General features: G+C 43.1%; 4 protein-coding genes across 5 annotated transcripts; 3 read left to right on the forward strand and 1 right to left on the reverse strand.

Moving 5' to 3' along the window:
- Positions 1–1939: 1939 nt before the first annotated feature.
- Positions 1940–12132, forward strand: LOC109890982 (inositol hexakisphosphate kinase 2-like). Its single transcript, XM_020483203.2, has 5 exons — positions 1940–3671; positions 9241–9445; positions 10017–10171; positions 10557–10732; positions 10881–12132. The coding sequence occupies exons 1-5, from the start codon at positions 3404–3406 to the stop codon at positions 11442–11444; spliced, it is 1368 nt and encodes a 455-aa protein (XP_020338792.1). The 5' UTR covers positions 1940–3403; the 3' UTR covers positions 11445–12132.
- Positions 12133–24180: 12048 nt separating this feature from the next.
- Positions 24181–38061, forward strand: LOC109890983 (protein transport protein Sec61 subunit alpha-like). Its single transcript, XM_020483204.2, has 12 exons — positions 24181–24324; positions 29120–29187; positions 29275–29340; positions 29543–29621; positions 31909–32040; positions 32297–32406; positions 32768–32921; positions 34170–34330; positions 34567–34764; positions 36491–36682; positions 36783–36859; positions 36945–38061. The coding sequence occupies exons 1-12, from the start codon at positions 24318–24320 to the stop codon at positions 37129–37131; spliced, it is 1431 nt and encodes a 476-aa protein (XP_020338793.1). The 5' UTR covers positions 24181–24317; the 3' UTR covers positions 37132–38061.
- Positions 38062–38356: 295 nt separating this feature from the next.
- On the forward strand, positions 38357–48883 carry LOC109890984 (mitochondrial intermembrane space import and assembly protein 40-like). 2 transcript variants are annotated; one of them, XM_020483206.2, is made up of 3 exons: positions 38357–38515; positions 41337–41435; positions 44770–48883. In XM_020483206.2, exons 1-3 carry the CDS (start codon positions 38506–38508, stop codon positions 45204–45206), a joined length of 546 nt encoding a protein of 181 aa, XP_020338795.1. In that variant the 5' UTR covers positions 38357–38505; the 3' UTR covers positions 45207–48883. The 2 variants fall into 2 exon arrangements, with proteins under 2 accessions (XP_020338795.1, XP_020338794.1); XM_020483205.2 differs by having other exon boundaries at positions 38360–38527.
- Positions 46827–55582, reverse strand: LOC109891526 (netrin-4-like). Its single transcript, XM_031824988.1, has 10 exons — positions 54974–55582; positions 52600–53069; positions 52164–52499; positions 51942–52068; positions 51468–51656; positions 50979–51192; positions 50745–50875; positions 50556–50624; positions 50155–50325; positions 46827–49987 (listed from the first exon to the last, which is right to left on the reverse strand). The coding sequence occupies exons 1-10, from the start codon at positions 55023–55025 to the stop codon at positions 49851–49853; spliced, it is 1896 nt and encodes a 631-aa protein (XP_031680848.1). The 5' UTR covers positions 55026–55582; the 3' UTR covers positions 46827–49850.
- Between the last annotated feature and the right edge of the window lie 16053 nt (positions 55583–71635).

Raw genomic sequence — 71635 nt, forward strand, 5'->3', positions numbered from 1 at the left:
TTTAGAGTGTTTTCTATTCAATAATATTTATTATATGCATATATTAGCAATTTTTTACAGATTTTTTTTCTGTTTACTATGGGCACGCATTTCACCAACGGGGGCAGTATTCTTCCCTAGCCTTAACAGGTTTTAAGGAGCAAGTAGAAGATGGAAAATAGTTTTCTAGCTTTGAGGCAGAATCTTGACATTTAGAGTGATAGAAAGTGGCTTTAGCAGCAGATACAGAGGAAGAGAAGGTAGACAGGAGGGAGTGAAAGGATGATAGGTCCTCCATAAATTTAGTTTTGTTCTGTAAGCTTACAATGAGTCACTCAGACGCGGAGCGTTTCCTCCTTCCGGGAGGAAAGGGGACAGTGCGAGTCATGGGATGCGGAAAGGGAGGAGAGTAGGGTCGAGGGGGAAGAATCAGGAGACAGGAGGGAGAAGGATTTGGCAGAAAGGAGAGATGTGGGAGAGAGAGAGCGAAGACAGCAAAGATTGAGATGACACATGACCATTGTGTAGGGTCTGAGTGGGTAGGGTTGGAGGAGAGTGAGACAGAAAAGGAAACAAAGTAGTAGACCTGGGGGGGGGGGGGGGTTGCAGCGAGATTAGTAGGTGAACAGCCTCTTGTAAAGATGAGGTCAAGCATTTTGCCTGCCTTGTGAGTGGGAGGGGACTGGGAAAGGGGTAAGTCAAAGGAGGCATGGAGGGGAAAGCAAGAGGTGGAAAGAAATTAATCGAAGGCAGATGTCAGGAGGTTGAAGTCGGCCAGTACGATGAGCAGTGGGCCATCATCAGGAAATGAGCTTATCAAGGTGTTTGAGGAACTCTCTAAAAGCACTTGGTGTGTGATATATGGCAACAATGTTAATCTTGTGACAGTATGGAATTCAAATGAGGAGATGGACAGGTTATTGAGGGAGAAAAGATAACATCTCCACTTAGGAGAAACGAGAAGCTCTGTGCCACCAGCAAAACGGCGCCCCCCTGGAGGTCAGAGTCCCTGTACACGTGCACCTGCGTGCCGGTCGGTATTCAGCCATGATTAGTACAAGTTTAGCTGGCTAGCTACTAGACTAATTGACCAATCAAATAATTGTTTGCTGACATGGCTAATTGAGTGACTGACATAACAAGAGGAAAACTGCTGATGCACAACCAAATTTCGAAAATTGCATCTGGTGTATTCTACTATTCTAACTCTCAGCAGTAAGTTGAGACCCAGACTGAGTTCGCTTATGTCTCTAATGCCTGGAACCGACCTTGCCCTGGCATGATGTGGGCATGAAACAAACCTTTACCCACCTTTCACCCACGGCATGCTATGCTGCCCCACCACTCCTGGGGATATTTCCCTCAAAAATGGGTCCATTGTTGTAGCACTCCCTAAAGTCTTGCAAGTCTCTCCAAAGTTCAGGCCAAAGTCCACTTCTCTTCAGTGCTGGCAATAACTATTAGTGTGAGAATGTTATTTGCCAGGAAGTCAGACATTATTGGCAAGACATGTCATTTGGGACTGTGTCTGACGTCTGTGTGTGTGCGTTTTATGGAGATGTGTGGAGGTGAAAAGGACTGCCCCACTGCTCATATTGGTTCTCAGGCTATGGCCTGGTCTGTCAGTGGATCTCTGTGTCCCTCTGGCACATACTTCAGGAACATGCTGTTTAATGCTCTACCCACCTCACTAACGACCAAGGACCATGCTTTACTGCTCTATAGCAAGGTTACAGGCACCTTTCTCTTCCTCTCTGACATTATTGTGCCCCTCCCTAAAGTCTTGCAAGTGTCTGCAAAGTTTAGGCCAAAGTCAACATGTCTTCTGGCAATAGGCTACCATTGGCATGGATATTGACCAATATTCAGGTCAGAGATGAATGGTCAAGACATGGCCAGAGTGTCAGACATATTGCTATATTAGTGTTGGGTAATGCGTGTGTCTGAGGCCAATGCGGGTGGCAAGGAGTTAATGCCTACCTGATAGTCCCTTTGTGCCCTGTGGCGTCAGCCTCTGTTTGTCTGTGTGTTTTAGTTCCTTTTCTTTCTTCCTGTGGCCCATTTCCTCCCTGGAGTGTTCCAGGAGGCTGGGTTAGAGAGATTACTGTGGGGACTGCTGCTGCTGCCTGTGGTCTCAGGAGAACAAGCTAGTGTATATCTTCTCCTCCGCCACTGGGCCAGACACACACACACAAGCATACGCACACTTCCGACTCCTTACCTATCCTGTAGTGACTGGCCATTCTGTGAATGAGGAGTTGGTATGTTCTCCCTATGTGGTATCCTAGGCTTATCTGTTTCAAGAAGGGAAGGATTACAGTCCCCATCCTGCAGCTCAGGAAACACAAGAACCCCATCTCCTCTCTTTCTGTAGCTCTCTTTCTATCCACGGACTCTTTCTGCTGTACAGGGCCCCCAGTTAGCATGTTATGCCTAGCTGGTAGCGAAGGTAATGTTGACAGTTTATCTGCAGAGTAAACTGGAAGAGAACAACACTGTTTTATTCCATGTTCTATTTTGCTCTCAAGACTACCTTCACCTTAACGGATACCGTTATTTACATCATACCAGACCGCTATTTGTTCCATAATCAACATGCTGTTGCCCTCAACGTTATTTCTCTGATTGAAAACTCATTGTTACTGTGTTTACGAGTGTGTTTGCGGCTTTCTGTCTTTGCGAATGTTAAATGGCAGTAGACAATATGTGGGCACTGGGCCTGCATTATTTTATCACCAGTCTCACCCTCTCAGTCGTTGGTCTGAATGAGGAAATGCAGTTTGGTGTGTGAGGTTGTTAAGGTTTAAAACGCTTCTGTCACACAGAGGGAAATAGCTGAGTTCAGTTCAGCTCATCCCTCCTCATAACTCTGTTTTTCTGCTTCTTTCCTTTTTTCTCTCTCCCCTCCCTCTTCGTTTGCACGCTCTCTTCCCTCGAAGGGTTACCACCCAACAACCTGCTCCTGCTTGTGATTGGTGGAAGTGGGCTGAGCGGGCGGGTCTGTGTTTGTGCTTGTGAGAGTTACCAGTCGAGCAAGTGCAGGCTGTCAGTGTCAGGAGGGTTTCAGTGGAGTCAGGCAGACCAGACTCTGGAAAGCAGAAGCAGCTGTGCAAACCTTCCTCTTTCAACCTCAGGACACAAAGGACTGTCTGTTCCTACACCTCTCTGCCATCTGCTTTCTAAGGCCAGGAGGAAAAAAGAGATTTAAGATCAACAGACGCCGATGATATTTCTCGCTCTCTCTCTTCCTACTTCCCTCCTGCACAGAGGATCGATAATCACAGCCTCCTCTGAGGGAACCAAAGAAAAGGAGGGATCGAAATAAACGACAACAACATCATCATACCCAGCGGCCTGCGTGTGGTTGTCCGACTGTCCCGTTGCGGTCCTGCTGCACTGTCCCCCCGAGGAGGGAGACTAATGCATGTGGCGCTGTACTCCGGGTCAGTGGAGGATGAGTCCGGTCATGGAGGCTCAGACCATGCAGGCCAAGCAGCAGCAGACGCAGCAGCAGCTACAACACTATCTGGAGAAAGGGGTCCCGCTTGAGCCCTTCATGCACCAGGTGGGGGGCCACTGCTGCGTGCTGCGTTTCGGGGAGCAGACCATCTGCAAGCCCCTCATCCCCCGAGAGCACCAGTTCTACAAGAGCCTACCCAGCGCCATGAGGAAGTTCACCCCCCAGTACAGAGGTAAGAGGCTACCCCGGAAGACACATTTCAGTTGAATGCATTCAGTTTTACAACTGACTAGGTATCCCCCTTTCCCTTTCATAACCACAACCTCCACCGCATCCATCTACTGTGTGTGACTGGGCTAATGTTGTGCTGCTGTGTTCTCTCTCTCTCTTTTTCCATATTCCATCCTCTCTCTCACTATCTCTTGGAAGGCGGTTGGAAAAGAGGGTAGGTTATTGCAGGTGCATGCATTTTTCTCTATGCAATTTTCATTATTCACAGTCCATGTAAGCCCACGGTTTTAGGGTGTTTTCAGGAAGTCTGACTGTGCCCCTCCACAGAACGATCAGGTGGGTTTTGTCAATTTTCCAAGGCCCAGGGTAGGACTTTGCAGGCCAGCCAGGATGCTGTGTGGTAGCAGGTGCTATTGGACCTGGGCACAGGAGGGCGCTGTAGCATTGGAGCACCACCAGGGTGTCCTGCCCTGCCCCTGTGTGCAGTCACACAGAAACAGGTTGGAACTGTGTTTCTCTGCCCAGAGAGCATGCAGAGCAGGTAGAATGTAGTATAGTATGCATTAACTGAAGACAGGTTTAGTTGCACACATACACAAATATGCATTCTAACAGGAGAGGGGTGAATCTGTCATACCATGACATCAGTATCTAAGGCTTGAGATTCAGAAGGCAGTGTGGACCTGCAGGGTCCTAAAGTCCTCCCAATCTGGTTAACTCTCCCCTTCCACCTCCAGTGCTGCATCTCCCCTCCACTGTCTAGCCCTTTAACAGTGGGTTATCTAACACTGTGTTATGGTTCACTGCAGCTGTTTGTCTTTAGTCCCTGACAGACAAGTGAAAGGTGAACCTGTGTGTGTACACAAGGAAGAGGAGATCCAATTCATCCCAGTCGGTATCTCCCTTTTCTATCTTCAATCTTCCCTTTGAGCTACAGTACCTTTCCATGTTAATATTTGCAGCTGTTGTGTCCTATGCATCCCCACAGAGAGTTGGGGTGGCTGGGTGAGAGAGGTGGATTCTGGGTAGGGTGGGGCATGACTCATGAGAGAGGGGGGTTAGAATGATGCACTTGCGGGATGGGTAGAATGGCGTGAGAGACTGAGTGGCTGAAATAGGCTTTCACTTCATCCATCTGGTCCATCTACAGAGACTGCAAACTGTGCATGCTGCTGTTCTGTTCTCTTATTGCACAAGTTGTTGTAAGGCTATATGCATAGGTTTACATGTTTTGTGTTTGTTGGTACTCTATGGTGTTTTTAAGATGTTTTATTTAATTTTGTTCTGTCGTCTACTGTTTAATAATATTACTGCTATAATGGTTTGATAAACCAGTTTAAATCAATTCAAATCAATAGCATTTTTGATTGCATCTGCTCAAGCTTTTGTGGTTTGTGTTCGGAGTGACTTTCCTTTTCTGCATGATTGATAGTATAATATTGGGAGTGTGTGTGTGTTTACACAACAGCATACTGTACTCATATATAAACAAGATTTCCAGATAGACACAGCCTTAATTTGTTTTCCCCAAGCCCCATATCTCCATTGCTCTTTCTCTCTCGCTTGTTCAAGATCCGAGTTGGGAGATCTGTGTGTATGTTTGTCATGTTGTCCAGGTCCTCCTCTATCAGGTTGAGAGACACCAGGGCAGATAGCTCTGGAACTTTAGAAAGGCAGGAGGGTAAAAAGAGTTGGGGGTAAGAGACAGTCCATTTGCATGTAAAAGGATCATTGAGCACCAATATGTGAAGTTCATCGTGTCATGTCAAATGAAAGCTAAGAGTATATCTTTTTTAGATTAAGAAATATATATATATTTCTTAATCTAAAAAAGATATAACCTTAGATTTCATTATATATATATATATATTGAAATCTAAGAGTATATCTTTTATATATATATATATTTTAAAAAGGCTATTTTCCATCCCCAAAAAAATTGAATAAGAAAATAAGTAAACCCACATATCTAATTTGGTCTCCCTCATGAGGAGGGAGGATAATGAAAGTTCACGGAAGTAACAAGGAAAAGCCTATCCACTAGTTATTGTGATTTTACTGATATCAATTTTGTTCATGAATTGTTAAGTGATAACTAGAAATGTTCGAAAGAATCAGTAAACGGAATCTATGCAATTGAATTGGCTACAATGGGAAATCATAATAGTTACGAACCACAATTGGGTTCACAAGTTTGGACAGTACAGCACAGTAGAGTACAGTAAAGAAAAGTAGAGTTCAGTACAATATGGTAGAGTTCAGTAGAACACACGAGGACAGTACAATGTATTGTACTCTACGGTACAGAACTATACTGTACTGAATGCTCTACTATACTGTACTTTGATGTCCAAACTTGTGAAACATAGACTCTACTAGCTAGATTTCCATCCAATTGGTGACTGATTTTGATATTCTAAAATCCACAAAAACAATATGCACATTTTCCCACCAGAGATGTTACAGTCAAATTGTCTTGTTGCGGACAACAGTCATTATGTGATAACGTAGTGCACATATAAATAAATTTTGCGGTTACATTCACATGTACCGAATAAAAAAGACATAAAAAATACACCTGCATTGCTTGCTGTTTGGGGTATTAGGCTGGGTTTCTGTACAGCACTTTGATATATCAGCCTATGTAAGAAGGGCTATATAAATACATTTGATTTGATTCCATTGAATTTAAACTCCACTGATGGTTTTGTCAGAAGAAATGTTGCGTTATGTAGCGAATCTATGGTCTTGGCAGTGTGCTCTAGCCAACAGCTCACATAAACAGTGCGGGCAGGCTACCTACATGATGAGTACAAGATGATTTATATTTGTCAAACGGCAGCCACGCATCGCTCATCAGAATGAGACCCTCGATATTTATTGGAAAGGAGTGTCAAGCTCGTCACTGTGCACTTTCAACACATATCTTATTTCATCTGTAGCCTGATAAACTGCATGCTTTCCCAAAATCGTAGTGGGAGGACCACACAAAATCGTGTGACTCCACGTTTACTTCGATATTATGGTTATTATATCAATATTTGCACATAAAGGCATTTCCATCATCGTTTCTCACATAATTCATGTCACCGACACAAAAAGATCCCACCCACAAATTTGCTGTTTCCATCAGGCCTGTCGTGACATTGTTATCCGACATGTACTTTGCTTGCATTAAAACTCTTTTGGGATAGGGGGGCAGTATTTTGGGGCGGCAGGGTAGCCTAGTGGTTAGGTTGCAAGTTCAAACCCCCGAGCTGACAAGGTACAAATCTGTCGTTCTGCCCCAGAACAAGCAGTTAACCCACTGTTCCTCCTAGGCCATCATTGAAAATAAGAAGTTGTTCTTAACTGACTTGCCTAGTTAAATAAAGGTAAAAAAAAAAAAAACTTTTGGATGAACAGCCCAGAGCCTCCTACTCTGTCCCTGATGCTAATATATGCATATTATTATTAGTATTAGTATTGGATAGAAAACACTCTAAAGTTTCTAAAACTGTTTGAATGATGTCTGTGGGTATAACAGAACTCATATGGCAGGCGAAAACCTGAGAAAAATCCAACCAGGAAGTGGGAAATCTGAGGTTTGTAGTTTTTCAAAGCTTGGCCTACCGAATACACAGTGGGATATGGATAAAGTTGCACTTCCTACGGCTTCCACTAGATGTCAACCGTCTTTAGAAACTTGAATGAGGATTCTACTATAAAGGAGGGGCTCATGAGCCCTTTCTGAGTCAGTGGTCTGGCAGAGTGTCTCAGGCTCGTGACGCGTGCTCCCGACAAAGTTACCTCTCGTTCCAGTGCTTTTCTTCAGAAATAGGAATTCTCCGGTTGGAAGCTTATTGATGTTTTGTTAAAAACATCCAAAGATTGATTCCATATATCGTTTGACTTGTTTCTATGACCTGTAATGGAACTTTGAGTTTTTGTCTGGAAAAAGTGCTCGCGCCACATGAAGATGGATTACTGGGCTGAACACGCTCACAACAAGTGTCTATTTGGACATAAATTATGGACTTTATGGAACTTTATGGAACAAATCAGTCATTTATTGTCGAACTGGGATTCCTGGGAGTGCCTTCTGATGAAGATCATCAAAGGTAAGTGAATATTTATAGTGTTATTTCTAACTTCTGTTGACTCCAACATGGTGGATATTTCTTTGGCTGGATTGGCCTCTGAGCGCCGTTCTCAGATTATGCTTTTTCTGTAAAAAATAATAATAATCTGACACAGCAGTTGCATTAAGGAGAAGTCTACCTTTAATTCTGTGAATAACACTTGTATATTTTATCAATGTTTATTATGAGTATTTCTGCAAAATCACCGGATGTTTTGTAATCAAAACATTACTGCACGTAACGTGCCAATGTAAACTGAGATGTGTGGATATAAACATGCACATTATCGAACAAAGCATACATGTATTGTGTAAAATGATGACCTATGAGTGTCATCTGATGAAGATCATCAAAGGTTAGTGATTAATTGTATCTATATTTCTGCTTTTTGTGACTCCTATCTTTGGCTGGAAAAATGGCTGTGTGTTTTTTTGACTTGGCTATGACCTAACATATGATTGATTATATGTTGTGGTTTCGCTGTAAAGCATTTTTGAAATCGGACATGATGGGTAGATTAACAAGATGTTTATCTTTCATTTGCTGTATTGGCAGAGCGGCAGGGTAGCCTAGTGGTTAGAGCATTGGACTAGTAACCGAAAGGTTGCAAGTTCAAATCCCCGAGCTGACAAGGTACAAATCTGTCGTTCTGCCCCTGAACAAGCAGTTAACCCACTGTTCCTAGGCTGTCATTGAAAATAAGAATTTGTTCTTAACTGACTTGCCTAGTCAAATAAATAAAAATGTGTGAAAGTTACATATTTCTAAAAAATATTTTTGAATTTTGCACGCTGCCTTATCAGCTGAATGTTGTCGAGGGGTTCCGTTAACGGAACGCCTGCCCTAGAAAGGTTAAAAGGTTGGATGGAAACCTGGTTTATGATTGGTTCAGATTTGGTCCGGCTGAAACAAATTTTTTCTAGTTTGGGGGCAGAGCTATACCCAACAGTGTGTAGAATAGTACCCAAATATGCAAAGGAGGATTATGCATATTTATACCTTTGTGTACCTATTTAGGATAGATCACCATGAAGAGAATGACATTCAGAGTTTTTGGAAAACGTGGTCACATAAAGAACTGAGGGAGATTTGCCAGAATTCTGTTACCAAACGTTGAATCTGCACAGTTCTTCCAGTGAATGTGTTTTTGTAAAGTCTTCATTGTAAAGTGTTAAAAGTAGTCCTTGTGAGTTGTATGGTTTGTTTAACTTTGAAGTCAATGGTTTTTGTTTGGCATATATTTTAAGTGAAAAATCTTAGTCTCAGCGCAATTCTGTTACCGTGGAATTGCCCAGACAAATACTTCCCAGTTTATTCTATTTCCTGCATAGGAATTCAAATACAGTATTACAGAGAGAGAGAGTCAAAATAACCATTGTTTTGCAATTTCTACGAGGTTGATGTCTTACCGGTTTTTCTTCTCCCTTTTTGTCTCTCTCTGTCCCCCAGGTGTGGTATCTGTGAATTTTGAGGAGGATGAGGAGGGCAACCTGTGTCTCATAGCGTATCCACTGCAAAGTGACTCTGGGGTGGGGGACCTGGAGAATATAGACCCATCGGTCAATGACGAGCACAACAGCAAGATGCACCAGTGGGGCATCAAGCATCTGTCTGCCCAGAGTCTGCTGGACTCACGCAAAGACAAGGACAAGAGGTGAGAGACGAGAGAGAGAGACGGATGCACTTGAAACACTGTTACAGAGACCTACTGAGATACACCAATAAAGAGATAAACAGGGTGACTGTTGACTGAGACATACACACACATTTGAGACCCCTCTTTTAAAGTCACTGAGATCTTTTCTTCTAGTCAAAATAATGAGCAACTGGGCATTTTTATACATGACCCTAAACATTTTTATTTTACATTTATTTAACTAGGGAAGTCAGTTAAGAACAAACAGTGGGTTAACTGCCTTGTTCAGGGGCAGAACGACAGATTTTCACCTTGTCAGCTTTGGGATTCGGGATGTTTGGGATGTTAATTGCTTAATATACTCAGGAACCATGCCTGTGTGCAAGCACCTGCTTTCAAGATACTTTGTATCTTCCAAAATAAAGGAAAATGTGCGATACAAAGTATCTTGAAAGCATACTTTGTATCGCACATTTTCCTTTATTTTGGAAGTTACCTGATACCTGTATGTTGAGACACATTGTAGGTTCTAGAATGTAAGCTTGATGCTCTCCACCCCTCCTGACTCCTCTCTTCCTATTTCCCCCAGTCATAAGCTCGAGGGGGAGGTGTTGGCGTGGCTGCAGCAGGAGGAGGTGCCTGTGGGAAGCAGAAACGCCATCCAACACAACCCCTGGAGACTCAAACTCCAACAGAAACACCTGCAGAGGATGAAGGAGAACGCCAAGCACCGCAACCAGTACAGTATCCTTTCAGCGTGGAACAACCACTTTGAACATCAGGCCGTCCGGAACCTGCCTGCAAAGTTTGTCCATGTACTGTACCTAAACGTATTACTGTATAGTGCTGCCTATTTCTTCACTCTGCAGAATCTTGTGCCCAAAGTAGCCTTACAATCTCACAGATAATCAACTTGTGACATCTGTGTATTTGTAAGTGAAGTGGATTGATGTGAGGAATGGCTCGAGATGGATTGGTGTCCGGTCCATCTGATGAATTAGTGTCTGCTGATAGGGATTCAGGTCTTCCTACTACATTAGTGGAGAGTTAAGTCTCCAACCAGGTGCATTAGGAATATGATGTGATTCTCCTGTAACCAGAGGCTCCTTGACTCAGGACCCCTTCCCAGAATTCATCCTGCTGGAGAACCTGACGTGGCGTCATGCGGTTCCGTGCGTGCTGGACCTGAAGATGGGCACGCGGCAGCACGGTGACAACGTGTCCGAGGAGAAGAAGGTCATGCAAATCCGCAAGTGCCAGCAAAGCACCTCTGCCTCCATCGGAGTACGCCTCTGTGGCATGCAGGTACAATGTTAACTTGTGTTATTGATGGGGATGGGGCAGAATTGAAGAGTCTGAAATGATATATTGGCAAGGCATAGCTTAGTTCTAGTTCAGAATGAAAGGGAAGAAATGTGTTTCTGAACCCCTCTGTCTCCTACCTCTCTCTCAGGTATACCAGTCAGACTCGGGTCAGCTCATGTTCATGGATAAGTACATTGGGCGTAAACTGACCCTGTCGGGCTTCAAGGAGGCTCTGTTCCAGTTCTTCCGTGACGGGCGGCGTCTGCGGCGCGAGCTGCTCTCCCCGGTGCTGCGGAGGCTCAGGGAGATGCAGGCAGCTCTGGAGGGCTGTGAGTCCTACCGCTTCTATTCCTCCTCCCTGCTCATCATCTACGATGGTGAGCCGCCCTGCACACACACACGCAGAGGCCCCGAGGGCGGTCTGTCTGAGGAGGAAGAAGAGGAGGAAGTGGAGAAAGATGAAGAGGCAAGTGCGTTTGGGTTTCCTGGCAGCAGTAGTAGTGGTAGCACTGATGGTGGACGTCTGGCAGCCCGATCTGATACAGGCCCTGGCCCGGCGGTGGACGTGAGGATGATTGACTTTGCCCACACCACGTGCCCTGACTATGTGGAGGACAGTGTGGTGCACGAGGGCCAGGACAGTGGCTACATCTTCGGTCTACAGAACCTCATCACCATCATATCCCAGCTGGAGGACCACTGCACAGACTAAAACACACACACACAGTTTCTCTTCTCTCTATTGGACTCATAGAAGAAACAGCACACTGGACTACAGAGGCTGGCCATAGGGGCACACTGAACATTGCTGTAGCCAGTTTTTCCACAGGAGTCCTTAATTTGGGTGTTTTTGTTTGTATCCACAAGGGATACAAAGGGCCATGAAGGTGACATTTGAAGAGACATTTGCAATCTTCTTTAGTTGACTCAGTGAGTTGTCGCCATAATCTGCTTACTCTGTTACCTATTACGAAGTTGGTTATTTTATCCAGTTATTTATTTAGGGAAAAAGCAACACAAGGAGGTTTGAAATGAAGTCCAAGACTGCAAGCATGGATTCCAACTGTCCAAAGGTGCCTGGCTTATGCAAGCACACACACACATGCACTGATTTTGATGTGTGCTACTGATCGGGCAGATGTACTTGAAAAAGCAAACAGAGGAACTGATGTATGTGTGTGAAATATTAAAGTTGATGAGAGGAAAGAGAAAACATAATCTCATCTTCCATTTTTCTTCTAAACCAGTTTGTTTTTCCACCCTCTATTCTTCACCTTTTGCATTCATAGAAGATACTATGTTATATTCAGATAGCAATTACATTACATACAGGGACTATAGCTTTATTTATTTGACATGTTTCTTAAATAAAATTAAAATTAAAAATTAAAATAATTGTATGTTATTGTATATTATTCATTTTGTTAGAATAATATTAATTAATATTATTATTTGACATGTTCAGGTACAGTTGAAGTCGGAAGATTACATACACATAGGTTGGAGTCATTAAAACTTGTTTTTCAACCACTACACAAATTTCTTGTTTACAAACTATAGATTTGGCAAGTCGGTTAGGACATCTACTTTGTGCATGACACAAGTAATTTTTCCAACAATTGTTTACAGACAGATTGTTTCACTTATAATTCACTGTATCACAATTCCAGTGGGTCAGAAGTTTACATACATTAAGTTGACTGTGCCTTTAAACAGCTTGGAACATTCCAGAAAATTATGTCACGGCTTCAGAATTTTCTGATAGGCTAATTGACATCATTTGAGTCAATTAGAGGTGTACCTGTGGATGTATTTCAAGGCCTACCTTCAAACTCAGTGCCTCTTTGCTTGACATCTTGAGAAAATCAAAAGAAATCAGACAAGACCTCAGGAAAAAAAAATTGTAGACCTCCACAAGTCTGGTTCATCCTTGGGAGCAATTTCGAAACACCTGAAACTACCACGTTCATCTGTACAAACAATAGTACGCAAGTATAAACACCATGGGACCATGCAGCCGTCATACCGCTCAGGAAGGAGAGATGAATGTACTTTAGTGCGAAAAGTGCAAATCAATCCCAGAACAACAGCAAAGGACCTTGTGAAGATGCTGGAGGGAACAGGTACAAAAGTATCTATATCCACAGTAAAACGAGTCCTATATTGACATAACCTGAAAGGCCGCTTAGCAAGGAAGAAACCACTGCTCAAAAACCGCCATAAAAAAGCCAGAGTACGGTTTGCAACTTCACATGGGGACAGAGATCATACTTTTGGAGAAATGTCCTCTGGTCTGATGAAACAAAAATAGAACTGTTTGGCCATAATGACTATCGTTATTTTTGGAGGAAAAAGGGAGAGGCTTGTAAGCCGAAGAACACCATCTCAACCGTGAAACACGGGGGTGGCAGCATCATGTTGTGGGGGTGTTTGGCTGCAGGAGGGACTGGTGCACTTCACAAAATAGTTGGCATCATGAGACAGGAAAATGATGTGGATATATGGAAGCAACATCTCAAGGCATCAGTCAGGAAGTTAAAGCTTGGTCGCAAATGGGTCTTCCAAATGGACAAGGATCCCAAGCATACAAAGTTGTGGAAAAAAATGTCTTAAGGACAACAAAGTCAAGGTATTGGAGTGGCCATCACAAAGCCCTGACCTCAATCCTGTAGAACATTTGTTGGCAGAACTGAAAAAGTGTGTGCGAGCAAGGAGGCCGACAAACCTGACTCATTTACTCCAGCTCTGTCAGGAGGAATGGGCCAAAATTCACCCAACTTATTGTGGGAAGCTCATGGAAGGCTACCCAAAACGTTTGACCCAAGTTAAACAATTGAAAGGCAATGCTACCAAATACTAATTGAGTGTTTGTAAACTTCTGAACCACTGGGAATGTGATGAAATAAATCAGTCTCTCTACTATTATTCTGACGTTTCACATTCTTAAAATAAAGTGGTGATCCTAACTGACCTAAGACAGGGAATTTTTACTCTGATTAAATGTCAGGAATTGTGAAAAACGGAGTTTAAATGTATTTGGCTAAGGTGTATGTAAACTTCGGATTTCAACTGTACCTATATCTTGTAAATTATCTGGATTGTCCACAGTTTGTTGGAGGGGAAATAAAAACTGTTTTGGTTGTGGTAAAATGTACTGTTCTGCTCTGTTCGCTTTGTTTGCTAATACTGTATTATACAGTTACGATCATTCTCACTACAATCAGACATTTTCACCATCTTAACAAGAGTACAAAAACAGAACTTGTATTGCAAGTTTTTACTGCTTCTAAAACTGCTTCTTGCCCCGCATGTTTTCTAAAAATAGCTTTCAGCTAATACAATGTTGACATGTAATGGATGGAAAAACATGTCACTTGGATCTTTTTTGGCACCAACAAAATCAAGTCCCCTTCTGGCACACCGAGTCCAATTGGTTGTAATGGGACTTCGTGTTTTTACCCTGCAAACTAGAATGAACCCTGACTATAATAGACAGCTGACAACGCTCTTAGATTATACACATTTGATGGAAGGAAAGTTAATGTGAATAATGATGGGGAATGCCTCTCAAAGTGACAGCGCATTTATAAAACAATTTAATCCATGATTCGTTTGGAAAGTATGAGATCTGCAGCTCCATAATGTCAGTCATGATGCAGTCCCACTACCACCTGCTGGGTCAGAGGGAAAGACCTGACCACAGGTCAGTTAGATCACATCTAAGAATGGAGGCTAGAATCCCATCTAAATAACACTTGAAAGTATCACTTTCAGTTTATTAAAATGTCAGATGAACATTTATCATGATCGCATTGGGTTGCTGAGAAACATGGGCTCTCTGGAGCTAATCTAAATAAATGATACAAAGTGCCGCATGACAGCTATATGGTCCAGAAAGGAATACAGAGACTGTGTGTGTGATGGTGCCAGATGGGGCTGGTGCTACCGTAAAACGTCAAGTGAGGTCATCCAGAGCTGGGGGGAGATGGTGTCTGGGGCAGCCCACCGTCAGGTCCTAACCAGTCTGAGGCGGAATCAGAGGAAACTAGACTGAGGAGAGGAGAGTCAATCAGCCAGTCTCGGGAGGAATGCTATGAGTCACAGACTTCTGGAGACATGTGATCCACTCACTGAGCATTCAGAGCTCTTCTCTCTCTCCTGTGTACACAGAGGTGATAGACCATTATCTGCCTAGCAGCTCAACTTCCCCTTTAACTCTATGTGCTGTGCTTCAATAAATAACATATGGTGGACATTGACAATCAGAGATGTTTTCTGCAATACGCACAAGCCATTGTGTCGGTCAGTGCGTCAGTCTTCTGTCTACAGGTCTCTTGTTTCTCTAGTTAGTCTGACTGATTTAAAGGGGCAGTGTCCTGCTAATAAACCTATGTATGTATGTAGGAGTCTCATGTTAAACCTCTGCACTGTATGTGGAGCAGGTCTGACGAACTGGCTGATGTGACCCAGAGGACACAGCTCCAACCTCAGGGTAAACAGCTGTGTGGATCAGGGCATGGGGCACACAGGCAGTATATGTACACACAAATGCACACAGGCACACAGACACGCACAAACACAAGCACATTCACTGCTTGAAATCAGTCTCTCCATTTATCACCATCCTAAAGATATTTGATCAAATCAAATCAAATTTATTTATATAGCCCTTCGTACATCAGCTAATATCTCAAAGTGCTGTACAGAAACCCAGCCTAAAACCCCAAACAGCAAGCAATGCAGGTGTAGAAGCACGGTGGCTAGGAAAAACTCCCTAGAAAGGCCAAAACCTAGGAAGAAACCTAGAGAGGAACCAGGCTATGTGGGGTGGCCAGTCCTCTTCTGGCTGTGCCGGGTGGAGATTATAACAGAACATGGCCAAGATGTTCAAATGTTCATAAATGACCAGCATAGTCGTATAATAATAAGGCAGAACAGTTGAAACTGGAGCAGCAGCACGGTCAGATGGACTGGGGACAGCAAGGAGTCATCATGTCAGGTAGTCCTGGGGCATGGTCCTAGGGCTCAGGTCAGTTGAAACTGGAGCAGCAGCACGGCCAGGTGGACTGGGGACTGGGGACAGCAAGGAGTCATCATGTCAGGTAGTCCTGGGGCATGGTCCTAGGGCTCAGGTCCTCCGAGAGAGACAAAGAAAGAGAGAAGGAGAGAATTAGAGAACGCACACTTAGATTCACACAGGACACCGAATAGGACAGGAGAAGTACTCCAGATATAACAAACTGACCCTAGCCCCCCGACACATAAACTACTGCAGCATAAATACTGGAGGCTGAGACAGGAGGGGTCAGGAGACACTGTGGCCCCATTCCGAGGACACCCCCGGACAGGGCCAAACAGGAAGGATATAACCCCACCCACTTTGCCAAAGCACAGCCCCCACACCACTAGAGGGATATCTTCAACCACCAATTTACCATCCTGAGACAAGGCTGAGTATAGCCCACAAAGATCTCCGCCATGGCACAACCCAAGGGGGGGGGGGGGGGCGCCAACCCAGACAGGATGACCACATCAGTGAATCAACCCACTCAGGTGACGCACCCCTTCCAGTGACGGCATGAGAGAGCCCCAGTAAGCCAGTGACTCAGCCCCTGTAATAGGGTTAGAGGCAGAGAATCCCAGTGGAAAGAGGGGAACCGGCTAGGCAGAGACAGCAAGGGCGGTTCGTTGCTCCAGAGCCTTTCCGTTCACCTTCCCACTCCTGGGCCAGACTACACTCAATCATATGACCCACTGAAGAGATGAGTCTTCAGTAAAGACTTAAAGGTTGAGACCGAGTTTGCGTCTCTGACATGGGTAGGCAGACTGTTCCATAAAAATGGAGCTCTATAGGAGAAAGCCCTGCCTCCAGCTGTTTGCTTATAAATTCTAGGGACAATTAGGAGGCCTGCGTCTTGTGACCGTAGCGTACGTGTAGGTATGTACGGCAGGGCCAAATCAGAGAGATAGGTAGGAGCATGTAATGCATGTAATGCTTTGTAGGTTAGCAGTAAAACCTTGAAATCAGCCCTTGCTTTGACAGGAAGCCAGTGTAGAGAGGCTAGCACTGGAGTAATGTGATCACATTTTTGGGTTCTAGTCAGGATTCTAGCAGCCGTATTTAGCACCAACTGAAGTTTATTTAGTGCTTTATCCAGGTAGCCGGAAAGTAGAGCATTGCAGTAGTCTAACCTAGAAGTGACAAAAGCATGGATAAATTCTTCTGCATCATTTTTGGACAGAAAGTTTCTGATTTTTGCAATGTTACGTAGATGGAAAAAAGCTGTCCTTGAAATGATCTCAAAAGAGAGATCAGGGTCCAGAGTAACGCCGAGGTCCTTCACAGTTTTATTTGAGACGACTGTACAACCATTAAGATTAATTGTCAGATTCAACAGAAGATCTCTTTGTTTCTTGGGACCTAGAACTGTTTTGTCCGAGTTTAAAAGTAGAACGTTTGCAGCCATCCACTTCCTTATGTCTGAAACACATGCTTCTAGCAAGGGCAATTTTGGGGCTTCACCATGTTTCATTGAAATGTACAGCTGTGTGTCATCCGCATAGCAGTGAAAGTTAACATTATGTTTTCGAATAACATCCCCAAGAGGTAAAATATATAGTGAAAACCATAGTGGTCCTAAAACAGAACCTTGAGGAACACCGAAATGTACAGTTGATTTGTCAGAGGACAAACCATTCACAGAGACAAACTGATATCTTTCCGACAGATAAGATCTAAACCAGGCCAGAACTTGTCCGTGTAGACCAATTTGGGTTTCCAATCTCTCCAAAAGAATGTGGTGATCGATGGTATCAAAAGCAGCACTAAGGTCTAGGAGCACGAGGACAGATGCAGAGCCTCGGTCCGATGCCATTAAAATGTAATTTACCACCTTCACAAGTGCCGTCTCAGTGCTATGATGGGGTCTAAAACCAGACTGAAGCATTTCATGTACATTGTTTGTCTTCAGGAAGGCAGTAAGTTGCTGCGCAACAGCCTTTTCTAAAATTTCTGAGAGGAATGGAAAATTCGATATAGGCCGATAGTTTTTTATATTTTCTGGGTCAAGGTTTGGCTTTTTCAAGAGAGGCTTTATTATTGCCACTTTTAGTGAGTTTGGTACACATCCGGTGGATAGAGAGACGTTTATTATGTTCAACATAGGAGGGCCAAGCACAGGAAGCAGCTCTTTCAGTAGTTTAGTTGGAATAGGGTCCAGTATGCAGCTTGAAGGTTTAGAGGCCATGATTATTTTCATCATTGTGTCAAGAGATATAGTGCTAAAACACTAGAGCGTCTCTCTTGATCCTAGGTCCTGGGAGAGTTGTGCAGACTCAGGACAACTGAGCTTTGAAGGAATACGCAGATTTAAAGAGGAGTCCGTAATTTGCTTTCTAATAATCATAATCTTTTCCTCAAAGAAGTTCATGAATTTATCACTGCTAAAGTGAAAGTCATCCTCTCTTGGGGAATGCTGCTTTTTAGTTAGCTTTGCGACAGTATCAAAAAGTAATTTCGGATTGATGTGTTTTATCTAGTCCAATTCCTGTGTGAGATTGCAGATAGAGAGATTGAGTGATTTGATAGAGATAGTATAAAATGTAATATCTCCAGTCTCTTGAGAAGGGACTGTAGTTGATGTTAATGTAACAGCGAAGCCACTGAGTGGACTGTTCTATCTCCTAGACTGTGTGTTGTTCATATCCTTGCCCTTCTTTTAACTCTGCTCTGACTGCCATTGCAAGTGGTCCAGTTGCTTAACAGTGGTACAAAATCACTATGGCAATTTAGGTTTTCTCTGAAGCTGAGGATAAAATGGTGTTCCAGAATCTCAGATGTTTGTGATCATCATACCCCAAATGATGAAATACAATGCCCTTCAAACACTCAGCTCCATTTCAAACAAAGGTATTTATTTCTTACTTGTTTATGTGTCATTCTCCAGTGACTACCATGTGATTCACCTATATTTGGAATCAGAGTTTCAGCTCTCCTATTTTTCTCTCAACCTCATTCTGTCTCCTCTAAAAGCATGCGCTCAAATTCACCATCTAGGCCATTCTTAAAATACTCACCCCGGCTAACTTAGGTTTCTGTTTGGTGAAATCGAAAGGAGCCAGAATGCTGCAGAATTTAAGCTTAATTCCTCTTGCCCTCCAATTGAGTCCCACACAAACACCCATCTCATACACAAACAAATACACTTCAACAGCCTGCAAGAACTCACAAACGCATACACAGATTAAGAGTGTTTAAGAGTTCTGAGAAGACCAAGCTAGGCACAACAAAAAGCATGCAAATGTCAAAATGCATCAAGGGAAATAAACACAAACAAGTTTGTACAGCTCATCTTTTTTGGACTGAGTATATAGGTTGATGGACGCAGGCAGACAAGCACACCGATTCCCTTTCAGTCCCATCTCCCACTCAGTCCATCTGTCTCCTCTCAAACAGACAGCCACAGAATCCCTCATTTGTCTGACATGCGAAGGCTTGCAACGTCTTACATACATTTATTGTGGCTCTGCCGCTTTCGACTCTCAAAATGGACTGTGTGTGTGCATGCGTGTGGTTATGCTTGGCAAGTTTTGACAGAGGTTAATTCAGCCCGAGTCAGTGCCTGAGGGGGTTACATAAACAGAACGAGGCTGTGAGAAGAGAGATGCTCTTTTCCAACTCTCCTCTCTCTTGCTCCTAGAGAGTACACAGAAAACTTCTGTGATAATGGATGTTTCGTTGTGTCATCTGTAGGAAGCCAAAGGCCATGTTGACTTTTGAAGGAATTATAATATATTCAATTCCATCACATGGAAAACGATACAACACATGTTCTATAGATCCAATACATGAATAACGACACTGAAAGAACAGGGATTGACATGACTGACATACATTAACTGCCTCTAAAAATACAGGAAAAAAAGTTTCATCTGGAGCAGTTGCAAATTAACTGTCCACTCCATTCACTGTGTGTTCCCACAAGTCTCTACTGCACATCTGCACATTTCTCTGTGTGGACGTGTGTTTCTCTGTTAAGAATTCATGCAGATTTTTCTTCAGGGCCTGTATGAGTGTTTGGCAGAGCTAAATGTATTTGTTGTATGGTAGCCTATTTGTCCAGTATGTGAGTGTGATGGTCAGTTACTTATAAAATCATAGACAACACTGAGTGAACCACTCAGACATGCACTTCAGATATCTCTTGACTGAGGGAAGCGTGTCCCCTCTGGAGCCAGCCTCACAAGGACGAACAGATACAACAGAAAAATAACATCAGTCTTAGTGTCAATATTGGTCTGTCATGTTGCGGTCAGTAATGCATTTTTGAAACAATATGCACCGTAAATATACATGTATTTTTATGTATAATTGTGACGTTCAGTCAATCAGCTCATGGAGAAGCAGGTCAGAATTGTACTGATGGAAGTTCCAAAAATATGTTTTCCCCGATTAATCAATTAGAGAGGATGGAGGCAGGTACAGTGACAACAGTAGCTGATCAAGGTTGTTCGTACACCTCTAGGAAGAGGGAACGCAACACCCTGCTACAACTCAACTCCCCGTGGAGTGAAAGAGGCATGGGATTGTAGGTGCGAGCAAGGATGACAAGGCAGAGAATTTACCGTTTACTGGGAATTTATTGGGTCACACAGTAAATTTGGGTAAATTACCTAGTGTGCATAGACATAGTACATACTACGGGTATAAGTATGCCTGCAGGCCTCTTGCCTAAGCACTCCCAAGGTGCCTTCCCCTTCCCCCCTGGGAACAAATGAAACAGAATATTAAACAATTTCACAAAAACATCTCTGAGAAACAACACAGGACATTAAATAAGCTCTACCTGACTGAGCAACAAACTAACACAGAAGATAACCATCAGCTCTCTCAGCAACAACTAACATAGTACATACCAAATCTCTTTCTAAGAACCAACCAACATATGATATAACCCTCAGCTTTCTTCTGAGCAACAGAACACTGGCTTATATAGCTGGAGGAGTCTAATGAGCTACAGCTGTATCCTGAGGAGGGGGTGGGGTCAGCTCTCCAATCATCGATGTAGCCGACCAATCAGCTGCTTGGGGGAATTTCAGGAAGCCATCCTGAAACACACACACATAGAAACAAAACTACAACACAGAAACTGGGAAATGTAACAAAGGTGGATGAGGCCATCAGATCACTTAACATACAGATTGGGTTAGGTGCGGGTTCTCTGCTAATTACCCTGCTGTTTTTTTTATTGTTCTTTCCCCTGCAGAGTGTAAAAGTATCATGGTGGACTTTCCACTACATTGAGACATTAACTTTGGAGTTCCTTAACGGAGTTACTCCATCATATGGCTGTTTGTACTGCTTGGATTAAACAGGCTAGGTAATATTGCAGTTGGCGTAAAACAAAAAAACTAAATCAAATCCACTACCTGGTTGCTGTTTCTTTGTCTGCCTGTTTTTTCCCACATGGTTCTTCCCCATTTTTTTCTAGAAGTACTGGATAATTCCCCCTTTTCCCCTGATCCAGGCTGTGCTGGACAGGACCAGGATGGCGGATCATCGTCTGCTGCTGGTGGCCCCATACTGGCCCAGATGATCCTGGTTCAGCCTTTTATTACTTATTTTACCTTTATTTAACTAGGCAAGTCAGTTAAGAACAAATTCTTATTTTCAATGACAGCCTAGGAACTGCCTGTTCAGGGGCAGAATGACAGATTTGTACCTTGTCAACTCGGGAATATGAACTTGCAACCTTTCGGTTAATAGTCCAATGCTCTAAACACTAGGCTACCCTGCCGCCCCAGCCTTCTCCTGTCCCTGTTGTCTGGGACACCTTGGCAACTGCCATTGAGACCCGACCTGCTGTCTCAGACCGGGGGAACTATATGGCATCCGAGACCGCACTGCCTCAGTCTGTGGGCTTGGCCACTGAACGCTTCCAATGGTCCATGTTAGGACTACTGGAGGGCGTAATGTACACCATGCAGAGCGCAAGGGCACCGGCTACTACGGCATACCAGTTGCGATGGCGGTTGTTCTGCTCTTGGTGCACTGGTATTGAGGTTGTGCCCGAGTCATGCGGGGTGCAGTATGTCCTCCAATACCTGCAGTCTCACTTGGATGAGGGCTTGGCAGCCTCTACACTGAGAGGGTATTTGAGAGGGTATTTGCCTCTATATCTGCCAGCCATATGGGGTGGATGGACAGGCCAGTGGGGTGCCATCCCTTGGTCTCCAGGTTTACGAAGGGGTTTCGTTGCCTGTGTCCAGCTAGCACCTGCTCAATGGCAAGCTGGGATCTGGATGTGGTCTTGGCAGCTTTGGCAAAGCCGCCTTTTGAACAGTTGGAGTCTGCCTCCCTGAAACACCTCTCTATGAAGGTGGCTTTCTTGGTAGTGATTACTTCCATGAAGAGGATGGTTGAGCTCCATGCTCTTTCGGTAAGTTCTGAGTGGACCCTGGGGCGAGGAGTATATCTCTCCTCCAACCCTTCATTCTTCCCGCAAGTTCTGTCAGACAGGCATGTGAACATCCCTTTTATCCTGTCTGCTTACGACCCCCCAGGAGTGGCGGTGGACTCTGGGCCTCCCTCCTGCATGCTGTGCCCTGTGCGGACACTGGCTGCCTATGTGGAACGGACATGGTCAATGAGAACAACAGACCAGCTTTTTGACTGCTATGGTGAGAGAGTCCTGGGGGCTGGGTTATCAAAGCAGAGGCTCTCTCACTGGATCGTGGTCACGATTACGACAGCATACCGCCTGGCTTGCAAGCCAATGCCGATATCTGTGCTGTTGCCAGCTGGGCTTCCTCTTGCACCTTTGCTAGGTAATATCGGGTAAGTGTGGCACCTCCCTCTGCGGTTGGTTCAGCGGTCCTGGGCATCGCCTCCCCTTCAGGGGACTGTGCCAGGACCCCCCCTTCCACATTGATGGCCCCTGCGTCTCGTTCCCGCGCTGGGACTTCACCGCTGGCTGGCCAGGTCCCTCTAGCACCGACTAAATCTGGTACAGGTATACCAACATATTGGAGTGATCCAATGTAGTGAAACATAATGAAGGTTAAGTATGTAACCACGGTTATGTGAGCTATATGGATCACTCCAATCCTCTACGGTGCTAGAGGCGCCTCAAAAATGATGTAGAGAATGTGTTGCAGCCATGGGGTCTTTTTATAGGGGCGGACCCCAGCCGTGACACAGGTGTACGAGTGAATCTATAAATCCTCACCGGATGTATCCCTCTGCAGCGGAGTGATACTAATATATTGGAGTGGTCCATATAGCTCACATAACCGTGGATACATACGTAACCTTCGTTTGACACACCCACTACTTTCCTTTCGACACACCCACTTTCCCATACTCCGGTCACCATATTGGGATGCAGCTACCCCCTTCTCTGAGAGTCTCATCTTTCGATAGGTGGTGAGTTTGTTGCTTGGTTTGGGTTTTACACACGATTTCATGACAATTTTCTTGTTTGGGTGTGTCATGTGTAGAAAAAAGCTGCTATCACAAGCCCCATGTTTTGGAAAAGGGGCAAACTTTATATCGGCAGAAAGAGGTGATTAAGCTGCAGCCACTACAATAAATAAATCAATAGCATAAACACACAGGGAGCTATTCACGGGTGCCTCAATCGACTCTAGGTCTAATAGAGAGACACTTAGTCGTTGTCCAATTTTTTTTGCACATAATTGATTTACTTAGTCACTTTACCAGTTGCTCACTTTTCTGTGCTTGCATGATTCAATGTCATTCTAGGGCCAACTGAAAGCTGTACAAAAAATAACATGCAGTGATAAAAATTGTATAATGCTGACCCCTGATGGCAGTAAGTGTTATCTAGAGCATTTTCTGCATTCCCAAATCATTGAAGTCAAATAAACAGTATTTTAATTTGTTCATGATCATGCATTTTAATTTCAATGAAGGTAAATTAAACTACTGAATGAGCAGTCTCATGTGAAAATGTATAAATTGTAATGACCTAGCAGCAGTTATTCTGAAGTTTTGCATTTACTGCAAGTGTAATATTTCTTGTTTTATCATAATCCAACGCATATTTGAGATGTATCTGTTTTGACTAGATGGGATACATTTTTGTCAGATTTGACTTTTGGCCGCATGTTAGGAGAATTAATTTAGCAGGTTATGAGAATTATGCCGTGTTCAAAAATACTGGGAACTCTGAAATTTCAGACTTCAGTCCGTTCAAGACAACTGGGATCTCGAAAAAATAAACTGCTACGACTGGGAAAAATCGTTTTGAACGGTCATCCTAACTCAGAATTCGAAGTCGGAATATCGGACATCTTTCTAAAGCTCCGTCATTCCGACCTGAAAATCAGTGACATCATGATTTTACCTAGTTTTTTTCCCTTTTACCAGTTGTATTGAAAGCATCACACGTTTCAAATTCAGACATTCTTGAACGCAGCATTAGAAACCCCAAGATCTGACGTGTAGTAGGAGCTTCATTGATGACGTGTCTTTTCTGTGCAGAGCGGTTCAATGGTGCCACGCAAACTGTGCTGATCCTTCAAGTGGCACCAGTTTAACAACGAGAATCGGATAAAGGACACCATGGGCAGTGAGTCATTTTTCTAACGTCTGTCGATGTATCTGTGAATTGCATCTTAAATGTATATTTTGAACGTTTAGTTAGTTAGATTGGCTGTGAACGGACATGTATTGTAGCTTGCTACTAGCTAGCCAATGCTAACGTCAGCTGTAATGTTAGGTCGTTAACTACCTAAAGTTACCGTACATTGGCTAGTAGTTATGGTGTTACACAATCGTTTTACTTATCTATTAACTGTAAAATGAAGAATATTATAACGTTAGTTAACGGAATGGGAAGCTAACGGTAGGAGGCAGCTAACGTTCAATCGCTGCTAACTTTAGCTAACGAGGCTCATGAAATGCCCACAAATTGTTGACTCTTGGCACTTAGTTGGGACATTTCAGATTGCTGTGTGCACCTTCAACATTCGCTAACTAGTTAACCTCTACAGTCTGTGTCATTCTAGGAAATGTTACTAGCTAGCATAGTCTGCTGTAACAGTACCTGTGTGTAGAGATACTGCCGGTTCAAGTCTTTGTAATGACCGTGACATCAGACAAACTGGGTGGTTCGAGCCCTGAATTCTGATTGGTTGAAAGCCGTGGTATATCAGACCGTATGATAACATTTATTTTTGCCGCTGTAATTACATTGGTAACCAGTTTATAATAGCAATAATGCACCTCAGGGGTTTGTGATATATGGCCAATATACCACGGCAAAGGGCTGTGTACTAGCACTCTGCGTTTCGTCGTGCGTAGAACAGCCCTTAGCCGTGGTATATTGGCCATATACCACACCCCCTTGGGCCTTATTGCTTAATGACGATTTTGCTGCTAGCTTGCTAACATTGTTTTGAATAAACCACATTGGCATTCCCAATTAATGTCAACTTCTTTGAAGAACTATTTTTTTATTTTTTTTATTTCACCTTTATTTAACCAGGTAGGCTAGTTGAGAACAAGTTCTCATTTGCAACTGCGACCTGGCCAAGATAAAGCATAGCAGTGTGAGCATACAACAAAGAGTTACACATGGAGTAAACAATTAACAAGTCAATAACACAGTAGAAAACGAAGGGGGGGTCTATATACAATGTGTGCAAAAGGCATGAGGAGGTAGGCAAATAATTACAATTTTGCAGATTAACACTGGAGTGATAAAAGATCAGATGGTCATGTACAGGTAGAGATATTGGTGTGCAGAAGAGCAGAAAAGTAAATAAATAGAAACAGTACGGGGATGAGGTAGGTGAAAAGGGTGGGCTATTTACCAATAGACTATGTACAGCTGCAGCGATCGGTTAGCTGCTCAGATAGCTGATGTTTGAAGTTGGTGAGGGAGATAAAAGTCTCCAACTTCAGCGATTTTTGCAATTCGTTCCAGTCACAGGCAGCAGAGTACTGGAACGAAAGGCGGCCAAATGAGGTGTTGGCTTTAGGGATGATCAGTGAGATACACCTGCTGGAGCGCGTGCTACGGATGGGTGTTGCCATCGTGACCAGTGAGCTGAGATAAGGCGGAGCTTTACCTAGCATAGACTTGTAGATGACCTGGAGCCAGTGGGTCTGGCGACGAATATGTAGCGAGGGCCAGCCGACTAGAGCATACAAGTCGCAGTGGTGGGTAGTATAAGGTGCTTTAGTGACAAAACGGATGGCACTGTGATAGACTGCATCCAGTTTGCTGAGTAGAGTGTTGGAAGCCATTTTGTAGATGACATCGCCGAAGTCAAGGATCGGTAGGATAGTCAGTTTTACTAGGGTAAGCTTGGCGGCTTGAGTGAAGGAGGCTTTGTTGCGGAATAGAAAGCCGACTCTTGATTTGATTTTCGATTGGAGATGTTTGATATGAGTCTGGAAGGAGAGTTTGCAGTCTAGCCAGACACCTAGGTACTTATAGACGTCCACATATTCTAGGTCGGAACCATCCAGGGTGGTGATGCTAGTCGGGCATGCAGGTGCAGGCAGCGACCGGTTGAAAAGCATGCATTTGGTTTTACTAGCGTTTAAGAGCAGTTGGAGGCCACGGAAGGAGTGTTGTATGGCATTGAAGCTTGTTTGGAGGTTAGATAGCACAGTGTCCAAAGACTGGCCGAAAGTATATAGAATGGTGTCGTCTGCGTAGAGGTGGATCAGGGAATCGCCCGCAGCAAGAGCAACATCATTGATATACACAGAGAAAAGAGTCGGCCCGAGAATTGAACCCTGTGGCACCCCCATAGAGACTGCCAGAGGACCAGACAGCATGCCCTCCGATTTGACACACTGAACTCTGTCTGCAAAGTAATTGGTGAACCAGGCAAGGCAGTCATCCGAAAAACCGAGGCTACTGAGTCTGCCGATAAGAATATGGTGATTGACAGAGTCGAAAGCCTTGGCGAGGTCGATGAAGACGGCTGCACAGTACTGTCTTTTATCGATGGCGGTTATGATGTCGTTTAGTACCTTGAGTGTGGCTGAGGTGCACCCATGACCGGCTCGGAAACCAGATTGCACAGCGGAGAAGGTACGGTGGGATTCGAGATGGTCAGTGACCTGTTTGTTGACTTGGCTTTCGAAGACCTTAGATAGGCAGGGCAGGATGGATATAGGTCTGTAACAGTTTGGGTCCAGGGTGTCTCCCCCTTTGAAGAGGGGGATGACTGCGGCAGCTTTCCAATCCTTGGGGATCTCAGACGAGATGAAAGAGAGGTTGAACAGGCTGGTAATAGGGGTTGCGACAATGGTGGCAGATAGTTTCAGAAATAGAGGGTCCAGATTGTCAAGCCCAGCTGATTTATACGGGTCCAGGTTTTGCAGCTCTTTCAGAACATCTGCTATCTGGATTTGGGTAAAGGAGAACCTGGAGAGGCTTGGGCGAGGAGCTGCGGGGGGGGCGGAGCTGTTGGCCGAGGTTGAAGTAGCCAGGCGGAAGGCATGGCCAGCCGTTGAGAAATGCTTATTGAAGTTTTCGATAATCATGGATTTATCAGTGGTGACCGTGTTACCTAGCCTCAGTGCAGTGGGCAGCTGGGAGGAGGTGCTCTTGTTCTCCATGGACTTCACAGTGTCCCAGAACTTTTTGGAGTTGGAGCTACAGGATGCAAACTTCTGCCTGAAGAAGCTGGCCTTAGCTTTCCTGACTGACTGCGTGTATTGGTTCCGGACTTCCCTGAACAGTTGCATATCACGGGGACTATTCGATGCTATGGTTAGCTGTCCAGCTACATTAGAGGTTGACTGATGATTTTAACGCCAATACCGATTTATTGGAGAACCAAAAATATATATTTTAAAATCAGCCGATTTTAATCTGTATTTTTGTGTGTGTAATAATGAAAATGACAACTACTGAATGAACACTTATTTTAACTTAATATAATACATAAATAAAAGTCTTAAGTCTCAAATAAATAATGAAACATGTTCAATTTGGTTTAAATAATGCAAAAACAGTGTTGGAGAAGAAAGTAAAAGTGCAATATGTGCCATGTAGATTTAAAAAAAAAAAAGCTAATGTTTAAGTTCCTTGCTCAGAACATGAGAACATATGAAAGCTGGTGGTTCCTTTTAGCATGAGTCTTCAATATTCTCAGTTAAGAAGTTTTAGGTTGTAGTTATTATAGCAATTATAGGACTATTTCTCTCTCTCTATTGGATGTTCTTATAGGCACTATAGTATTGCCAGCCTAATCTCGGAAGTTGATAGGCTTGAAGTCAAAAACAGTGCTTGTGCTTCAAGCATTGCGAAGAGCTGCTGGCAAACGCAGGAAAGTGCTGTTTGAATGAATGTTTACTAGCCTGCTGCTGCCTACCACCGCTCAGTCAGACTGGTCTATCAAATTATAGACTTAATTATAATATAATGAACACACAAATACGAGCCTTAGGTCATTAATATGGTCAAATCTGGCAAATGAATTAGTCTTTGTTAGGAAGAAATGGTCTTCACACAGTTCAATGAGCCAGACAGCCCGAACTGCTGCATAAATTCTGACAATGCTTGCACAGAACGCAAGAGAAGTGACAATTTCCATAGTTAATATATCCTGCCAACATTAATTTATTTTACCTAAATATGCAGGTAAAAAAAATATATACTTGTGTATTGATTTTAAGAAAGGCATTGATGTTTATGGTTAGGTACATTGGTGCAATGACAGTGCTTTTTTTTTGCAAATGCGCTTGTTAAATTATCACCTGTTTGGCGAAGTAGGCTATGATTCAATGATAAATTAACAGGCACCGCATTAATTATTTGCAAAGCAGAACAAGCTACCAGTAGTTAAACCAGTAATAACATCAACCATGTGTAGTTAACTAGTGATTATGTTAAGATTTATTGTTTTTAGAAGATAAGTTTAAAGCTAGCTAGCAACTTACCTTAGCTCCTTTCTGCACTCACGTAACAGGTGTAATCAGCCGTAATCGGTGTCCAAAAAATGCAGATTACCGATTATGAAAATTTGAAATTGGCCCTAAAAATCGGCATGGCCGATTATTAATCGGTCGACCTCTAGTACTGTATTTCTGTTGCCTCTGTTAATCTGCTCGCATAATCAGGCTAGCTATAGGCCCACTAGTTTGTTCCCACATATAATAAAGCTAGTTAACTCACTGGATTGATTACCTTACTTAGCTAACTAGCTAGTTAGTAGCTTATTGACGATGTCTGTAAATGTGAGTGGAGCCTAATTTTTCCATGCATGGGAGTGATGACGTTTCATGCTGATAAAGTGTAACTATCTTGCACTGGTTAGGACAAGACTTATTTTACTGTGCATGTAGTTTTTTCCCCCCCAAAGAAACTAACCAACCTCGTTTATTTTTTATTTTTTCAGTCAAATTTTTGGAAGTCATAAAGCCGTTTTGTGCGGTCTTACCTGAGATTCAGAAACCAGAGAGAAAGGTATAGTATACCGCAATCTCTCCTCACTAGCTTTTCAACAATCTTAGCTCTAGTGATGATTCTAAAACCTCCCTCTTACCTATACAGATTCAGTTCAGAGAAAAAGTACTATGGACTGCCATCACTCTCTTCATCTTCCTGGTGTGCTGCCAGGTTAGTATCTGCTGAACATCTGTCTCTGTAATTCTATATATTGTATGGTTCTTGCAGAGAAGCCCTGCCTGTCTTTGGTCTTATTATCACTAGCTGATAATATGGTTAAGGCCACAGGTAATGATGACTCAATGAGTGTAGTTTTAACTCTTGTGGGTACAGTGTATTGGGTTCATTCTTTCTTTGTCTCCTGTCCTCCTAGATTCCCCTCTTTGGCATCATGTCCTCAGACTCTGCAGATCCCTTCTACTGGATGAGAGTAATCCTGGCTTCCAACAGAGGTGAGAAACGAACAGTCTTGTTCTACTTAGTTTGAATGCTTGCCTGTGTCTTTAATTATCAGTCCATAGGGAGGAAGACGAGTTTGAACTGTGCATCCCTAGTAACCGATTTGGCCCCGCCCACAAAGGGTTTACTTTTTTTTAAAGGAATCTCTCATTGAAATGCATTAACTTTAGTGCTGCGTTAAATGGCTTAAATATAATATTTTTAAATAACCAAGTGTTCTATCTATAACCGAGTTGATGCCTGATATATGATGTGTAAAGCCAGCAAGTAATTATTTCAAGCTACAATGCCAAGGTGGTAAAATGCTAATTCAATGCAATAACTGCATGCACGCTGGTGTCCCGTGCCATTGTAAAAACCTGGGTCCATAGTGAGAGTGGGAACATTATCATAGTTTTTGCTTTGCTTCTTCTCCACTGCAGTGTATTTCTGGAGGTTAGGACTGGAAATATATTGTGCTGGTTGGATAGTCAGCCAGTCATGATATTGGCTGCTAAGTAGCTACAGTTACTACTAGTAGCTAGCTAATAGAAGAGAATACTAAAAAGAATGTTTGTCAAGTGTCATGACTGCATGTTATGTATACCTAGCTAGCTGTGCGTTTTGAACATGACAACTTTCAAACAACCCAAAGATGGTACGCTATCTAGTTAACTATTTTCGAATTAGGCATTAGTTTATAATCCAATATAGCTAAGTTTGCAAGCTATCTTTATCTGGCCTGCATAATATTTTCTGCCTTGTTGGTCGATCTTTAATGCTACCTAACAATGCGGTACCAACCTGCCTAGCTGCCCATCCAACCAGCTAGTAATAGGCAGCTAGCTAATAGTGCTGAGTGATTAGTGCTTTTTCATTTGTTTGATTTAAAAAATAATGGATTTCAGTATTTAATTATTTATTTATTTTAAATCACAATGCATTATGAAATGACATTCAAATGTTTGTTTTTTCTTCATGTTAAATTTCTAATCCAAAAATAATTAACATTCAATTGCCAAAACATTTAAAATATGTGATTCTCTCAGGTCCACATTGGATAGACATCAATAGGAAATTACTATAAAATATTTCAGATGTGTATATTACTTTGTTTTTATTTGACTTTATTTTTAATTCCTTAAAGTCATCTCATCTCTCAGTAGCAGCCAAACAGCTCTGTGCTCCCCAAATACTGTACTGTCTTTAGTCATCCTATTTAGCTAGGCTAGCCTGCTAAAGCATGCTGCAGAGCTGTCTGAGAATCCCTTTACTAGTTCTTCAAAGTAAATGAGACATACTTCCTGAAAGTATATCTCCATCCCTCGGTGTACATTCCTCTCTCATGAGGTCTGTGTGAAACTAACTGAACATAGTTAAGTGTATGTGTTCTTGTGCTGAACTAGGTTGAATATTTGCTTTATGGAAACTACAGCTTCCTTCAGCCCAGCGCGCCACATTTTTCTTGATGTGGTTTCTCATGATTTGATTTCTCTGTAGAGAAATGGTGCGTTGGGCTCACCAAAACCCCCAACTAAATGGAATTCAAGTAATTGAACAGCTGTCGGTCAATTAGTTGTTTAATCACTCAGCACTACTAAATACTTATAGTACAGAAAATACCTTCAAGTCTAAGTTGGATATTAGAAGTGCTGTACTTACTAAATAATATATTGTACTGCCAGTTAAGATCACATGAATATGATCTTAACCAATAAATATTGCATGTTACCTTTAAACAAAACACAGCTTTACCCTTCCTGGTTGTTGCTAAGCTAAACAATGGGCTCACAGCATTGACATAGCGGTCTAACGCACTGGATCTCAGTGCTTGAGGCGTCACTACAGACATCCTGGTTCGAATCCAGGCTGTATCACAACCGGACGTGATTGGGAGTCCCATAGGGCGGCGCACAATTGGCCCGGCGGCGTCTGGGTTTGACCGGTGTAGGCCGTCATTGTAAATAAGAATTTATTCTGAACTGACATGCCTAGTTAAATAAACAAATATTGACACCTGGCTCTCTTCATTTATTAACGACTCTCAATCTTGGCTACTGATTATGTTAGAGGCATCTATATTACACCTTCACTGTTTGGTTCCCACCTCTTACATGGAGAAATAATTATTCCCTGTGATGTTATCCGGTCTCATCTCTTTTGACAAGCAGTCTTTGCAAAAGCTGACATTCTTTAGCTGATATCAGCGTATTCAGAGCTTTGCCTTTGTTGGAATCCCCTTTTCCATTACAACAGTGTTGGTTCATAATAATGGTTGACTGATCCTCCACCATTCTACAGGTACTCTGATGGAGCTGGGTATCTCACCCATTGTTACCTCTGGTCTCATCATGCAGCTGCTGGCTGGAGCCAAGATCATTGAGGTTGGAGACACCCCCAAGGACAGAGCACTCTTCAATGGAGCACAGAAATGTAAGTCCACCCTCTAATCATCTTGCACAGAAGAAGTATTTACCAAGGAATGGGATTCATCATAATACATTGAATTATGGTTATATAGCCACCTGGCAACTGTTCTGATTTGTGGGCTTGTATATGACGGGTATTAGAATAAGGGTCTCTAGCCTGTCATAAGGCTGGGGTGTATTCAGTATCCCGTTGCCAAGTGTTTTTCCACTCACAACAGTCCAAGGATATTGAATGCAACCATCTTCCTTTTTCTCTGCAGTGTTTGGCATGATCATCACCATTGGGCAGGCCATTGTTTACGTGATGACTGGGATGTACGGAGACCCCTCAGAGATGGGTGCTGGGATCTGCCTGCTCATCATCATTCAGGTTAGTTAGACCCCTCCCCAGTTCATATAAACAGTTCACTAATTGTACCCTTTAGGTACAGAGACCTAACTTTCACAACTAAAACCCTTTGGCAGCCATTTCTTTAATCTGTCAATCAGCCATGCTCAACTGTCTGCTCTGCTTTCATCTGCCTGGTCAGAGCATTGGGCCAGTAACTGAAAGGTCGCTGGTTCGAATCCCTGTGCCGGAAAGGTGGAATAATCTGCCGTTCTGCAAGGCAGTTAGCCCACAACTGCTTCCCGGGCGCCGCACCTCTCCCATTTCAGTTGAATGCATTCAGTTGTGCTGACTCGGTATACCCTTTCCCTTCCCTATTTTAAGCTCTCTCCTTCTTCCCCAGCTGTTTGTGGCAGGTCTGATTGTGCTGCTGCTGGATGAGCTGCTGCAGAAGGGCTATGGTTTAGGCTCTGGTATCTCCCTGTTCATTGCCACCAACATCTGTGAGACCATCGTCTGGAAGGCCTTCAGTCCCACTACTGTCAACACTGGGAGAGGTAGGTAGCACTAAGGCTAGTATACATATGACCGAAAGTAGGTGGACACGTGCTCGTCGAATGTCTCATTCCAAAGTCATGGGCATTAGTATGGAGTTGGTCCCCCCCCCCCTTTGCTGCTATAACAGCCTCCACTCAGCCACAATAGCAGTAGTGAGGTTGGGCGATTAGGCCTGGCTCGCAGTCGGTGTTCCAATTCATCCCAAAGGTGTTCTATGGGGTTGAGGTCAGGGCTTTGTGCAGGCCAGTCATGTTCTTCCTCACCGATCTCAACCATTTCTCTATGGACCTCACTTTGTGAACGGGGTCATTGTCATGCTGAACCAGGAAAGGGCCTTCCCCAAACTGTTGCCACAAAGTTGGAAGCACAAAATCATCTAGAATGTCATTGTATGTTGTAGCATTGAGTTCCAGTGAAGGGAAATAAGGGGCCTAGCCCGACCCATGAAAAACAGCCCCAGACCATTTATTCTTCCTCCAACAAACTTTAGTTGGCACTATGCATTGGGGCAGGTAGCGCTCCCCTGGCATCCGCTAAACCCAGATTCATCTGTCGGACTGCCAGATGGTGAAGTATGATTCATCACTCCAGAGAACGCATTTCCACTGCTCCAGACTCCAATGGCGGTGAGCTTTACACCTCTCCAGCCAATGCTTGGCATTGTGCATGGTGATCTTAGGTTTGTGTGTGGCTGCTCAGCTATGGAAACTAATTTCATTAAGCTCCCGATGAACAGTTCTTGTGCTGACGTGGCTTCCAAAGGCAGTTTGGAACTTAGTAGTGAGTGTTGCAACCGAGGACAGACAATTTTTTTGCGCATCAGCATTCGGTGGTCCTGTTCTTTGAGCTTGTGTGGCCTACCACTTCGGCTGTGCTCCTAGAAATGTTTACTTCACAATAACAGCACTTACAGTTGACCTGGGTAGATCTAGCAGGGCAGAAATTTGACGGTCTGACTTGTTGAAAAGGTGGCATCCTATGACGGTGCCATGTTGAAAGTCAATAAGCGCTTAAGTACAGGTCAATGTTTGTCTTTGGAGATTGCATGGCTGTGTGCTTGATTTTTTTTTTTTATACCTGTCAGCAATGGGTGTGGCTGAAATAGCCAAACACTCATTTCAAGGGGTGTCCACATACTTTTGTGTAACTAGTGTATGTGTATTTACAATGTGCTCTTGTTCTTCAGTCAGGGTTGTTCCCCCTGCTGTGCTGTGGTTAGTTAAGTAACCTTGTCTCTTGTGTCTCAGGAACGGAGTTTGAAGGTGCCGTCATTGCCCTGTTCCACCTGTTGGCCACCCGCACAGACAAGGTGCGCGCCCTGAGAGAGGCCTTCTACCGCCAGAACCTGCCTAACCTCTTGAACCTCATCGCCACAGTCTTCGTCTTTGCTGTCGTCATATACTTCCAGGTCAGTGGACAGACAACCCGTTTTTATAGCCTATATCGTCTTGACTGTCATTTGATTGATTTTACAAATGGCTTTCAATTCATTGCTTACGTGACCATTGGCTCTGTTGACAATGTGAACATAAATGTTCAGACCAAAAAGCTGCATGCATAGAATAATTGAAGACGAACTTTGAATACCATTGGATTTCCGTGGTTGTTTTTGAAAGGTCTTGAACACTTCTCGCCTCCTTCCAGGGCTTCAGGGTGGACTTGCCCATCAAGTCTGCCCGTTACCGTGGTCAGTACAACACCTATCCCATCAAGCTCTTCTACACCTCCAACATTCCCATCATCCTCCAATCTGCCCTTGTGTCCAACCTGTACGTCATCTCTCAGATGCTCTCCACACGATTCAGTGGCAACTTTCTGGTTAACCTGCTGGGCACCTGGTCTGTAAGTACCTGTCCACAATGACCTTTGAGTGTCGCTTCTGTGTTCATTACACAGAGGTGGAGACTTGCCTCACCCGTGTTCATTACACCAGTACCATTTAAAAATGTACAACCACTTATTTTTTTCTCATCACATTTAACCTTCATGAGGTTAAAACCAATACTGAATAATTATGTGTGACTGTAGACAATGAAGAGTCTGTTTGGTGCCATATAGTGGTGGTTATGATCACATGTTTTGGACTACTATGACAGCACACTGGTAGTGTTGACCGATTTAGACATTTCTTTCAGCAGTCCTGTGTAAGAGAGCTAGCCATAGGAAGGTTTTAAGAGGGCTCAGACTAACATTTTCCCCTGGTCGCACTGGTGCCTCTGTTTTTCAGTTGGTGGCACCAGCCCAAGATTTGGTCGCAGTCCCATGGGAAATGCATAACCATGGTAGCAATTGAAAGCGAACAGTTTGGAGATTATTGGAAAATTGATTATGTGCATTTTAATCTGAAAATACTCCTGATACATTCAGTAACACAAGAATATTCCTGGAAAATGTAGGGTAGAACGTAAGACCAAAAGACCAATCTCTTAAGTGGCCAAACCTCTCCAAATTGTGCACAGTTCCTAAGTAATTTCAATGCCTTTTTATTACTCAAGAATCGTCAACTAGTAAGGTGCTTTTGAGCTCACCTAGCTGTGTTGTTGAGGAACTACAGCAAGCACAACCCTGCATCCCCACCATCACACAATTACTGTTTACACAATCTAAAAACAATCCATTTTATAAATCGCATAATGGGTGAGATGTGCATCACATGATATTTCAGTGTTAGACTTTCACAATGAAATTCAAGGAAAGTATCATCATTTTGATACACATAGAAAGGAGTCATGATTGGTGGGCACGGTTTTCTTTCTGAGCTCTGTAGAGATAAATCAGATAAAGCCTGAACTGTACGACATGGTTTCCAACAGGCCAATATTCTACATACTTTAGTGCAAAAAACGTGGTAATTTAACTACAATGAACATACAGTAGTCTGTTTCTTTTACGCCTGCTATGTAAAAGAGACAGAAATGCATAATCGAGAGTGATGGCGCGCTAAGCATCTGCTCTCTTGACCTGAAAATACATGATCTAAGTGATTGATAGTTGGTATTCAACAGTCATAAAAGTATGCCTTAGATATTGATTTACTTTGACAAATCACTAAGTCGTTCTTCAGACTGCATAGGCAGTAGCTCTAGACATGACTTGGGGTGAAATAAAGTAATCAACTAAAACAAATGTAATATACACAACTGAAATATTTTATTGAAGTGATGTGAATAAGTGATGAGCAGTAACTACCATCATGGGAATTGTATTCAACCCACAGTGCATTTAATGTTTAAAGAAAAGGATCAAAATTTAAACGTATTTTGTTCGGTTTGAGTATTAGACTTCAAATAGAACTAAATCGCTCAGCACTACCAAGCAGGAATGCATAATTTAAGCTTTTGATGTGCAGCCTATTCCAGTGATTGTCATACATTTGGGGGTTGTTTTCCAAGAGGTGTTTTGAGTGAGGTTGCAATGTAGAAAACATGTAACTCGCACCGCTAAGTCAAATGGCTGCAAAATGTGACTCAATGGTCGCAGTCTTGAGCCCTGTTTTACTCATAACGGCCCTGATTGGGCTATGCTTACATGGAGAAACTATACTTAATTGATTGTGTGTTTTGTATAGGATACTTCCACTGGAGGACCAGCTCGTGCCTACCCGGTTGGAGGTCTCTGCTACTTCCTCTCTCCCCCGGAGTCCTTTGGTTCTGTTTTGGATGACCCCATCCATGCTGCAATCTACATCGTCTTCATGCTGGGCTCCTGTGCCTTCTTCTCCAAGACATGGATCGAGGTTTCAGGATCCTCGGCCAAAGATGTGAGTCACTTGATGTATTTGCTTCATCTGTTACAGATGCACTTTTACTGTAGGTACACTGAAGTATGTGTGTTAGTTTCTAACTCTGCATGTCTGACAGGTGGCTAAGCAGCTGAAGGAACAGCAGATGGTGATGAGGGGACACAGAGAGACCTCAATGGTGCACGAGCTCAACCGGTAAAAACATACACACCTTTTGGTTGCTGTGTTAATTGCTGTGTATTTTTCTACACATTTCTAAAATCTTGTGTTCTTTGTGAAGGTACATCCCCACGGCTGCAGCTTTCGGTGGCCTATGCATAGGTGGGCTGTCCGTCATGGCGGACTTTCTGGGCGCCATCGGTTCGGGTACTGGAATTCTATTGGCCGTGACCATCATCTACCAGTACTTTGAGATCTTTGTCAAGGAGCAGAGTGAAATGGGCAGCATGGGAGCGCTGCTATTCTAGAAACACCCTCCAACACGCACCACAGACACACAGCCTCCACCCTCTACAAATTACTTTTTATTTTGCATTGTATCTAATGCGCACAAATCAGTACATTCTGCCTCTGCGACGTGTCCTCTTTCTTAGCTTCTTTGTGTTCCCAGAAGCTCTTGAGGGCTCACGCAGACTGGATCTCACTGGGAAAGAAAGATGGTACTTGACCCAGTGTTCAGCATGGAATTGCTTCTGTTCTGTCCCGTTGTTTTTCAATACCATTTACCCTCTCTTCATCTGACCAGCCAGGCTACTCTGCTGATGGTCTTATCTTCTATAGAAGCTTGCTCAAGGAAATTGAAGACTGACTCCATTTTAAAGGAGTCTGTTCTTAAACCAACAAGCACTACACCTGGACATTTTTGGAGAGTGGAAAGAAAGTCATGTCATGTTCATTTCAGGTCATTGTAAGCTGTGCATGGGGTTTGAAGAGCCACATTGGGGTAAAGAAAGTATAAATATACTTGGATATGTATCCTTTAAATGGCTCTGGGAATCTCCAACAAGCTTTGTTGGTTTATTTACTTTTTAAAACATTTTAATCATGGAATATATTTGTATTCATGCTGGTCCTATCAATAGCGTATGTTAGTACTTTGTCTCTGGGTCCTAAAGGAAAGTGTTTGTGTTGTGGTCTTTTATTCCCAGACAATCTCTGTAGAAACTGCCTAGATGTCATTGGATGATGGTGGGTTTGGTAGGAATGGAATGGGGTTTCACTTAGAGTTTTTTTACTTTCTGTATTGGACATAATTATGAAATTTGACTAGGATTTAATTCTTTAGATCCTCATCCCCCACTGAAAACTGTCAGTGTCCCCCAAATAAAACACTACCATGGATATAGGGCCCATGTCTTTGTTCAGGCCAATATTTTTCAATAAAAGCTAGAAAACAACATTCTGTGTTGAACCTTCACATAGCATAAGTCACACAACAATATGCATTAAACAAGGTATATTCCAAAATTATTATGGTACATACTGCCAGATAAGTGCAGTACAGGTTTCACTTCTCTTTGGGAGAGTACTGCCAAATAGTCACCTGGTACTGTTGGTAGGAGTTTTCCCGCACCACTGGTCCAGCCTCATTGTTTTTAATCCTCATTATGGGGGTTGTGTAATCTGATCCTGGATCTACCTCGAACTGCTGCACAAATCACCAGTGGCTGCCCGGATGACGTCATGAGACTGCGTCCAGAAATCGAAGCAAAGAGAGGTCAAAGGAAACGGAAGCCGGGCGGTTATTAGTTACATGGCTATGTTCACTGCAGCTAATTGTACAAAAACCGTCGTTGCTTCTGATCAAAGTAGAGGACCAACGGATATCACCACCGTCTGTCATGTCGTACTGTAAGCAAGAGGGTAATAGTGCACCTTAGATTTTTCATTCATTTCGCTTGTCCAATGAATGTCATGGAAGGGGCTAGCATGGTAACGTTAGGGACCTAGTTAACTTGCGATGCAGGTTCCAGCTTGATTTGTGCAGTAATTTCATGTAGCTTAGTTCCAGTCAGTTATAGGGTTTGAAGAGGTCTATAAATGGGCATTCAAATTCTCAGGATTAATCTGATTTGTAAAGGAAGGCTATTCGTACGAGACGAACACATTAACTTCCACGCTAGCCAGAACTTCAGGCAGAGCTGTCAAAGCGCTTACCAGAAGATACCGTTACGCTTGTTTACACTAAGGTCAAAACGCGAGCATGGTTCCATTTAGTTCTGACTCGAAGTGGCATTCAGCCATTCGCTTTGCCCACGACTACTCTGTGTGTGAACTACATCCACGACGCTGTGTTTAAAACGTTATAAACGTCAATCATGGCTTGCAACATGGCTTTCGAAACGTATGGCCCTTTACCTTTCTTCAGCAAGAACCAATCCTTCCAATAAAAGATACACTTACATGCTGACCACACTGTTCGCGTTGCGGGAGCAAAATAAATGTACACGTACATGGTATTCAATCATTGCACCCACACTGCTCACGATATTCTGCGTAGCATTTATATAATTTAGTTCTATTTGTGATGTGCTGAAAGTCCCGCCTCCCATCTCATTGATTTTTAGGAGCATATCCCCACGTGGGTGGTAGTGTTAATGCACCTTACAGTTGGTTGCCGACCACCTGATAAAGTCAGAAGAAGCCTGAAGGAGGAGAGATTACTTGAAACAAACTTTTACCTGTGGATTAATTGTCGGAGTAAAGGACACTTAATATCCCAGGACAAATTAGTTGCAACAGCAAGCAAGCTAGCTAAATTGACATAAATGTTCAATGCTTTTTGACCTGTCCCAAAAATTAATATAGTTTTCAGAGTTCGTTTTGATATTTCAACTTGCGTGTCCTGATTGCATCTGGTATGTGTGGACAAAATCAACATGCATTTGAAGGTCTGGTCAGCATGTTAAGGTGTGTTCACACTGCACCTTAGGCTAGGGCTAAGAGCGATTTTAGCCTGGGGCTAAGTTTCACACTTGCACATTCTAAAGTGGGCTAGGACCAACCTTAGCCCAGGACAAGCTGGCCCTGCTCCGGAGCACTTTTGGGGTTTTTCCAGTGTGAATCAGCTACTAGAATGTCCAATCAATAAAGCTGCACTGTTATTTTGACAAGTCAATTCATACTATTTAATCCTATTTGAGGACAAAAACCAAATCCATGCAAAAACATTGATTGCTATGCCTAACAAACATGGTTATTATGGCTGGCTGGCTAATGTCTTCTCACTTATCAAACTAAAGCTACAAACACTACAAATGGAACGGCAGCAAACACTTAATTCGTCTCTTTTCATAGATTTTCCATTTACTTTTAAATGGATATATCCATGATAATAATATTGTTGAATGATTCCTACTAGATCTGAAAAGTTGATGCCTCGTTCATGCACACCATTCTCTGTACAGGGGTGAGAAAGAATTTCAAAAATGAAACATTGTTTGAGGTCAGACAGGCATATGGCGAAGTTTATACAAACTGTTGGAAATCAAATGCTAGACTAGACGCAAGATGAAAATAATGTGTTAATAAATGCCGTATTGCTTATAACATTGGTCACATGTTTGTCCGTTAGCCCTGGGCTGTGGAATACCAGTGTGATTCCTTAGCCCAGGGCTAAAGCTTAGCCTAGGGTTAACAAATGCTTGTGTGAACACAGGCTAGGCTAGACTGGCTATGATAGCCCGGGGCTAAGAACAATGCAGTGTGAAAAGGCCTTTTATAGCAGTTTTGCACATATCCATACTGCTATGGGTACCTTACACTTACAGACAGATGTGCAGAGCATGCTAGATAGTTAAACTTACCTCAATGCAGGGATGGGATATGCCACTGTACTCCAATTTGTACCTTTATCCAAATCCACACTGCTCCGTCAAGAAGATTGAAATACTGCTAGTTTTTTTCTGAAAACTGCCCTTTTCATTCTCATGCTCGCTAGCTGTAGCCACCACAGCCATTTTGGAATGGCTTTGTCAGCCAATCAGCTCCTTTGTTGTTTAACGCATCATGCCATTCCATAATGGCAGCTGTAGCTACTGCTAGCTAGCATGAGGATGAAAAGGGTTTTCAGAGAAAATAGCACTATTTAAATCTTCTCGATGGAGCTGTGTGGATGAAGGTAAAATTTGAATACAGTGGCATATCCCATCCCTACATCCGACCCACGTCTCGCGCCGGCTCTACGGTGTCCGAATGTAACCATTATTTGCTTTCCGACCTCAGTGCAGCTCAGTGTAAACAAGTAGGGTCGGTATCTTCTGGCAATCGAAGCGCATGTCATGTCAGGTGACAGTTCAGTTGTTTTTATATCTGGACCCTGCTGGTTAAACATAGTTAGTGGGCATTGATTCAGCATTATGTTTACAGAACTCTGGTGAAAAACAGCTGTTGTCGAATTGTAAACTTAGCAGCTATTATGGCCAACATATTAATAGCCAACCACTTGCCTTGATCCAATAGATAAATGCATTTGTGTGTTTATTGGGTCAGTCAGACCATATTAACCATGAATTTGTATAATTGGTCTCGCACTTTGCTTTAATAAAACCAGCCTGGAGACAGGGAAGGGGAAGTGCAATTAGCATGTCATGGTCATAGCAGGGTGCCCATTGTTTCCTTAGAGATCGCATCTTTTCATGCCATCGTCTCACCTGTGTTTTCGCCTTGCCAGGTAAAGATCGCATCATCTTCGTTACCAAGGAAGACCATGAAGCACCTAGCAACGCTGAGCTCATTGCAGATGACCCCAATGACCCCTACGAAGACCAGGGTAAGTGGGCTGTGAATTCATGTCAGGGATGTAGAAGGATTATGAAACACTCAACAGTAGTGTAGTCACTACAAAGATACCAAAGAGGTGAATTCTGAATTTACAACCATGTCAATTAAGTGCATTCGGAAAGTATTTAGACCCCTTGACTTTTTCCACATTTTGTTATGTTACAGCCTTAATCTAAAATGGATTCAATAAATAAAAATACTCATGAACAGAAATAAGGTATTTCTGTTCTTTATTTTTAATACATTGACAAAAATGTTTAAAAAACAACAGTTTTCACTTTGTCATTATGGGGTATTGTGTGTAGATTACTGAGGATATTTTTTTTGTTCATCCACTTTAGAATAAGGCTGTAACATAACAAAATGTGGAAAAAGTCAAGGGCTCTGAATACTTTCCGAAGGCACTATATATATGTGTGTGAGTGTGTGTGTGTATAGAGAGAGATATTACAAATTTAAAACAGAAATACCTTATTTACATAAGTATTCAGACCCTGAAATTGAGCTCAGGGGTATCCTGTTTCCATTGATCATCCTTGAGATGTTTCTACAACTTGATTGGAGTCCACCTGTGGTAAATTCAGTTGATTGCACATGATTTGGAAAGGCACACACCTGTTGTGTCTATATAAGGTCCCACAGTTGACAGTGCATGTCAGAGCTAAAGCCAAGCCATGAGGTCGAAGCAATTGTCTGTAGAGTTCCGAGACAGGATTGTATCTAGGCACAGATCTGGGGAAGGGTACCAAAAAATGTCTACAACGTTGAAGGTCCCCAAGAACACACTGGCCTCCGTCATTCTTAAATGGTGATGTTTAGAACCACCTAGACTCTTCCTAGAGCTGGCTGCCTGGCCAAACTGAGCAATCGGGGGAGAAGGGCCTTGGTCAGGGAGGTGACCAAGAACCCGATGGTCACTCTGACAGAGCTCCAGAGTTTGACTGTGGAGATGGGAGTACCTTCCAGAAGGACAACCATCTCTGCATCACTCCACCAATCAGGCCTTTATGGTAGAGTGGCCAGACTCTCAGACCATGAGAAAGAAGATTCTCTGGTCTGATGGAACCAAGATTGAACTCTTTGGCCTGAATGCGTCTGGAGGAAACCAGGCACCGCTCATCAGCTGGCCAAAACCATCCCTAAAATGAAGCATGGTGGTATTTTATTAGGATCCCCATTAGCTGTTGCAAAAGCAGTAGCTACTCTTCCTGGGGTCCACACAAAACATAAAACATAATACTGTCAGGGGTGCGTAACTGGTGGCAGGGAAGTCAAACGCAGGAGAGCAGAACTTGGTAAATAGCAGGAGCCGTTTAATGTACATAACTACCGGCATACAAAAATAACAAAACACATGGGCACAAAACCCGTATCGCACCAGTCACATAAAGCACACATACTTACAATAAACAATTCCCGACAAGGACATGGGGGAAACAGAGGGAAAATATACAACATGTAATTAGGAAATTGAAACCAGGTGAGTTGAAAACAAGACAAAACAAATGGAACATAAAAAAATGGATCGGTGATGGCTAGAAGGCCGGTGAGGTCGTCCGCCGAACACCCCCCGAAGGAGAGGAAATGACTTCGGGAGAAGTCGTGACAAATACAGAATGGCATAATACAGAACATCATTCGACAACAGCAGCTCAAGGACAGAACTACATACATTTTTAAAAAGGCACACGTAGCCTACATATCAATGCAGACACAAACTATCTAGGTCAAATAGGGGAGAGGTGTTATTGTGGCAGCATAATGCTGAGGGGATGTTTTTCAGAGGCAGGGACTGGGAGTCTCAGGATTGAGAGAAAGATGAATGGAGCAAAGTACATAGAGATCCTTGATGAAAACCTGCTCCAAAGCACTCAAGACCTCAGACTGGGGCGAAGGTTCACATTCCAACAGGACAACAACCCTAAGCATACAGCCAAGACAACACAGAAGTATCTTTGGGACAAGTCTCTGAATTGTATTTTTTTATTTAACCTTTATTTAACCAGGTAAGCTAGTTGATAACAAGTTCTCATTTACAACTGCGACCTGGCCAAGATAAAGCAAAACAGTGTGAGAAACAACAACAACACAGAGTTACACATGGAATAAACAAGCGTACAGTCAATAACACAATATAAAAAAAGAAAGTCTATATACAGTGTGTGCAAATGGCGTGAGGAGGTAAGGCAATAAATAGGCCATAGTAGCAAGTAATTACAATTTAGCAAATGAATACTGGAGTGATAGATGTGCAAATGTGCAAGTATAAATACTGGTGTGCAAAAGAGTAGAAAATAAATAAAATCAATATGGGGATGAGGTAGGTAGATTGGATGGGCTATATACAGATGGGCTATGTACAGCTTCAGCGATCGGTTAGCTGCTCGGATATCTGATGTTTAAAGTTAGTGAGGGAAATATAAGTCTCCAGCCTCAGCGATTTTTGCAATTCGTTCCAGTCATTGGCAGCAGAGAACTGGAAGGAAAGGCGGCCAAAGGAGCTGTTGGCTTTGGGGATGACCAGTGAGATATATCGGCTGGAGCTATCGTGACCAGTGAGCTGAGATAAGGCGGAGCTTTACCTATCAAAGACTTATAGATGACCTGGAGCCAGTGGATTTGGCGACGAATATGAAGCGAGGGCCAGCCGATTAGAGCATACAGGTCGCAGTGGTGGGTGGTACAGTGGGGCAAAAAAGTATTTAGTCAGCCACCAATTGTGCAAGTTCTCCCACATAAAAAGATGAGGCCTGTGATTTTCATCATAGGTACACTTCAACTATGACAGACAAAATGGAGAAAAAAAATCCAGAAAATCACATTGTAGGATTTTTAATGAATTATTTGCAATTGCTTCCAAAAGGTGCTTCAACAAAGTACTGAGTAAAGGGTCTGAATGCTTATGTAAATGTGATATTTATTTATTTAAAATTGTATAAGTTTGCAAAAATGTCTAAAGACCTGTTTTTTTTCATCATCATGGGGTATTGTGTGTAGATTGATGAGGGGGAAATGTCTATTTAATCAATTTTAGAATAAAACTGTAACGTAGCAAAATGTGGAAAAGGTCAAGGGGTCTGAATACTTTCCAAATGCACTGTACATGCCAGCAAGGTGGAAAAACGTGCCGTTCTGCCCTTGAGTAAGGCAGTTAACCCTCAACAGCAATTGCTTTCTGGGCGCCGATGACGTTGATTAAGGCAGCCCCCTGCACCTCTCTGATTCAGAGGGGTTGGGTTAAATGTGGACGACACATTTTGGTTGAATGCATTCAGTTGTGCAACTGACTAGGTATCCCCCTGCCCTTTCCTCTTATATCCTAGGCCTGATTCTGCCTAGTGGGGAGATCAACTGGAACTGTCCATGCCTGGGAGGGATGGCTAGCGGGCCCTGTGGCACACAGTTCAAGGAGGCCTTCTCCTGCTTCCACTACAGCAATGAGGAGGTGAAGGGTTCAGAGTGTATCGACAACTTCCGCGCTATGCAGGAGTGTATGCAGAAGTACCCCGAGCTCTACCCACAGGAGGACGAGAACGAGGGAGTCGCCGCGGGAGGGGAAGATGCTACTGCCGTGGGAGGGGCAGATGCCCCTGCGCCTGCTGAGGGCTCTGCCCCCGTTGATTCTACTTCACCTGAGCTGGCAGAGGACTCGTCCTCAGCACCAGTGGCGTCTAGTGACTCTACCCTGTCCTCCCCAACACCTGAGTCTGCCCCGTCATCCGACAATACCCCTCCCACAGACAGCCAGGCTGCCAGCTAAAATCACCCACTCTCCACCATCCCCCGGTCTCTCCCTGAAACCACTGCCGTGCACAGACCACTCTCTGGGGAGATCAGCTTTGTCAACTGATGCCTCAGACCTGTTCTCTTGGTTCAACATTCATCACGAGGGAGAATTACTTTTAAAGGGGGCCTAGAACTGCAGAGGAGTTAAGTCTCCTACAGGGAATATGCTGTGAGAAGAGGAGGACAATACAAAAGAAATACACATCTTTTTTCTTATGCTTTTTTATCCAGTGGTTGTTGAGCTACTGATGTTCCTACAGTGGGGAGTTTGTAGAGGAGGACTTGTTCGCTGAAGGGGACTTTAGTTAAAGGTTTCTCATCCAAAACAATTTAGCTGCTTATTATCAAGCTTCAAATCAGATCATTTGTGCCATTCTATGTTAATTCTACACTGGAGGTGTGTAACCTACTATCAATGTTACTGGTCAGACTAGTTTGTGATCACTTGACTTAATGTTAGGCTTGGGCGGTATACCTCATACCAGGGTATTTGGAAATAGTCGGGATGTTTTTTTCAATACTGTTAATAGCATTGAACATTTCAACTATTTATTTGATGTTTTTCAATACATTTTAATATTTGTTGCTAATTTTTAAGTAAATACCCACACAGTCAACTGAAGAAAGCAGGTTGCGTTCTTCATTTCACCGGTAGTTCTTCATTTCACATAGGTCCCCAGAACAGTTGAGCCAATCACGTGGTTGTTTGTTTGTAAATAGCACAACTGGAGAAAGCGGGAGGAGGTGAGAACAGCTGTGTATTGACGGGTCGCGTTGTATATTGAAAGTCGTGTTTTTTTTCTTCAATAAAGTGATCAGGGAAGTGCAACTATAGTTTTCCTTCAGAAAAAATACGTTAGTGCAACACATTAGGCAGAAAAAGCTTCATTGTAATCAGATGACAAAAGTAGTGCAACGCTATTTGTCTGGCAGTCACACAAGTAAATGAGCTTGTAATGAAAAAGCAAGGTATTTTTAGCAAAAATAATGCATGGCCATCGTGTGCCTGTTTATCATAGAAAGAATGTAGCCAGCTACATTTCCTAATGTTTTGCTTAACGTTAATATTGGAGTTAATCTTTTACCGAAGAAAAGTAGGCTGGCTACACCGATAAAAGTAGCTTCACATCAGTCAGAGCACTGTCTGCTGATATAATGCCCATTTGTGAATTCTCATCCGAGTGGAGAAGTGCAATTGAAGCACAAATTGAGTCTGATGCAGAGCAGAAATTACATTAAGTAGCATTTTACGTCAGCGTTTACAAAACGCTGCAAGATATTTATTTAAAAAAATTAAATGATGCATTAAATTGGCTCCCGAGTGGTGCAGCGGTCTAAGGCACTGCATCTCAGTGCAAGCGGCGTCACTGCAGTCCCTGGTTCGAGTCCAGGCTGCATCACATCCAGCCGTGATTGGGAGTCCCATAGGGTGGCGCACAATTGGGCCAGCGTTGGCCGGGGTAGGCCGTCATTGTAAATAAACATTTGTTCTTAACTGACGTGCCTAGTTAAATAAAGGTAACATTTTTCAAATTTAAATTAAAGTGACCCCAAATTTAACTTGCTAGTTAATCTAAGTAAATTGCTGAATTAATAAAGTGGAGGCATCATATCGTGTTAGCTTTCTGCCTGCCATCTTCTCAGAGCAGGCAGGCCAGTTGCCCTAGCGACTCCAGACTCCACACGGGCACAATGTGTAGTCTACACATGCTGCTTCAGAGCCAGTAGTGTTCTTCCTTCAGACAAGCATGCATCAGAACTTTGTTAATTTGCACAGTGTCTCACGTTCACATTCACTTGTAAATGTCCAAACTCACCAAAAATAACATTTGGTAGCTCCTAACTATATATGTATAACTTTATGAGCTGGATTGCCTGTTTTTGCAATTCCTTTATTTTCGTTGGCGCCCGTTAGCATATTTAGTCAGCCCCCATTGAAATTCGCTATTACCTGTGCTAATTTTGTTAACATTCTGTTAGACGCCCAATGTTTGTTTGTTTTTGCTGTGTTTTTGCGCCGCCTTGTGTACGAAGCCTGTAATACCGTAATATCCCGGTATGAGAAAAGGATGTTATGATCTGAAAATCTGGATACTGCCCAACCCTACTGCATGTTTGTGTTTCACAGATTATGGTAAGAGATAGGATTAAAGCTTGATTACTCTTGTGTACTAAATTGCTGCTCAAAGATCATGTGACATTTTAAGTTTTGTCAAAAGTCCTGAATGTTGCTGTTGGCATGATGTTTTTCCACCAATCTGTTCTTTGATTTTTACCTCACTATTACTTAATAGATTTTTCCATCCAATGACCACTCTTCATAACCCATATACCTGAATAAAGTGGAAGTCCATTGTCTATGCAATCATTTCCTCAAAGGAGATAATTAAACACTGCGTGCCAACTGGGATTTGGTTATGGTTTGCATAATAGTCTCTTGAAAGAGGGAGCTGTTGGAAATGTATTGGTCATTGGCAATGACACTAATAATCAGAGGGAGGGCTTTGGAAGATTGGGGCTAAATCCTAACTTGAGATGTGTGCTTTAGGGCTGACCCCATTTAGTCAACTGTTCGATAGGCTGTTGGTCGAGCAGTCGCAAAAAATACATTTCTTTATGGCATTGTCGGAGTGGATACGTTATTTGCGACCGCACAACCTAAGCTACGCTTGTGAGGAACGTGTTTTTGGTTTATTTCATTCCATTTACGGAGTTATCAATGTTTGGATTGTCTTTTGTTTGTAGCGCTCCTGTCAATGTTCATTAATGATGCGCGCCAGATTATGCATAGAAGTAGGCCAAGGCTACCTGGTTTGCGCACAAATGTAGACCTATAAATGTGCCCATATGAGGAACTGATAGTATTTCTGATTGTCTTAAAAAACCTGTTCCCAACCCTCCTCCCCTTGCTGATGACCTTGAAGTTGCCGGTAATAGGCTACACCACAGGTCGGCAACCTTTTCAATTTGGAGTGTCAATTTATCTTACCATTTCTACCAATCTGCCTGCCAGTTATTATTTTCAAAAGTCTCATTGTCGTGTAAAAGTTTAGTTTCATTTATAATAAAGTCTTAGTATCTCAAAATCATTATATGGTTCATCAAAATTCTAAAAGTAACTTATATTGCCAATTAACTTATATTGCCATTGCCAACTATGTAGACTAAAAAATAGCATACATAAAGCCAACAAATAAAAACATTGCAGCCTGCAGGTAAAACATATTTTGATACAAATAAATATCCTATAAATCACATTGGCCACTTGTGGCCTGTCTGCAAGGAACTTGAAACATTGAAACAAGGTGTCAAAAAAAGACCTTTTAACACAGATTCTGTTTTAGTCAGACAGCCATAGCGTGTTTGTAATGCAATGACATCAATGCAGGATTCATGTGAAAATGTGAGATACAGTGTGTTTAAATCTCAGGATTTGAGCCTTTGAGATATGACTCTTCTGGTTAGGTGCCACAGGTCCTGGAAGGTCAAATATGTTTGGTGCTGGCCGCTATTATCAACAACTCATGTTCTTATGAAGAAAGACTGAGTACATAGAAGGTGCTTCCTTCACCTGCTTTTGAAACATGTCATTTCAAGCCTTTAATGCACTGGTACATTCTTTTACCTGTCCTGATTAAAGTTATCACTGAACAATGTCTTATTACCTCTTTCAAACATTTCTACCCATATGTTTAAATACTGTTCAAACACAAATGAAACTATGAAACATACGACTGGACCATGATGCTTTGAAAGTGATTCGTCCTCTGGGATCTTGTTCATTCTTCGGTGAAACTGCACCACATACATTGAACCTTGTATCTTTAAAGATTAAGATATTAACTGCATGTTCCTTACACTTACATTTCTCAGGTTGATCTTTTTATGTACTCTGTAGGCCCTATTTGTTGCAGAAAAGATGGCGGTGGCTGGGACGTGTGTAGACTGCCACCAGAACGCGAACCCTGCGATTGCACTACGCTGAAGAGAAAGACAGGACGCCCAAAAGAGACATGGAGAAGAACAATAGAAAATAAGATGGAGTGGCTTGACCTGGGGAGCCCTCATCAAGAAGGCTGCAGACTGGAAGCAGTGCACTCTCCTATGGATGCCTTTATGTGCCTCAAAATGTAAATAAGTGCGTGTGTGTTTGTTGAACTTTTCATTAGCACACTACACATGAAAAATAAATGATTGGAACTGGACACTGAAAAAAAATACAGTATACTAAAAGCAGTCAAAAGCAGCATTGTACTGTACTGAGAACCTGGTAGGCATAAAAAGGCATGGCTTTGGCTATACACAGTCTGAAAAGCTGGTATACTAGGGTTTGTTGTGTCTAGTAGATTCCAGGGGGGTGTTTGTCTGTCTGTCTATGTAGGACGAGCTCAAGTTAAATCATCTTCATAAGAAAGGCTCTAAAGATTCCAGTATCCAGTCCATCCTCTTTGCATCATATGGCAGGGTTGTAGTCTTATATGGGCACGATTTTCCATAGCAATTATTGGTCAAGACAACTTGGTCAAGCCTTATCCACTGAGTTTGTCCCTTTCCTGAATGATCTAGTGAACCAGTGATTTCCATTCAGGGTGCTCTGTTATGGGTTTGGAGAGGGTGTTCAGGGGCAGCCCTGCCTTAGGCCCTCTGATATGTGGGCCCCCAGTTGGGAGGTCCAGGGAACCACCACACTCTGCATGGTGACCAGCAGGCGTCCCGTCCCTGCCTCCTCTGGACCCGCCAGCATGTACTCCACCCCTGGAAGAAGAGGGAGAGGGTTCAGCCTCAATCCTGTTTATTAGAACTTATATCAGAGTGAACAGAGTTTCTCCCAACCTTGTGGAAAAATAAGGACAATATTTAGAACATATTGAATATAGTAGCACACTACTCTGTTCTGTTTGGTGATGTATATGTTGGGTTACCTGGATTAAGGATGGGGCAGGTGCACCCCCGGATAGTCCAGGATATGGGGTAGAGACTGTGTGTGCCATGGGAGAGGGGCACCTGTCCTGACCGCAGGACCTTGCGAACTTTGACCTGTACCTCTGCGTGGCTCCCCTTGTCATGAGCAGACAACACACTGGCTTTGATCACTGCCACAGACACACATGAAGACATTCATCAGTTACACCCAGCTAAATCAAAGGATTGTGGAATGTATGCCTAATGTAGCATAAATCCTCACCGGAATTTAACGCCATGTACTGTATGCACTACTTATATCACTTGACTAGACCAATGGTCAAGAGGCCATTACAGAGTGAGGGGAAAATTTAAATATTGTAAGATGTATAGTATGTGAGAGCCTTGGAAAATATTTTACCATAGGCATGTTTGGTCTTACAGAGATCCGAGACACTCCTCAACTTTCTCTCCTTACAGCTGCATTTCCCTGGAAGGAGCCATAGACAGACAGTGTCAGCAGTACATGAATATGTTTACTCAAACCAGTGATGGCAAGCTTTACGTAGTGAGGTGCATAACTCTAATGCTAGTGTGCATCATCATTCACCTGTGTAGTGCATGGCAGAGACTGCCAGTTCCTTTGACCACACTGCCTCACCCTCACTGGTCAAGGCATGGTCCATGTCAGGAATCTTGCCCCCCATAGGGACATTGAAAACCTGGTTATTTGCATAGCTGCTGAAATGACAAGGAGAATACAGAGGTCAGATGAAACTGGTAATAGGAAAGAAAGACACATTAGAAATGTTGGATTTAGTAGAGAAAAAAAATGTCTTTCCTGTCAAGGCAAAGCCCAGTGTCGGGGTCACAGTTTTGGGGACAAGCACAGGGTTTGCACCCCTCTTCCCCAAAGCCCCAGTACCCAGGGAGACAGTGGCTACAGCTTGTTCCCCCCACACCAGGTCTGCAGTGGCACTGTCCACTCCTGGGGTGGCACCATGGGCACTCCTCCCCAGAGCTGGCTGGTAATGAGCCCAGTGGGTCACACCAACAACCTGTGAAAGAGAGAAAAAGACTTACCACACACACACACATATTTCTCCCTCGTCTCTTCTCGCTCTACCCACACATACAACTGTGACAAATCCATACCATTAGAGACAGATGTTTTAATATACACCCATGCCTGCAATTTCAAGTACTGTTATACATGATGTATAACTGGAATTCACTGACATGTGGGACAACAATTAATGTACAACAGATGAAATGTAGCATTCACACGTTATTCTATATTACTTTCACTTGTCCATAGGTTGTCCCGACTTACGTGTGCAGATGTGGGAGGAGCCAAGGGGCATGGCTGGGTGGCGGTGGTAACCGTGGCGACAGCGCTGGCACCTGCGCCCTGCTGTGTTGTGTCGGCATTCGTCACAGACACCCCCACTGGTGGCCCCTGAGGACAGCCACGCCCTCTGGGAGAAGTGACAGCTTGTCGCGTGGCCGTAACACTCACACTCTGGAGCACAGGGAGACAACGAAGGACGGAGGGGTTAGTCAACTGGAAGGATAGATTATGAGATGACACCCAACGGTAGGTTTGCCAACACTCCCGGTTTGGCTTGGAGTCTTGACCTCCCTGCAAGCAAAACTTTTACAGGAGATTTTATTCATGTTTGAATGAAAAGTAATAACTGATATATGAACAGTGTTGAAGTATTTCTGTGATCTCTCAACATGAGCTTGATTTGAGTTGGCAACCCAGCACTGCCTGGCCATTGACCCATCTTAGTAGGGCACTCACTGTGACACGGGTGTGGCTCCCCACTGCTGCCGTTGGCTGCCCTCCAGGGACGGTCATTGTATAGAGGGGCACACCTCTCACAGTGTTCTCCTGCTGTGTGGTGAGTGCACACACACCTGCCAGGCACCTGCAATAAAACAGGGCTATTTAACACAAAGGACAAGCTTAGATAATGAAGCATTTTTCACACACACACACACACACTGAGCAGGCCACACTCACCATGTCCTTCAGTTTGTCCTGTCCTCCACTGTGTAAACAGTGTTCTGAATGGCCATGACAGAGACAGGTACCTCGAGCCAGGAAAGTGTAAATGGAAAAGGGAGCTGAGGCAGGGGGCTCTGAGCTGGGCTGGGGGGAAGGGAGGAGGGGGAGATTCAGGTCCGTAGGAGGGTAGGAGAGTCCAATGGAGGAAGAAGAGGTGGAAGGTGCGGCAGATAATGGGCAGGTCTGGGCCTTGAGAAGTCTGAGGCGGAGGTTGGTGAGGGTCAGCTGGGAAAGGCTCTCTGGACTGTAGGGGTCAACTAATCCACCAGGGCCCAGAATCCGGAATATTACCTTTTGAGAAAGATAAGGGTCTACTGTATACTGTTTGTCTACTGTGCTTCTAAAATGGTGTCTTACACCACAGAGTAAATGAGACATTCTGTCGCCTTACCTCTCCCCTGCTGCACGGCTTGGCACTGGAGTACCGGGACGTACAAAGCGAGCCAGGCTGACCGGTGTCATCAGGAAGACCAAACGCAAGACTGCAGTTCTGCGCAAACAGCTTGAGTGTCTCCCACGTCCGACCAAAGTCCTGCGAGCGCTCCATGGCCATGGCAGCGGGCCTGGGTGAGTGGAACAGCAGCACCACGTGGGTCAGACAGAAACGAGTCTCCAGGTCCAGACGGACCTCCTCCTCCTGGTCAGTGCCCATGCCCGAGGCCCACCAGGTGGCTGGGTGCTGGAAGGGATCATCCACCATGTGGGCAGGTGGGTGAGGGTCAACTGGACAGGGGTGGAGGAGAGTTGGGCATGGGGAGTGTTGGGACCCATTCCCACAGCAGCCTGAGATGGATGTGAGGGTCCTGCCACTGGCCAGGTTGCCCATGGGAGGACTGCAGGCATGGTCTACACACCTCGAGGCTGAATATGGGGTGGATGGAGAGAGTTAATGCAGAAGAAATTTAAAATAAGAGATCTGTGTCAATGCACTCAGTGGCCAGCAGGAAAGGAGGCTGCGTCATCCACGTTAACCCAATAATATCAGAGTAAATCAGGTGACAGCAGATTGATGAGTGCTGCATTTTCTGAACACAGAACACCTCACATAATTTTGCCCCAAAACAATGAAAACATCTCACCCAGTGGCATATAGGCTATTAATGTGAGCGCAGATGCCGCCCCATGATAATCAGCCCACTTTGCCAAACTCAGGTGCGCACAATATATAGCTTGTCTTTGCCCAGCGTGCCTCTCCATGGTGCTGTTGGAGACGCAGCACTGTGGCGCTCCACCAATGCTCTGTCAACGTCATCGAACATAAATCATGTAGCCTATACAATAGAAAGAGTATATAGTCTCTTTGGGCTTTTCTGTAGACTACAGGGCGACCAGATTTATGACAATGTCATGACACTTTTTACATAATCGTGTTTTCGATCAAATAGCATGAATGGCGCACTCTTAAATAAAAATGCGCTTCGATGTGAATATGAATTAACATGTTAACAAACACACCATATTCTAAAAACATGACAGGTCAAAGTAAAATGGACAAAAGCCAATTGAATGTAATTATGCTACTCAAGACTACTGTCAGAGAGTTTGCGCAGTGGGCTAAATTGTCATGAGAATGAGCAATTTCAAGTTTAGGCCTATTCATCATTTTCTGAGCTGTTGATTGCTAAGAAGAAAATATGAACTGCATTTTATAAGATAATGCCATGCCTGAAAACCTGGGTAGCTAACATACAGAGTTTCATGTTTGGGGAAGCTTACAATTGATCCTACCATTTCTACCGATGTGATCTGCGTGCCAGTTAGAATGCTCATATGCGCATTTCAATAACAAAGTTTCGTTTCTCTAAATCATTGTCACGTGGTTATTAATACAAATCTGAATTCAAATGATACATATATCAAGTTTAAATTAAACGAATGCAAGAGCACCAGCCTCGGACATATAGACGCATTGATACAGTGCTCTCTGCCATATGGACTGATAAACTGTGGGCCATTGGTGGCTAAAGATGAGCGCATGGAATGAGCGCATGGAACTCAGAGATAGCTTAGGCCAATTCAGTAAGCCTATAACTTCCATTGTCAACTAAGTAAAAATATATAAAGCCGACAAATAAAAACACAAAATATCCTGATGAAAATACAGGTTCTTGCAATCGCATTTATCCCTCTACTTCCCACCTGTGCCTTCCTTTCTATTTGTCTTGACTTTAACTATCTAGTGAATTGCAACATTGTACCAAATCAATCAACTGGGTCAAGCCGGAAGCTGTAGCTATAGCAAACTTGCAACATTGTAGCCTATTCCGGGGCCTCCGTTTCCAGTGCACGTGAGTTCTAGACAGACAGCTGTTTTTCTGCGTGAGGGAAAACTGCTCTGGTATTTTTGGGCGCTTCGCAAGGATCGGGCCTGGGTGATAGGCTTTCAGTTATCGATCAAATGTGCCATTCATAACTGTAAAGAGAACAAGCCAGATTACGGAACCTTCAACTGGTGGCACGGCACTGTGTACCCAATTCATCCCACAATGGAATGTATTATGATACAATCCTATCCACTGCGTCGCCACCATAATAGCGCCGAATACAGGCGTAGCCAACATAAGCATTAGGCCTATATTATGGGAAAAATCGAATCTAAAATGGGGAAATACCATAGGCCTATTAGGATATTATTCATAAGAGTTCAAATAGCCTATGTATGGTGATCTTGAATTCCAGAAATAGCCTATAATCTGGCTAGTTGGCTGATAGCCTATTGCTGCATCCCGTCATATCAAATGAATATCAAGATGATGGCCACTCACCTGTCCCGCTTTGCATGAGCGCTAAAATTAAAGTGCAGGTAATCGCCAGCATCTCAAATCGAAGACGAACTGTAAGTGGTTTCACAGGCTCAGAATCCCGCTGGATGAGTTATCACGAATCCAATGACAACAAAAGTGCACACAGTCAAATAGTCGAATTATTCTCGCCGGTAGTGCAGATGCGCTTCAGCATCACATGTTTTTGTTTATACCCAAAATGAGCGCATTCCAATGAGAACATCAAAATTGCGCATACCTGCCCAAATCCCTGTTATTTGAAATCCTATCGAGGCGCAGTTCGAGTCATCCAAATGTTTTGTTTGACATCTTGTCATTAATAATGATGGGGGAAATGATTGTATTCGCATTCAGAGAATTAACAATTAGCATTGATCAATGACGAAGTGTTCCGTGCGCGGTTGGTCCTTGTCGCACAGATCTCATCTAGGGACAAGTCAGGCATGCCCTCATGTCAACAACGATACCAGCTCGTGTTTCCTCGCACAATACATTGTCATGTTATTGCTACACCTCTACACTCTATGCAGGACCCTATGTGTGTAGCCTATGCCGAAGCCGCCTACGGTTAAGTGTTGTCTTGAGTGAGAGTTTAAATGGGCTCACACACGCCCTGAGATTGGTTGGCATTTACCCATGACCGTTCTCATAGCAGCCGGATATTATGCTGGCAGCACGATCGAGGATTTATTTGTATTTTTTCATAGTAAGAGTCCCCTGCAAAGACATGCATTTTTAGCACAGCATGCTAACAACTTTTTAAAATAAATGGATCATTTGACATTTTATTGTATTTTTCATACAATTTCTATTGAAAGTTTACACAAATACTGATATGTTGAAAGCTATTGTGTAGGTCAAATACAAATATATGTTATTGGAATTACTCAATAGAGTCTGCAAAACTTAAATTGGTCTCTTTTGCTGAGTAATGCTTTTAATACAAAGTGCTGGTGACCCCTTACTTCACACACTCCATTCACTGCAGTGCAATACACTGTACATGAGATACATATTGGCTTGCAGAGAGAATGTTTTTACCTGTCTCAGCTGAAGTGGGGTGGATCATACTCAGTAGGTTCTCTACTAACCAAATATGGTTCGTTTTTGAGTGAGACTGTGTAGTACACATCCAGCAGCACTTGTCAGATAGTAGTTTAACCGATAAGGAACATGCACACACTCAAATATTGTGAAGATGACTCCAAAACACAGATGTAGAACCACTGATAAGCAAGGAAACACTTGAGTCTAATGATTCTGAGGATGAAGTAGATAAACAGCCAATGATCCAAATAAGCAAGGACTCACTCCAGTGTGTTTTTGTCAGCTTAAGCAGCTATTGATGAATTTAGGTGAGAAACTCCAAGTCGGTGTTTACACTGACCCTTTATGAATGGGAAAAGGTCCATTCACAAAGAGGTGTCAGGAATCTTCAAGCATATAGCTGGAAGGGCTTATTTGCAGCAAAAGTAAAGGAATCAAATTCCTATTGTGCCATTCTTTCTAGGAATCATCACTTTTCCATATGTAAAGAAAGGCAGTGAAAACAGGACAGACTGCACAAACCATTGGTTCAAAACAGCAATATGTGTGAAATTATAGAATCTTTGTCAATGAAATGCTACCTGCACATTTTCTTTGCCAATGATCTCCTCCACATTCAATGTTTATACTCTCCAAATTGCAGTCAGTGCAGGGAAGCAATGTTTTACCAGGGGTACAAAAATGAATACTTGTACCAAGTCATATTTCAGACAGGTAGCAAAGTTCTCTCTACAAGATAATATGTATCCGATGTTCAGTCTATTACAGTGCATTGTATTGGGAGATATGGAAGAGGCAGAGTAAAAAGTAATCAGCAGGCCTTGCAACACAGTCCTCCTCCAAAACGAACCATATGTGGTTTGTAAAGACTCTAATGCATATTTTCCACCCCACTTTAATTGAGACAGAAAGGTTTTCTCTACAAGTCAATGAAGAACAAAGTGCTGCTGAATATGCACTACATAGTCCCCCTCCAAAACAAATTTTTTTGGGTTAGTATAGACCCTACTGAGTATTTCCCACCCCACCTTAGCTGAGACGGGTAGAAAAGTTTCTCTCTACAGCCCAATATTCTCGGCATACCAGTGTAAACATAGTATTCTATTATTGGTCTCAATTTATTTATTTTTTTAACCATGTTTTTAGTTTGTTTTCATTAAAAAACGTATTGCTTTTTATTGTTGGCATGATAAAAGTAGTCATTGGTTAAAATGATTTTGAATGAGTTGTCCAGATTGCAATGTTTTGAAATGCGGGCATTTATTTTGAAGGTTTCATTACCATACGAATGTGACATCAACATTTGTGCTGCTAGCAGAATAATCGTAATTTACCCAACCCCTTTTACAAACATGAAGTGACACTGTTCTCTTCATCCAACAGAACATGACAACCTGGATTCAGGGTTTGATGTAACACAATAAATGTAAATCTGTTTCCCTCCATTTATTATGCTATGTTACGTTTCATATTGTATTAATTTGTGGATGTCCATCATCCTTTCACATGATATGTTATGAATTGCAATTTGTACAATATGTTATGAATTTGCAAAGCTTATGATATGTTACGAATTCCCATTTGTTGTGGCTAATGTTAGCTAGGTGGCTAACATTATCTAGGTTAGGGTTAAGGTTAGGGTTTAGTTAGTGTTAAGATTAGGGTTAATTAGGGAAAGGTTAGCTAACATGCTAAGTCATTACAAAGTAGCTAAAAAGTTGTAAGTAGTTACAAAAATGCAAAAGTTGTCTGTGATGAGATTTGAACAAGCAACCTTTGGATTCTTAGACGTTTGTGTTATATGCCCACCCATCCACCTTGACCATCCACCCTACATTTGCTTTTGCCTTAAGTAACCTTCTGTCTCATGTAACTATACCAAACATACCATATAATACTAATTAGTGTCTCAAATGTATGTTTACAATGTTACATCTAGTCTGTGAGACCAGGCTGTGCAATAACAATTTAAAATCGACCAAAATTGCCCTGCATGGGATAGGCTTTTTTTTCGGTCTGGCGGCACACAGACTGAATTCCAGACTCATCCACAAGGATTCCGTAAATGAGCGTGAGTAGAGTGTGTGAGGTAGGCTTATTTGCAAGGGCTCATGAACATGGTTAATGTGAACCAGCCGCAGAGTGCATACCAGCTAGCAGCCTTACAGCACACAAACCAGGGCCTCCTTAATGGCAGGGAAGGAAATTAGTTTATCTACTTTTTCCTCCTGTTTTTTTTCAGCCACAGTAATTCCTTATTACAGTTCTCTTTGATGCCCAGTTTGAAGAAACCTGAACCGCTGGCGAAAATAACCCAATTCTTATGGCTTGATAGCTCATTGTCACACTATGATATGCTGCACCATTCCATGTGAGCAGAACAAACCCAGATTACTCAGTGGCATGCGACGCATACAAGGCAAGCAGGTACATATCCGCAAAACATTAGGGTTTGACAACTCAGACTTGCGACACATGTGGGAAGGACTTCAGAATATCACAGACAACAAAGGCACATCCAGCTCTGTGATGGCCACTGAAACCTCCCTCCCAGATGAGCTTAACGTATTCTATGCTTGCTTCGAGGCAGACAATACAGAGCCATCCCAGAAGTTTCTCGCTGCTCCGGACGACCAGGTGCTTTCGCTCTCCGAGGCTGACATGAGGAAAACCTTCAAAAGAGTGAATACTCACAAAGCCGCCATCCCAGATGGCATCCCTGTCCGTGTCCTTAGAGCATATGCTGACCAGCCAGTGGGTGTCTTCTCGGATATCTTCAGCCTGTCCCTGTCCAAGGGTGTTTGTCCCCACTTGCTTCAAGGAGACCACCATCGTCCCAGTGCCCAAGAAAAACCAGGTGACATGCCCAAATGACTATTTCCCTGTCGCACTCACCACAGACATCATGAAGTGCTTCGAGAGGCTGGTCATGGCACACATCAAGGCCAGTATGCCAGTCACACAGGACCTTCTCCAATTTTCCTACCGCTCCAACATATCCACGGAAGATACAATTTCCATCGCTATTCACATGGCCATAACACATCTGGACAAGAGGAACACCTATATGAGAATGCTGTTCATTGACTGAAGCTCAGCATTCACAGCAACTGGATCGATTTCCTGAGGGACAGACCACAGGCTGTGAGGATTGGCAACAACAACTCCTCCACACTGACACTTATCACAGGGGCCCTCCAGGGGTGTGTCCTCAGCCCTCTGCTGTACTCCCTGTTCACCCACGACTGTGGCTTTGCAAGACATCAACTCCATCATCAAGTTTGTTGACGACAACACAGTTGTAGGCCTGGTAACCAAGAACACTGAGTCAGCCTATAGGGAGGAGGTAAGTGAACTGGCATTGTGGTGCCTGGACAACAACCAGTCCTTCAACTTTGAAAAACAAAAGAGTTGATTGTTGACTTCAGGAAGCAGATGAGGGAACATGCCCCGATCCAAATCAAAGGAACTGCAGTAGAGAGTCAGCAGGTTTAAGTTCGTCAGAGTCCACATCACCGAGGACTTGACAGACCAACAATACTACCACTCTTGTCAAAAGAGCACAGCAACATTTCTACTTCCTACGGTGGCTGAAGAAATTCGACATGCCACTCCGGGTCCTCTCCAAATACTACCACTGCACCATCGAGAATGTCCTGACCAGATGAACACAGCCTGGTATGGGGATTGCTCCACCCTCCAGCCCAGTACATCACTGGGACAATGCTCCCACCGATCCAGGAAATCTACTCAAAACAGTGCCTGAGGAAGGCTTGCAGCATCAAGGACCCCACACACCCCAGCCATGAGCCGTTCACTCCCTTACCGTCGGGCAGACAGTATCGGAGCATGAGGTCTGATACCAACAGGCTCAGGGACAGTTTCTATGTACAAGCCATTAGACTGCTGCATACTTGAACTGGACTGACCACCTGCTCTGAGTCTCTTCTCCTAAGCACACATGCACTCACTCACTCACACACACACACACACACACACACACACACACACACACACACACACACACACACACACACACACACAGTATATACATTCATGCTACACACATCACAACTGCTGCTACCAGACTCTTATTATTATTGCTAAATACTGCACAATTTAAACACCTCTTCCCCAAAACTTGTGTAAATATTGGACTATAAGTTGTCCCTTTCTGTATTATACTTATGCTTAAATGTTTATTCTATTCCACTGAGCCATTAACTTTATGTTCGTATTCAATATTTAGTTATTTCTTAAGCATTTCATTTGACGGTGTGTACAGTATGTGTCCTGTACATATGGCTAATAAAACGTAAAACTATGAACCAGACAAGTTTGAGGGATGGGCTTGATAGCCTACCACAATAACTTATCTGGACTTTATGCATGGTTGAATATATCCAATATCCACTCTACCACATGCTTCTCTGACTTTGTATGAGCCTAATACCCTGACCTTACCGCTCGCATTGCAAAATAAATTTAGGAATATATGTTATTCAATTATTGCACCCACACTGCTCGCGCCGCCAACAAGTGTCTGTGTTGCCAAGGGCTAAAATAGAAGCATTCCTATTTCTGACGCAGATCGCGCTGCAAGTCCTGCCTCTCCCATCTCCTCATTGGTTTATAGAAGCAGGTATCTACGTGCCATCTCCTCATTGGTTATACCCACGTGGGTGATTGAAAGACAAACTGTTTTGCCAGTTGTCGTGGTAATACTATGAAAGTTTAGATGCCAAACACCATATAAGTTCAAAGATGAAAAAGCCTGGGAGGAGAGATGACTAGAAACAATTCGGTTGACCGTTTTATGTGTGGATTAATTGTCGGAGTAGAGGACCTTGTGCATTTCAGGTAAAATAACAACTCAATGTTTATATCCCAGGACAAATTAGCTAGCAACATCAAGCTAGCTAAATAGGACAAATTAGCTATCAAGTGCAAGCTAACTAGCTAAATTGTCATACATATGTAATACCTGTCCCCAAATTAATGTCATTGGTTCAGAGTTTGTTTTGATATTTTAACCTGCGTGTCGTGATTGCATTTGGTGTAGGGGAACAAAGTACATTTGTGCACGATAGCAGCCGGTTTGGGTTCCGTGTAAGAATCCTTTATCTTTTTTTTGTTGAATTTTACCCCTTTTTCGTGGTATCCAATTGTTTTTAGTAGCTACTATCTTGTCTCATCGCTACAACTCCCATACGGGCTCGGGAGAGACGAAGGTTGAAAGTCATGCGTCCTCTGATACACAACCCAACCAAGCCGCACTGCTTCTTAACACAGCGCGCATCCAACCCGGAAGCCAGCCGCACCAATGTGTCGGAGGAAACACCGTGCACCTGGCAACCTTGATTAGTGCGCACTGCGCCCGGCCCGCCACAGGAGTCGCTGATGCGCGATGAGACAAGGACATCCCTACCGGCCAAGCCCTCCCTAACCTGGAAGACACGAGGCCAATTGTGCGTCGCCCCACGGACCTCCCGGTCGTGGCCTCACGACCGCAGACCACATGTAACTATGTCAGCCCAGGACTTCCACATCCGGGTTCTTCACCTGCGGGATTGTCGGAGACCAGCCACCCAAACAGCTGAAGAAACTGAGGAGTGTTTGTCTGTAATAAAGCATTGTTGAAAAAAAACTAATTCTGAATGGCTGGGCCTGGCCCCCCAGTGGATGGGCCTTTGCCCTCTCAGGCCCACCCATGATTGTGCCCCTGCGTAGTCATGTGAAATCCATACATAGGGCCTAAAGAATTTATTTCAATTGGCTGATTTTCTTATATGAACTCTAACTCAGTAAAATCATTAAAATTGTTGCATGTTGCATTTTATATTTTTGTAAAGAATACATCATTCCCTTTAAACCACATGCATGTGAGGAAATGAACAGTCCACAGCTGAATTTATTGATACATTCCTAGCTCCTGGCACTGTGGCACACACGCTCAGTACTGTAAATCAAATAAACCTAATGTCTCCAGGTGTATGGCCCATTGTAGATGTTAGGGGCAAATAATTGTTGAATAGACCCACAAAATTGGAATTGATTCCTCTAAATGCAGAGAATATACAAACAAACATACAAACTATGTACAGACTAGACTGATGGCATTTCCAGGCAGTGAACACAAATTGGAACCAACATGGTATAATAAGGACATTTATATTAAACAGAATGGTTGTGCATGAAGGCCTCTATGATTTTCAATATGTGACATATCATTGAGTTATGTCATTCAGACATAATTGGAGAGCAATCAAGTAATAAAATGGCACGCAAGTCTTTATGTGGCAGCTGTGGACAAAGTGGATGTGCAGTGGGTTCATTATGAGTTTGAGTTTTCAAACGCAGCTCATTTCCCCCAACTTATTTATTCCAAGTAGGTCTACCCAACCGATACCTTTCTCAGTGGATACCTTCTAACTATATCTCACCATTTCAAATATTTGTTTTCAGTTTGTGTTCTCTTCATCTACCCAACTTGTAATATCTCACTTCATTCTCATCCTCCTCCACTCTAATACCCACAATAGAGTCTGGCAGCCCGCCAGGCAGCAAATAATCGGATTTCTCCCCATCCTCAACTTCTCATTGTTTCTCCTTTGTTCCCTCTCCAAAGCTGCAGTGTGTGTCAAAAATGTCTTTATGAGAGATTGTGTTAATCCTGTTTATGAGGAATTAGCTGTTAGCTGGTAAGGTTAGTGACATACAGATGTAGAATCGGGATGACTGTCATCTTTTTGACAGACTATTAGAATGGCTTATGTTGTAAAAAATAAAAATAAAAAGAGATTCAGATTCAGATTCTCTCACAGTGTAAGATTGTGTGTGTGTGTGTTATCTTTAATTGTTTTTTTGTGTGCAAATTTGATGATTTGTGTTATTCACATATCCTCTCATTTCCATATTTATATTTTCTTACCTACTGAGTAAGTTTGGTGGCAGTTCTTTAACAGAACCAAGATTCAGATCAAGTAATTGAATGAGAATAGAGAGTGGAGGCATTGCAAATGGAATTGATGGTGTAGCGATGTTGTTACTGCAATGTTAACAAACATTATGACACCAGTCATATTTTGGGATGTGTTTTGCATGGCAAATGTGGATGGTTTATTAATTACTTCAGAATTAGGTGACAGCTGAAAGAGATTAACTGGATGGGAGGGAGAGCTATAAACTATGTTTAAAGCTGCACGTATAGCCATCTATATTTGGCTGCTCATTTAATTAAGCTTGAAATGCAGAACACATTGAAATGTTAATTGACTTGTCAGTAATTTACTATGAAAAAGGAGTGACTAGTGTGGTGCCAGCCCACAGGCAATAAAACTGTTGTTTATAATGTGAAAAGATAGAGAAAGCAAAAAATCTAATTCACCGGCAAACACAGCATTCCGACAGCAGTCAACGGGGAAATGCTACATGAAGTACATGCTCTTTTGTCCCTTTTGTTCCTGGAATACATTTTGTCTCTCAGTTCATCACATCCCCCAGCTATGAGGAGTCAAATACCAGCCAGGCAGGGTCCCAGAGGTCAGCTACCTGGCCAATGCCCCTATCTCTAATTGCTGCTGGCTCTCTAATTTACATGGCTTAATGGAGACTGGGATCACCAACGCAGGGTCAGAGAATCAGAGATCTCCCTGTCCCTATAGTCCTCAATGTTTGTGCAGGCAGGTCATACATTCATGTGTTGGGGGAGTGGGTGTCAGTCTCCATCTCGCTTTCTGTCTCCTCATATGTCTCTTCCTAAGGATCCATTTCTCTGCTGTTTTCTTTACCTGTCCTGTCAGTGGCACTATCAAAGACTTTCTTTGTTTGTCTGTCCTCCCTGTTTGTACATTCATTCATCTATTACTCAACAGTCGGGCTTTGTTACTGCATTTCCCTATACTATATCCAGTATAAAGATAAGAGGGGAAATGGCTCTGTCTGTTCACTCTGGTCCCATTTTTTTCATCTCTACTGTACAACACATCTCAACGCCCCTATCTGGTGTATGCTACAAAAACATCTTATTTATTATTATTTTGACTGTTGACTATCCATAGAGTAAAATGTGGTAAGGCCTATGGGTTTGAGCTGACTGGGTGGGTGGCCACATAATAATGTCTCCTGGCCTAACGGAGACATGTGAAGACCATGGTTTTGTGGGCTGTGCTCGGGTGAGCACTGAGGTCAGAGTTCAATCATCCTGTTGAAATGTTTTAGTTAGTTCTGTGTGGGTATGGGTAACCATCGAAACATAGTAGATATGTGCTGCAGAGGGTCATAAGACAGAGTTTTCAAACCGGCAACGTGTTGCGAAGCAGACTCAACACACCAGACCGGATTTGGGGGTTGAGCAAGTCAATGGGAAAAGTAAAAAATTCATCTTTAGTTGTTAATTTTCTCGAGTTCTAAAGGCAAAACCAAGATTCCAGTGAATGTCTTAAGTAACTGAAGATGCATAAATAATATTTACAAATGTTCTAATGACATTTCCATATAAACCTTTGAAATGTCTGATAAATGCAATTAAAAACAGCAATAATGACATTAACTGCTAAGAATGTGACAGTAGGGTGACTCCCCTGGCAGCTCACAAACCCAGGTCACCAGCACCAATGACAAAGTCTCTAACCACGTTCCAAATATGGGGTGTCTCTGGGGGCATGTGCTTATTTGGCGAGTATAGTTAGGCTCTGTCCAAAACTAACCATAACCCCTCCTCCCTAGGCACTTGTGTAAATCTGAAACAACTTGATTAGGTGTAAGCAATAGGATGAATGAACTTAAGTACATCTCAGCTCTGTTAAAAGTACACTCTAAGAAAATAATTAATTGATCACAGTGATTCAGGAGTATCATTACAGCAGGTTAATACAGTGGCTTGCCAAAGAATTCCCCGCACTTGGCATTTTTCCTATTTTGTTGTCGTACAACCTGGAATTAAAATTGATTTTTGGGGGGTTTGTATCATTTGATTTAGACAACAGAGATAAGACCAAAAAAAAAGAAAACTTGAGCGTACATAACTATTCACCAAAGTCAATACTTTGTAGAGCCACCTTTTGCAGCAATTACAGCTGCAAGTCTCTTGGGGTATGTCTCTATAAGCTTGGCACAGCTAGCCACTGGGATTATTGCCCATTCTTCAAGGCAAAACTGCTCCAGTACCTTCAAGTTGGATGGGTTCCGCTGGTATACAGCAATATTTAAGTCATACCACACATTCTCAATTGGATTGAGGTCTGGGCTTTGACTAGGCCATTCCAAGACTTTTAAATGTTTCCCCTTAAACCACTCAAGTGTTTCTTTAGCAGTGTGCTTAGGGTCATTGTCCTGCTGGAAGGTGAACCTCCATCCCAGTCTCAAATCTCTTGAAGACTGAAACAGGTTTCCCTCAAGAATTTCCCTATATTTAGCACCATCCATCATTCCTTCAATTCTGACCAGTTTCCCAGTCCCTGCCGATGAAAAATGGATGGTGCTCTCAGGGTGATGAGAGGTGTTGGGTTTGTGCCAGACATAGTGTTTTCCTTGATAGCCATAAAGCTCAATTTTAGTCTCATCTGACCAAAGTACCTTCTTCCATATGTTTGGGGAGTCTCCCACATGCCTTTTGGCGAACACCAAACGTGTTTGCTTATTTGTTTCTTTAAGAAATTGCTTTTTTTCTGGCCACTCTTCCGTAAAGCCCAGCTCTGTGGAGTGTATGGCTTAAAGTGGTCCTATGGACAAATACTCCAATCTCCGCTGTGGAGCTTTGCAGCTCCTTCAGGGTTATCTTTAGTCTCTTTGTTGCCTCTCTGATTAATGCCCTCCTTGCCTGGTCCATGACTTTTGGTGGGTGGCCCTCTCTTGGCAGGTTTGTTGTGGTGACATATTCTTTCCATTTTTTAATAATGGATTTAATGGTGCTCCGTGGGATGTTCAAAGTTTCTGATATTTTTTTGTAATCCAACCCTGATCTGTACTTCTCCACAACTTTGTCCCTGACCTGTTTGGAGAGCTCCTTGGTCTTCATAATGCCGCTTGCTTGGTGGTGCCCCTTGCTTGGTGGTGTTGCAGACTCTGGGGCCTTTCAGAGCAGGTGTATGTATACTGAGATCATGTGACACTTAGAATGCACACAGGTGGACTTTGTTTAATTAATAATGTGACTTCTGAAGGTAATTGGTTGTACCAGATCTTATTTAGGGGCTTCATAGCAAAGGGGGTGAATCCATATGAGAACCCACCACTTTTCAGTTTTTTTCATTTCACTTCACCAATTTGGACTATTTTGTTCATTACATGAAATCCAAATAAAATTCCATTTAAATGACAGGTTGTAATACAACAAAATAGGTAAAACGCCAAGGTGGGTAAGTACTTTGGCAAGGCACTGTAAGTCCCACCAACCTTACACAACTATACAGAAAGACCTTCAATTGCTGAAATAAAATAAATGATAAGTAAATCAAATCAATGATGAGAGAATAGTCAGAGTAACTGCTACCTAACACAGACACGGTGGCATAGCTGGAAAATCAGAGTATCATGAACAAAGAGGTTGTGAGTTCTAATCCCAGAAGAGGACATAATAATTACTCTGTAAGTTAACATGCACAATGTAATCATGTGTCAAGTATGTAAATTGAAAACACTATGTTAAAAGCACTGTGTGTGTGACTAAATGTTCTTGCAATGTTCCCATGAAATGTGTCTAGAACATTATTGTATGTTCTGAGTTCATGGAAACCATGTTTGGTGGGACATTGATGGAATATTCTCCTAGCTCTCAGAAAACTGGACACAGGAATGTTATTGCAACATTATCATGAGACGTGTCTAAAACATTAATAACTTATATTCTGAGAACATGGCAACCATTGTGGAAATGGTCCAATTTCTGAGGAGCAAGAGAACAACATTTTAGTCAAATGCAAACTCTGCAAAGGCAGCATCGATCTCTTCATCCAGAAACACCACATCAAACCTGAAAAGGCACAAAGGCACAAAGCTGGTAGCCAAAGTTCTAGAAACATAGGAAAGAAAAATCTATGTACATTATGGTAATAAACAAAGATTCATAAATAATATTTCCAACCATGTTCTGTGTATGTTTGGTGGGACGTTGATGGAATATTCTCCTAACTCACTGAAAACTGGACTCAAGGTTTTTGCCACGTTCCCATGAAACATGTCTTAAACATGAATATCCTGTTCTGAGAACATGGTAACCACGTTCCCATAAAACATGTCTTAAACATGAATATCCTGTTCTGAGAACATGGTAACCACGTTCCCATGAAACATGTCTTAAACATGAATATCCTGTTCTGAGAACATGGTAACCACGTTCCCATGAAACATGTCTTAAACATGAATATCCTGTTCTGAGAACATGGTAACCACGTTCCCATGAAACATGTCTTAAACATGAATATCCTGTTCTGAGAACATGGTAACCACGTTCCCATGAAACATGTCTTAAACATGAATATCCTGTTCTGAGAACATGGTAACCACGTTCCCATGAAACATGTCTTAAACATGAATATCCTGTTCTGAGAACATGGTAACCACGTTCTTGGTAAGTTCTATTTGACATTAAGGAATTGTCTCTTGGAAACATTCCTTGCACAACATGGGAACATTCCTATGAAAACGGTAGTTAATGGCCTAATGAGACTCTTAAGGGAACTGTCTCGAAAGTTGTGGGAACATTTCAAATCAAATCAAATCAAATCTTATTTGTCACATACACATGGTTAGCAGATGTTTATGCGAGTGTAGCGAAATGCTTGTGCTTCTAGGTCCAACCATGCAGTAATATCTAACAAGTAATCTAACAATTTCACAACAACTACCTTATACACACAAGTGTAAAGGAATTAATAAGAATATGTACATAAAAATATATATGGATGAGCGATGGCCGAACGGCATAGGCAAGATGCAGTAGATGGTATAGAGTACAGTATATACATATGAGATGAGTAGTGTAGGGTATGTAAACATTATATAAAGTGGCAGCATTTGTTGTTAGATGGGTTTCTTTTGATGGCCTGTACATTACTGTTTCTGCGCATGAGCTATGCTAGCTAACATTTCCATGGCATCGCCTACAACTACAAGTGTGATCATGGATTTCTAATGGAGAAGCAGTTTTGGCATATCTTCATACTGTATTGTCTTTGGTCTTAGAGTCATATTTTCTTGTGGTGTTAATACAGTTTTATCGGTGGTGTCACTGAAAGCCTAGGTCGGTCACTAAGGTTCATGTGCATTCATTATCATCTAGCTTATGATACTTTAAACACTGCACTATAGTGAAACCCTACACCCTGAACCAGTGGACGTCAGGGCAGGCAGGGAGGTAGTTCACTGAGGTGGGCTTCACCAACAACTAGAGATAGGTTTTCTCTACATATCTGACCCTAACATAGTGTCAGTCGGGCCTGGTTTGAAGTGGATTTGTTAAGTTTGGTTTCATTTCCAAAGTTCTAGTTCAGGTCCAATAAAAGAAGGAATTGTCATTCTTACCCATTGGGCACAGATGTCAGTTCAACGTCTATTCCACATTGGTTTAATGTAATTTCATTGAAATGACATGGAAACAACATTGACTCGACCAATGTGTGCCCAGTGGGTCGGGTTTGTTTTATAGTGGTCCATTGTCTCCTCTTGCAAGTGCTTCCTCTGTTCCTCTGTTCCGTGAAGATGCCATTTCAATGAAATGCTCTTCCCTGGGGATGCCTGCATCACATATCTGAATTCAGTGTTTGCTCGCTTACCTATGTCCACATTTATGTGTGTGTCTGTTTGAATCTATCTGTGTGTGTACTCTACATGTATGTTTGTCTTTACGTGTGGGTGTAATGGATGGAAATTGCAGTGAGGTTCTTTGATCTGAGAGAATGAATGACACAGATTAAGCTATCAGGCCAGTGACTGATTGAGGCCAGATGAGGCAGGATGACAGACTAGGACCACTGTGAAACACTTAGGCATACTACCAAAGTAATACTGCACTCTCTCACTCTCTCACTCTCTCTCTCTCTCTCTCTCTCTCTCTCTCTCTCTCTCTTTCTGTGTGGGTGTGTTTGTGAATTCATAAGAAGAAAGAATGACTGGAATTTTTAAGAGAGGTTTTGATTGAAGAGGTTTCTGTTGATTGGCAGACTTATTTTACGAATGCAGCTGAAGCACTGCTGATCTTCCCAGCCACGTTAACAAACATATACTGAACAAAAATATAAACGCAACATGTAAAGTGTTGGTCCCATGTTTCATGAGCTGAAATACAAGATCCCATAAATGTTCCATAAGCACAAGAAACGTATTTCTCGTATGTCCCTGTTAGTGAGTATTACTTCCTTTGCCAAGATAATCCATCCACCTGGCAGGTGTGGCATATCAAGAAGCTGATTAAACAGCATGATTATTACACAGGTGCACCTTGTGCTGGGGGCAATAAAAGTCCACTCTACAATGTGCAGTTTTCTCACACAACACAATGCCACAGATGTCTCATGTTTTGAGGGAGCGTGCAATTGGCATTCTGACTGCAGGAATGTCCACCAGAGCTTTTGCCAGAGAATTGATTGTTCATTTCTCTACCATAAGCCACTTCCAACATAATTTTAGAGAATTTGGCAGGACGTCAAACGAGCTTCTCAACAGCCGACCACATGTAAAAACGCTAGCCCAGGACCTCCACATCCGGCTTCTTCACCTGCAGGATCTTATGAGGCCAGTCACCCGGACAGCTGTTAAACTGTGGGTTTGCCCACCCGAAGAATATATGCACAAACTGTCAGAAACCGTCTCAGGGAAGCTCATCTGTGTGCTTGTTGTCCTCACTAGGGTCTTGACAGGACTGCAGTTTGGCGTCGTAACCGACTTCAGTGGGAAAATCCTCATCTTCGATGGCTACTGTCACACTGGAGAAGTGTGGTCTTCACGGATGAAACCCGACTTCAACTGTACCGGGCAGATGGCGGACAGCATGTATGGCGTCGTGTGAGCGAGCGGTTTGCTGAGTGCCCCATGATGGTGGTGAGGTTATGGAATGGGAAGGCATAAGCTACGGAATATTGAACACAATTGCATTTTATCGATGGCAACTTGAAAGCACAGAGATACTGTGATGAGATCCTGAGGTCCATTGTTGTGCCATTCATCCGCCGCCATCACCTCATGTTTCAGCATGATAATGTTGCATGGATCTGTACACAATTCCCAGAAGCTGAAAATGACCCAGTTCTTCCATGGCCTGCATACTCACCAGACGTCACCCATTGAGCATGTTTGGGATGCGCTGGATTTACGTGAACTACAGCGTGTTACAGTTCCCTCCAATATCCAGCAACTTCGCACAGCCATTGAAGAGTGGGACATTCCACAGGCCACAATCAACAGCCTGATCAACTCTATGCGAAGGAGATGTGTCTGCATGAGGCAAATGGTGGTCACACCAGATACTGACTGGTTTTCTGATCCACGCCCAACTTTTTTTATGTTATCTGTGACCAACAGATGCATATCTGTATTCCCAGTCATGTGAAATCCATAGATTAGGGCCTAATGAATTTATTTCAATTGATTGATTTCCTTATATGAACTGTAATTCTTTGAAATTGTTGCATGTTGAGTTTATATTTTTGTTCAGTATACATGTCTACTACATAGTACATGCACTGACTCTCTCACACACACACATAACCATGTTTCCAAACACAAACATATGAGCTGTCTATTCTGAGCCTGATTGAGCATGATTTACTTTTTCTGCCCACACATGCTAACAAACACTATGCCTACAGTGCACACATTGACTTATGCATACATTTGTACACACACACACATCGATTTAGATACACTCTCTTATCCTGGCCTCTCAGAGCAATGAGTTTTTGTTCCAATGACTATAGGATATCCAGGATATTAATGATTATGCATGGTCTGGTACATTATAGTCCACTATCCGAGTGGCTACCCCCCCTGGCTAACGTCTCTGTCCCGAAGCAAGCACCAGTGAGCCTGGAACTAGCCTTGTACTAGGCCCAGCCTACGGCTAGCTTAAGAGGTCCATCAGCCACTTCTTGGGCTACAATACATATTTTGCCAATTGGCCTGGACCCCTTTTACTGCCGACATGGATCCCCGCCGATTCCACCACGACTGGTCAACCGACGTAATCCGCCCGAGGGGTGTCAACAGGATCCTCCGTCGCGACGCCCCCTGAAGGCCCATCCGCCTGCTTGCAGCGTGCCACTAGTTGTCTAGAGCATATCGGACTGCTAGCTGAAGAGGACCATCAGCCAAATTCTTGGGCTACAATACCTATTTTGCCAATTGGTCTGGAACCTTTTACTGCCTACATGGAGCCCTGCCAATCCAACATGACTGGTCTGCCGACGTAACCGCCCGAGGGAGCTACAACAGACTTTCTTCCATCGAAATGTCCCCCCTAAGGCCCTTCTGCTAGCCTGCTTCCCCGGCCCGCTAGCTGTCTGAATCACCGTGTCTCCAGCTCACCTAGCCTCCCACTGGTCCCTATGATCACTCGGCTACACATGCCTCTTCCTAATGTCAATATGTCTTGTCCATTGCTGT

The sequence above is a fragment of the Oncorhynchus kisutch genome, linkage group LG5 (genome assembly GCF_002021735.2).
Source record: "Oncorhynchus kisutch isolate 150728-3 linkage group LG5, Okis_V2, whole genome shotgun sequence".
In the NCBI taxonomy this organism is placed as follows: Eukaryota; Metazoa; Chordata; class Actinopteri; order Salmoniformes; family Salmonidae; genus Oncorhynchus; species Oncorhynchus kisutch.

Bases quoted from the DNA above. Each gene is read 5' to 3' on its own strand.
- LOC109890982 (XM_020483203.2), top strand. From the start codon at position 3,404: ATGTGGCGCTGTACTCCGGGTCAGTGGAGGATGAGTCCGGTCATGGAG. The intron at 3,672-9,240 runs GTAAGAGGCTAC...TCTGTCCCCCAG, and splicing joins GTTCACCCCCCAGTACAGAG to GTGTGGTATCTGTGAATTTT. The intron at 10,172-10,556 runs GTATCCTTTCAG...ACCCCTTCCCAG, and splicing joins CAAGCACCGCAACCAGTACA to AATTCATCCTGCTGGAGAAC.
- LOC109890983 (XM_020483204.2), top strand. The intron at 34,331-34,566 runs GTCAGTGGACAG...GCCTCCTTCCAG, and splicing joins CTGTCGTCATATACTTCCAG to GGCTTCAGGGTGGACTTGCC. The intron at 34,765-36,490 runs GTAAGTACCTGT...TGTTTTGTATAG, and splicing joins ACCTGCTGGGCACCTGGTCT to GATACTTCCACTGGAGGACC.
- LOC109891526 (XM_031824988.1), bottom strand. From the start codon at position 55,025: ATGCTGGCGATTACCTGCACTTTAATTTTAGCGCTCATGCAAAGCGGG. The intron at 51,657-51,941 runs GTGAGTGCCCTA...CCTGTGCTCCAG, and splicing joins GGAGCCACACCCGTGTCACA to AGTGTGAGTGTTACGGCCAC. The intron at 50,876-50,978 runs CAGGAAAGACAT...TTGTCATTTCAG, and splicing joins GACACTGGGCTTTGCCTTGA to CAGCTATGCAAATAACCAGG.
- LOC109890984 (XM_020483205.2), top strand. From the start codon at position 38,506: ATGTCGTACTGTAAGCAAGAGG. The intron at 38,528-41,336 runs GTAATAGTGCAC...TCGCCTTGCCAG, and splicing joins GTCGTACTGTAAGCAAGAGG to GTAAAGATCGCATCATCTTC. The intron at 41,436-44,769 runs GTAAGTGGGCTG...CTTATATCCTAG, and splicing joins TGACCCCTACGAAGACCAGG to GCCTGATTCTGCCTAGTGGG.